The sequence below is a fragment of the Dermacentor silvarum genome, chromosome 11 (genome assembly GCF_013339745.2).
Source record: "Dermacentor silvarum isolate Dsil-2018 chromosome 11, BIME_Dsil_1.4, whole genome shotgun sequence".
NCBI classification, from domain to species: Eukaryota; Metazoa; Arthropoda; class Arachnida; order Ixodida; family Ixodidae; genus Dermacentor; species Dermacentor silvarum.
This window is the reverse complement of record NC_051164.1, coordinates 119906868-119978323: the sequence shown is the minus strand read 5'-3', so window position 1 is coordinate 119978323 and position 71456 is coordinate 119906868. Positions and strand designations below refer to the sequence as shown.

The window sequence follows — 71456 nt, the reverse complement described above, 5'->3', positions numbered from 1 at the left end:
AACCAACCCCTAACCCCCAACCCAACCTAACCTAACCAACCCACCCAACCCAACCCAACCCCAACCCAACCCAACCCCAACCTCACTAACCCAACCCAACTAACCTAACCCACCCCCAACCCAACCCAACCAACCCAACCAACCTAACCTAACCCCTAACCCTAACCTAACCTAACCAACCGACCCAACCAGCGTGGCTGGCTTTTGGAACGACTGCGCGTGCCGAGCTTGCGCTTCAACCGCGCTGCGCTTTTATTTTTCCTTCGACACCGCCACCATGTGAGAGCGCCGCACCCAACCCGACTGTGGCGTCGGTGGGCGCTAACCCAACAGAACGAAATGGCCAGTTGAATCATGGTTGAAAAGTGTCCGTGGCCACCCATCAACATGACATCCGCCACCACTACTCAGGTGGGCGGCACTGGGAGCTCCGCATCACAAGGGACCACAGAAAGGACGCTGCCAACCCACCAAACAACCCCAACCAACATACAAACCAACCACACAAACCCAACCCAACCCAACACAACTAAACAACGAAACCCGAACCTCACACCGACAGAACCGACCCTACCTCGACATAACCAACCAACGGAACCAACCCGACCCCCAACCCACCCGACCTACCCGACCCGACTACTAAACACCCGACCCGACCCGACCTAAACAGACCCCCCACCCACCCACTAAACAACCCAAACCCCAACCCAACCTAAAACCTACAAACCAGCACTAGAGTCACGCTAACCAACCCAACCCAACCTAACCTAACCTAACCTAACCCAACCCAACCCAACCCAACCCAACCCAACCTACAACTACAACAGCACTGAGAGTCATCGCTTACGCGAGTAGAACACTGTCACGTGCCTAATCGAACTACTCCAACACAGAGAAGGAATGCTTGGCTGTAGTATGGGCAGTTACCAAGTTCCACCCATACATATACGGCCGCCGATTTCAAGTCATAAGTGACCACCATTCTCTCTGTTGGTTGACCAACATGAAGATCCATCTGCATGTTTGGCACGCTGGGCCAAACATGTCGTACTCTTGAAGCCGTAGGGCTTCAAGAGTACGACATGACAGTGGCCTATAAATCAGGAAGGCAGCACTTAGATGCGGACTGGCTTTCCAGATCGCCGACCTCGTCAGGTCGAGATGATGACGAAATCCACAGGCTTTTTAGGAGTTGTTGATGCGGCCACCGTCTGTCAGCAACAAGAGGACCAGGAGCTCGCTCCTCTAATTGATTTCTTAGAAGGCCGCACCACAAACAAGCCTGGATTGTTTCTCAAGGAACCTGCCATCATTCTGCATACACAACAATGTTCTTTTTAGAAAGAACTCTTCAACAGGGAACAGATATCTACTAGTCGTCCCTAAAACTCTCCACAATGAAATATTGCAGGCCTGTCACGAAGCTACCTCAGGCCACCTAGGGTACACAAGAACATTAGCGTGGATCAAAGAGAAGTACTACTGGCCACGGCTTGCAGCACAGGTGAAGCACGTTCGAACGTGCCTCAACTGCCAGCGACGAAAAGTACCACCTGCGAAACCTGCCGGACTATTACATCCTGTTCCAGTGCCAGAAACGCCGTTTGCACAAATTGGGATGGACCTTTCGGGCACATTCCCAATATCTGGTGCCGGAAATAAGTGGATCATAGTTGCGACAGACTACCTCACGCAGAAACCAAGGCACTTCCAAGCGCAGCCGACGAGGCCGCACAGTTCATTGAAAACGTCGCCCTGAGGCACGGTGCTCCAGCGGTCATCGTAACCGACAGGGGAACCACGTTCACGGCTAAACTTTTGCGAACTGCACTAACGCTGAGTGGCACGGCACACAGGACAACAGCCTATCACCCGCAAAGCAATGGACTTACTGAGCGCCTCAACAAGACTCTCGCAGACATGCTGTGCATGTATGTCGATGTGGACCACAAGAACTGAGACCAAATATTACCCTACGTCACATTTGCTTATAACACGGCTCGGCAAGAAACAACAAAAATGATACCATTCAGTCTCCTCCAAGGTGGAGAAGTGACTACAATGCTGGATGCTATGCTGCCTCATGATTCCAGCGGTTCCGAGACTCACGCCGCAGATCTTACAGTGCGCGCCGAAGAAGCAAGACAGCTCGCGCGCGTTCGCATAACTAGACAGCAAGTCCGAGATGCCCGACGTTACAATCAACACCATCGATGCGTCGTCTCTAGTACGCCACCGGGGCCTCGCGGAGAAACTTCTACGCCTATACTTCGGACCATACAACATTCTATGATGCCTTAGCGACGTCAACTATGACGTTATTCCTGAATTGTCGATCATGTTAAAGCTTTAGGTGTCACATTTTCGAATAACATGTTATCACTTATGGGACACACATGTACAGCAGGTAGTAACAAAAACTTCGCGTATACTTGGTATCATTTATCGCAACCATTATCTACTTCCGTTGAAACAATACTTATGATTTAACATTCGTTGTTTCTATCCTATGCTCACTACTGTTTTCTCGTATGGGGTGACACAACGCAAACAAACATTGATAAGCTTGCAAGACTTCAATATAGATTTCTTAAAATTGTTGCTAAAAAAAAGTCTAATCATTCACTAAGTTATATACAAGAAAAATATAAGCTAATAGGTATGCAGGGTCTTTACAATTACAACATTTGTAAGGCGATAAAGAACTCGGACAAAGAACAATAATTTCTGATCTAGCCAACCTAAAACCCACCGAGAGTAAATATGATACACGCCAGCATGATCGTTGGTTAGTGCCTCGTTCATGTACGAACTATGGTGACCAGATGCTACGCAATGTTATTCCAAAGATGTTAAATTATCTTAGTGGTAATAATATGAACATATGACTTCAATGGACGCCATTTCATTGTTTTTATCATTTTATTGCTAATTCATATCAGCTATTCATTATATGTGTGATGTATCCAATTGTATCGCTGTAATCTAGTTATGTATTTTCATCATGCGTATATATTTCCCCTTTCTCTTCTATTTTGCGATGCTTTATCAATAACTATTGTATCATGTTAAAACTTTTTGTAATAATTCTGAATTATTGTTATTGTAAAAGTTTGCATATCTCCTCTCTGGTATAATATGTTTTGTTTACTATTTGATGTCACTGCTTTGCAGCCCTTTTGTAGGTAGTGGGAGCTAGTCAAGCTGCTATTATACAGCTTTTACTCTCGCCATCCTTCATGTATGATACATGAAAATAAAGATTCAATTCAAATTCAATTCAAATCGCTCCACCAACTAAGAACGGCCATGCAGCACCATCCACCGAATGAAGAAAGAGCTCTCACACTGTCAATCCTCCCAGTGTCCGGGCCGGGTAAGTTTTCGCGTGTTGAGTCAAATTAAGCAGCAGGCTCCACTCCTGGTGTTGCCCTTCCGTCAATTCCTTTAAGTTTCAGCTTTGCAACCACACTTCCCCCGGAACCCTAATACTTTGGTTTCCTGGAAGCTTCCCGTCGAGTCATTTGAGTAACTCAGGCGGATCGCTGGTTGGCATCGTTTATGGTCAGAACTACGGCGGTATCTGATCGCCTTCGAACCTCTGACTTTCATTCTTGATCAAAGAAAACATTCTTGGCAAATGCTTTCACAGTAGTTCGTCTTGCTGACGGTCCAAGAATTTCACCTCTAGCGCCGCAATACGAATGCCCCCGTCTGTCCCTCTTAATCATCACCTCGTATTCCAAAAACCAACAGAACAGTAACGAGGTCTTGTTCTATTATTCCATGCAAGTTTATTCAGGCGACTCGCCTGCGTTGAGCACTCTAATTTTTTCAAAGTAAAAGCACCGGCCTTCTCGAAGCACACAATGAAGTGCACCAAGAAAGGACCGGCATGATGTTCAGTCCGAGCCGGCGCATCGGGTAGATGCACTACTCGTCTGGAACCGAGATCCAACTACGAGCTTTTTAACCGCAGCAGCTTTAGTATACGCTATTGGAGCTAGAATTACCACGGCTGCTGGCACCAGATTTGCCCTCCAATTGATCCTCGTTAAAGGATTTAGAGAGGACGTCGAAGACTGGATGGTCGAATACGAGCGCGTGGCCTCCGTGAACGAATGGAACGACACGGAAAAACTCAGACACGTCTACTTCTACCTGGAGGATAGGGCGCGTACGTGGTTTCAGAACCGCGAGGAGCAACTGACGTCGTGGCGCGAATTTTGTCGTCAGCTTTTGGAGACTTACACCAGTGCTTATCGCCACGAACGAGCGGAACGAGCAATTCAGGTGCGCGTCCAGTAGCCAAACGAAACTGTGACCACGTACGTCGAAGACATGACACGCCTCTTCAGACGAGCGGATCCAAGAATGACGGAGAAGTTACGTCATCTCATGCGCGGGGTCAAGGAGCAAGTCCTCGCTGGCCTCGTGCGGAGCCCTCCGAAGACTGTCGCGGAGTTCTTCTCCGAGGCCGTGACCATAAAAAAGATGCTTCTGCATCGCTCGAGCCTGTATGAGTGGCAAGCGAACAGCATGTCTGCTGCTGACATTTTCACGGCCATAGGAAGCAACGGTGACTGTCTGCTAGAACTCATCCGCTCTGTAGTGCGTGAAGAGTTGCAAAAGGCCGCGGTAACACGGCGCCCTACGGTAAGCTCCATAGCGAGCATTATCAAGGACGAACTGCACCAAGCGCTCCGTGACACCTTACCTCCTGATAACGCTGCGGCAGTACCTCCTGAATACCCCCTTGCGACCTACGCGGAAAAGCGGAAGCTCCCTGCTTCCTCTCCACTGCTGTTCGTTCGTGCTCCTCCTACGGTGTCAGTTCAGTCGGCGCAGCCGATACCGTACTACGTCGCTGGGTGTACACCGCCACCCGTTGTTCATGCCGCTCCATTTGCCCATCGTTCGGAGCAAGCAGTTCACTACGTCGACGACAGACGCCCGCCCCCTCGGAAGTCGGATGTATGGCGCACACCCGATCATCGGCCTCTGTGCTTCCACTGCGGTGAAGCTGACCACTTGTACCGCCAGTGCCCATACCGGCGCCTTGGGATTCGCGGCTTTTCCGCATACTCGCCGCCGCCCCAATACGGCCAGCGACCCCGGGACATTGAGGTCTACCTCTCTCAGCAGCGCTTGCCACCGCCTGCCAGGCGGCAGTCGCGATCGCCGTCTCCACGACGATTTTCACCTCCGCCCCAGCGGTATTCTCCCGATGCGGTCGACCAGTCCCCGCCGGGAAAACTAACAGAGGCGATCTTTGGGGGCGAGGTCGCTGACGGAAGAAGCGCTGAAGACCTCATACGGACGCAGTTACGGAAACATACCGATCCGACATCACCTGCAGCTGAACGGGACGACCGGCTTTCGCTCGATATACAAGTCACTATTGACGGTTATGCCGTTAGCGCTTTAGTGGACACCGGCGCAGACTACACGATACTAAGCGGGAAAATAGCAACGCAGCTGAAGAAAGTGATCACGCCCTGGCATAACTCGCAGATTCGGACGGCTGGCGGCCACATCGTTACTCCGCTGGGCGCCTGCACGACTAGAGTTGAGATTCAAGGATCTACATTCGTAGCGAGCTGCCTTGTTTTATGCGAATGCTCCCGCGATGTTACCCTTGGGGTTGACTTCCTGCAGGAGTACGGCGCGATTATCGATCTGCAAGAGCATCATATCACTTTCTCTGCCGAACGAGCAATCGACGTGCAAGACGGCCAACGGCGCGACGACGTACTTCGTGTTTCTGCAGACAGTGTAACGCTTCCTCCACGAGCCAGTGTCCTCGTCGACGTCACATGCTGTGGACTTACGCGATGGCGAAGCAGTGGCCGAAAGTAACTTGGAACACCTACTGAAGCAAGGTGTTTCTGTGGCTCGCAGTGTAATACAGGATTCGTGCTGGTCATTCTCAATTGCTTGTTACCAACTTTAGCTACGAGCACCGACACCTGTTCCGCGGCAGCGTTTGCTACTTCGTTAGTGTTTGCTACTTCGGCACTTCGTTAGCAGTAGCAAACGTTAACTGTTTCACGTCAGAAGTAGTGGAGACGGCAGACACGTCTCTGGGCCATCTCGACATCAATTCTGAACTGTCCACCGATAGCCAGACAGCACTGCGCAAGCTCTTGCTTGAATGCAGGACCTGCTTCGCACATTCTTCCAAGGTACGCCAGACTTCCATCACTAAACACAAGATCATCACGTACGAAGACGCACGCCCGATACACCAGCAGCCTTACCGCGTGTCGGCAAGAGAACGCGAAGCCACACGTACGCAAGTCCGGGAGATGCTTGACGATGGCGTAATCGAACCTTCCAACAGCCCGTGGTCGTCTCCGGTCGTTCTTGTTAAAAAGAAATATGGAACGCTACGTGTCGACTACCGCAAGCTCAACAACATGACTAAAAAGGGCATGTACCCGCTGCCGCGTATCGACGACTCATTAGATAGACTACAGCGTGCTCACTATTTTTCTTCTCTCGATTTAAAAAGCAGGTACTGGCAAATCGCGGTAGACGAACTGCGACCGCGAGAAAACAGCCTTTGCTGACTCCAGATGGGCTCTATGATTTTCGAGTGCTTGCTTTTGGTTTGTGTTCAGCCCCAGCTACTTTCCAGCGAATAATGGACACTGTCCTTACTGGATTGAAGTGCCAGGACCTGTCTTGTATACCTGGATGATGTGGTCATCTTCTCTGAAACGTTCGAGCAGCATCTTCACCGCCTACGGAGTGTGCTAGAAGCCATCCGATCGGCAGACCTCACACTTAAGCCCGAAAAGTGCCACTTTGGTTACGAAGAGCTCAAGTTCCTTGGGCATGTGGTAAGCGCCAAAGGGGTCCGACCCGATCCCGACAAGCTTGCCGCTGTGGCCGCGTTTCCAGCTCCTGCCGATAAGAAGGCCATCCGGCGCTTCCTGGGTTTGTGCGCCTACTATCGCCGGTTTATTAAAGGTTTTTCGAAAATAGCGGAACCCCTGACACGCCTTACAAGAGACGATACACCATTTGTGTGGCATAATGAGCAACAGGCGGCTTTTGCTGAATTACGACAGCGCCTTCAGTCAGCACCCGTTCTTGCACATTTTTGATGATGATGCTGATACTGAGGTGCATCTTGGCATTCATTGCCATCAGTGTGGTTGCTCTCCTTTTCTTTATGATTGCGTGGTATTGGCAAGGCACAGGCCACAGTTAACCCAAGAAATCATACAAGCAGAGAATATTTACAAGTTAGGTGACTGCTGCTTAAGCATCCCGTCCATTGCTCTCTCACGGCTTGAGCATGATTACTTGGCAGGGCGTAGGGAAATCATGGGTACATGTTAACAAAAGCGATCTCACCTGTCAACGATGCACTGGCTCTGGGTATCCTTTTTTCTGTTTGCTGCTAGTAGAAATAGACAGTTTTAGTTTAGCGTTAGCGTAATAGCGGGGTTAGGGGAAATAGCGTTACCGTTCCGCAAACGAACTTTGCAGAAAGAGAGTTTTAGTATAGCGTGATAGCGTAGTTTACGTGCGGGACGCTATTCCATTACGCTTTGAATTTCGCATACATAGGGCACCAAGTCTATGTGTATGTGCATCCGGAAAGTGCGAGAGGCAGCGCAATGGAAGCCAGGAGTGCGTTGTATTTTTACTTCACATGTCCGTCGATCTGCAACGAACCAGACAAGCAGTACAAGCTGTCTACCATAGCCTCCGAAATCCTCCCATCTCAGAGGCTATATGCCGTCGTCGCACCTATCTCCTGACTATATCGACAGGTGGCGCTCACGTCTCGGAGAAAATTTCGTTCGTTAGGCTTAGGCGCGTTCAAAAGGAGAAGCTATCTCGAAAACTCCGCTAAATTATCCATAAAAACATATTGTCGATCCTACCTGAAGGTAAGCGAAAGCTATTTACGCAGTCATTTCCTACCAACCGAAGTGAATTATTCAACAGCAACTCCAAATTCAGTTCGAAGGGGGCGGACGGGACCGCCGCCATGTTTTACGTACACTCCGTAAACACGCTAACGTTAACTCTGAGAAATAGCGTGCGCACGGTAAACGGTATGGCCATTTAGCGTTCTGCGCATGCGCATTTCGATCCCGCTATTCCGGTACGCCCGCTATTCCGGTAACCACGCTAAACTAAAACTGTCTAATAATGATCATCTGCAAATAAACATCAGTTGGAAGTTAGCACTATTTACTCTTCTCTGTCCTTTTTCTTACATTTCGCACGCGATGCAACACCGCCATTCATCCATGATGTTTAACGTCCTAAGCTAGGGCTACGAGAGACCGCTTTAGGGAGGGCTTCAGAACCTGTGAGCTTGTGCTTATCAAATCTTTCATGGTAACCTTCATGGTTGCGTGTAGGAAAACCAAGGCCCAAATACTCAACCTGACTAGTATGTGCTACCTCTCCAGAGCTGCCTGTATACACGTAGTAAAGATAACTTCTCATGCTCAGACACTTTACTCATAGCCTCAGCGGCCAAAAGCCATTCTGAAAGCATTATTGTGACTATTTAAAACCAATAATGTGAAATGTGTCCAGCAACTGGTGACTGCATGAAATGACAAACCATATTTCAACAAAATATTTTTCTTCTGGCAGCAGTCTAGCTCTGAAAAATGCCGCATAAGAGCATAATATATTGACATCAATTTCATCATACAAGGTAGGTATGCAGAGTGACAAATATTCCAAGCTAATAGGCATAGTCTGACAATCATTAACAAAAGAAGAGTGATGTTTACCAAGCCACTTGTCCTACAACTCATGTTGTCGAGGAAGTGTGGATACTTTTGTACCAGCTCTCGTGATGGATACCCATAAGCAAACTGTTGATACTTTTATATGGTGCCAGTGCAGCGTGGCAATAGTACTTAGGAGAATAATTCAAAAGTTCAAAAGGAACTTTGCCTCACACTATCATTTCATGTCAGTCAGGTCAATATCAATGCCACAATGGGAACACAATGATTCGCCCGCATATGAAAGCACATGTCCACTCGACTTGGAAACTTCTCTACAACGCCACGTTCACTACGCTTGTAGCATTTCCATAAAAATTTGCCTGACAACAAAAAAATAATGCCCTGTATATCAGCTTTCCCCGTCTTTTCTTTAATGGAAATAGACTTACTTGAAAATAAGGATACCACTTATACGAGAAATTGCAGTGTGGTGTTAGCTAATCACCAGTTTAATTGATTAACTTCGTAATCAATCACGTGGGGCACATGTTCTGACTTCGTAAACAAGGCTAAGCAATAGTGAAGACAATTATGTGGATAACAGCAGTTTCGAGAGAAGGATCAATATCTCCGGCAGGTTACATTCATGTTTCACTCATCAACACGAAGCATGAAATGTGCTTATGTTCTTGCTTTCTCGAGCTGTATTGCGCTGTGTTTCTTGCCGATGTCTCCGACATGGGCGAGAAGCGCAGTCTCCAGACTGTCAAAAAATTTTGTCATCGGCAAGTGGCTTTTTATCTTTGTGCAGGTCCTCACAAGGCTGGGAAGAGTTGTAGAGGCTCAGTCACATCGGCGACTCGCAGTGGTCGCGCGACCAAGTTGGTCGCAAATGGTCACTTTTCTCCAAAAGAGACCATTTTGCGCCAGTCGCTCGCTGCTCGATTTAAAGCTCATTCACACCGGCAACTTGCGGAGGTCGCGCGACCATTTGCGACTCGTGACCAAAAAGCGACCAATGTTCACACCGGCAAGCCCGGCTGAGCGCGACTCGCAAGTCGCAATCCCGGAGAGTATCACTCTCAGCGAGAACACTATAGAGGAATCTACGCAGTTCATGCGCACTTCGATGACGCTGTGTAAATTTGTTTCGCGTTCCGGCAACAGCCATGGATTTTGATTCGAATGATGGCTGGATTTCAATTCGAGCGAACAGGAAGACGTCGTCCCTGTGCTGATGTGCTCTGCCGTGGTGTCAGCTGTAGCAGCGCAGAAGCCTCCGAAGAAAACGCTATGGGTTAGTGCGCCTGTGCCTCCGCTCGCGTGAAGTGGCTGGCCACGCAAGCCGCCTCCTTCCCGAACTTTGTGCGCATGACAACGAGTATTATAGAGAGAAAGTTGTAATTTCTAGTTAACATTGCGTGGGATTTGGTGCATAGTATTGCCACATGCTATATCGTCGCCGCGGGTATGCGCCCGGCCATGGAAACGACGCTGAAGTAGCGCGCGGGTAACGCGGAAGCTCTGTCGTCCACCTCCCGCCACACTCCGATGCTCCTGACACCGTCGACCACTCCGACGCAGCCACCGCTGCCATCCCCGACGCCCTATCTTCCGACAGTCACAGCAGCCGCCAGCAATGCCGTATCGCCAACAGCCGATCGCTGCGCCGCGGTCTTACGGAGAATTCCCCCCTGCCGGCTATCCGCTACGAAAAACCGATTTGTGGCGCACCACTGACCGCCGGCCGCTATGCTTTCATTGCGGTGAAGCAGGACATGTTTATCGAGCTTTCCACTACCGCGCAGCTAGGTTTCCCAGATTTCCCACCAACTATAGTTACCCTCAGTTTGATGCTCCGCGTACATGCGACGACAATCCTTCCAACTTTCGACCGGAAGGTTCAACGACGCATCGATCGCGTTCCCCATCACCGGCTCGTTACACCCAGCTAACCCGTCGCGATTTTCCTGACGCCTCTAGGGGCAGGTCTCCTAGCCCGCGCCGGGAAACTAGAGGCAGCGACCTCCGGGGGTGAGGTTGCAAACCATCCAGCTTCCCAAGAACCCCCATCACCGACGATCGACGACTCTACGACTCCGACGATTCCAACCACACCACATGTAACAGACGCCGTCAGCGCCGATCTTGTCGTTAGCATTGACGGCCACCAAGTGGCCGCTCTCGTTGACACTGGTTCGCATTTTTCGATAATGAGTCTAAAGCTAGCCGACAGACTAAGAAAAGTGACATCAGACCAGGCCCAACATCAGAACTGCCGGGGGCCAGTTGATGACGCGATTGGAAAATGCACAGCCAGAATCATAATCGCCGGTTCAGCCTTCGTTGCCACCCTCGTCATTCTCTTTGAATGCTGTAAAAAACTTATTTTGGGAATGGATTTCTTGAGGGAGTACGGTGCAGTTATTAATGTCCGCGACCGCATGGTGACATTTGCTACGAGCTCCGAAGACGTCGACCCCGCGGATGACCAGCGACCGCGTTTACGTATCGCCGACGACGACTATCACGCTTCCGCCGCGAAGTTGTTCCCTCGTGCCTGTCATCTGCAATAACTTGCACACCGGGCCTTGCGTCGCTGAACACATCAACGCACTAGTACTGAGTCAGGGCGTTTCCGTCGCCAGGGCCGTAATTAATGTACTCGACGGACATGCTGAACTCCTGCTGACAAATTTTAGCAGGGAACGTCGACAGATTGTTAAAGGCACTGCTGTTGCTTGCTTGGACGAAATTGCCCCAATACAAGACTGCCTCTCAGTGCAGCACGCGGCGTCCACCGCGCCTATGCCTGCACCTGTGGTTGATGTCAGTCGAACTTTATCGCCCATCGAACGCAACAGCATTCTTGAGCTCATCAATGAGTTTAACACCTGCTTCTCATCTACGTCAAGAGTTAGCCAGATGCCGCTCACCAAGCACCGTATTATCACCGAAGACGACGCAAGACCCATCCGGCAGAATCCTTATCGTGTAGCACCGAAAGAGCGAGAGGCAATCCAAAAACAAGTGAAGACGATGCTTGAGGACGGAGTTATTCGGCCAACTAAGAGTCCGTGGGCATCGCCTGTCGTATTGGTGAAAAAGGACGGTAGTCTGCGCTTCTGCGTCGACTATCGAAAACTCAACCAGATCACAAATAAAGACGTTTATCCACTACCGCGTATCGATGATTCACTGGACCGGCTAAGAAACGCACGTTACTTTTCGTCGATGGACTTGAAAAGCGGCTACTGGCAAATCGAAGTTGATGAGAGAAACCGTGAAAAAAACGCTTTTGTGACACCCGATGGACTTTATGAATTTCAGGTGCTTCTCTTCGGTTTGTGTTCTGCGCCAGCAACGTTTCAACGACTCATGGACACGGTACTCTCAGGCCTCAAATGGCAAACCTGGACCGTCTATACAATATATAGACGATATCTATATGGTCGCTGTTTCACCGTCGTCAGTGATCACCATGCACTTTGCTGGCTGACTAAATTAAAAGATCCAGCTGGTCGGCTAGCACGCTGGAGCCTTCGGCTACAGGAGTTCGACTTCACTGTTGTCTACAAATCGGGGAAGCGGCACGCCGACGCCGACTGCCTGTCTCGGTCGCCTGTTGAGACTGCATTGCACGACGATGACGACGCGGCTTTTCTAGGCATGGTAGACGCTGTCGCCGTTTCACGCCTGCAACGCGAAGACGCAGAACTGGTTCCTCTTATTGATTACTTAGAGGGAAAAACAAGCTGCGTGCCGAGGTTATTCGCCACAGGGCTGCCTTCATTTTGCTTGCGTCATGACGTTCTCTACAAAAAACTTTTCACCCAGTGGCAGCAGCTACCTACTTGTCGTTCCCGCATCTCTACGGAACGAAGTCCTACACGCCTGTCACAACGAGCCGACCGCTGGTCACTTGGGCTACTCCCGCACATTATCCAGAATTAGGCTAAAGTATTACTGGCCGAGACTTGCGCCGGTCGTGAAACGTTATGTCCAGACATGCCTGGATTGCCAGCGCCGCAAAACCCCACCCGTCAAGCCTGCTGGACTGCTGCATTCTGTTCAGATACTGCAAGCGCCGTTCGCACAAGTTGGCATGGACCTTTTAGGTCCATTTCCAGTGTCTTCTGCCGGCAATAGATGGATAATCGTCGTCACAGATTATCTTACCCAATACGCCGAAACAGGTGCTCTCCAGCGGGGAACAGCAGCCGAAGCAGCACGATTTTTCATCGAAGCCGTCGTCCTAAGGCATGGCGCTCCCGCAGTGGTCATTACCGACAGAGGTTCTGCTTTCACGGCCGCGCTTCCGGATACCGTGTTGCGATTAAGTGGTACAACTCACCGAAAGACAACTGCTTATCACCCCCAAACCAATGGGCTGACAGAACGTTTGAATAAGACTCCGGCAGACATGATGAGTATGTACATCGACGTCGACCACAAGAACTGGGACGAGATTTTACCATATGTTACATTTGCGTACAACACGGCTCACCAGGAGACAACACGCGTGACACCTTTCAGCCTCGTCTATGGCCGGGAAGTAACAACACTGTTGGACGCGATGCTGCCACACGAGTGTGGTGATCACGAGACTGGTGCCGAGGAGTTTACGCAACGCGCCGAGGAAGCAAGGCAGCTTGCACGCTTGCACATCCAAGAGCAACAGAACTACGATGCCAGACACTACAATCTTCGACACAGACCCGTCACATACAACGTCGGCGACCAGGTGTGGGTTTGGACTCCTATTCGTCGGCGGGGGCTATCTGAGAAGCTCCTGCGAAGATACTTCGGGCCGTACACAGTTCTACGCCGCATCAGTGCCGTGAATTATGAAGTTGTGCCGGACAAGCTCCTGCGAAGATACTTCGGGCCGTACACAGTTCTACGCCGCATCAGTGACGTGAATTATGAAGTTGTGCCCGACAGTCCTTACTGCTACAAACGCCGGCAGCATCTGCCCGAGGTTGTGCACGTGCTTCGTATGAAGCCATATTTGGCATCATGACCTCACTTTTGCACCATCACTGCACTTTCTTAGGCGCTTGGCGCATCGGGACGATGCTTCTTTCAAAGGAGGGGCAAATGCCACATGCTATATCGTCGCCGCGGGTATGTGCCCGACCATGGAAACGACGCTGAAGTAGCGCGCGGGTAGAAAAACAGAGACGACAACGACGTTGTGTTTGCTGCTCATATAAAGTGCTTGTATACGTGCTGTACGCCGGCTTCCACGTCTCCTGCGAGGTCGTGACAATATTAAAGCGAAGCTGTTCACCTTTGGGTGGCGTGCTCATCCAACGAACGGCAGCTGGAAAAAGGGTTTGTGTTGTGCTTTCTTTTCCTGTTTAGCTTCCAGCGAATGCGACCGAGTACATTCGACACGTTGCTGCACTGCTGCATCCCAGCATCACAAGACAAGACACCAATTACTGGCCTGTAGTCTGCATATGGTGGCGTGGACATTGCATTTGGCGTGGAGGACGCCGGATAAAAACACATGACATCATTTCCGGCGTGACACTGATTGGTTGAGCAGCTTTGCGACCACGGTCGTGCGACTGAAAAATCGAGCAGCGAGCGACTGGCCCAAAATGGTAGCTTTTCGAGAAAAGAGACCATTTGCAACCATTCGTGACTGGTCGCTTCACGACCAACTTGATCGCGCGACCACTGTGAGCCACCGGCGTGAATGAGCCTTCATCAGTCGCGCGACCGTGGTCGCAAAGCTGCTCAAGCAATCAGCGCCGCGCCGAAAGTGACGTTATGAGTTTTTATCCCGCGTCCTCACGCCAAATGCAATGTGCACGCCACCATATGCAGACTACAGGCCGGTAATTGGTGTCTTGTCTTGTGTTTCTCGGACGCAGCAGTTGTAGCAACGTGTCGAATGTACGCGGGCGCATTCGCTGGAAACTAAACAGCAGGAAAGGAAAGCACGACACAAACCCTTTTTCCCGTTGCCGTTAGTTAGATGAGCACGCCACCCAAAGGTCAACAGCTTCGCTTTAATATTATGCACCGAATCTCACGCAATGCGAACTAGAAATTACAAGTTGCTCTCGATATTACTCGTTGTCATACGCACAAAGTTCGGGTAGGAGGCGGCGTGCGTGGCCGGCCACTTTACGCGAGCGGAGGCACGGGTGCACCCACCAGCGTTGCGTTTTCTTCGGAGGCTTCCGCGCTGCCACAGCTGACACCACGGCAGAGCACATCAGCACAGGGACGACGTCTTCCTGTTCGCTCGAATCAAAATCCATGGCTATTGCTGGAACGCGAAACAAATTTACACAGTGCACGCGAACTGCGTAGATTAGTCCTAGAGTTCTCGCTGAGAACGGGATTGCGACTTGCCGGTCGCGCTCAGCCGGGCTTGCCGGTGTGAACATAAGTCGCCTTCGGTCGCTTTTTGATCGCGAATCGCAATGGTCGCGCGAGCTCCTCAAGTCGCCGTTGTGAATGAGCCTTAGGAATACTCGGGCAGCGTGTACCCTTTACTCGACGGTCCCTCAAAATTGCAACAAGTGGCACCCCGGTTTGGTTACACGAGGTACTTTTGACTGCGAGGGTCGGGTTCAAACTTCTCGAACCCGTACGGGGCTCTATCGCGATCGAAAGTGCTTGTACGACACCGCGGTATTAAATAGCAAACACCAAGGGACTTACCAATGTGTTGCCGTTGATAGTTGCCAGAGATGAGAGAGCCGTCAGCAACTCTTCTTGTCGCCCTGCCTGCAGCGTTAGTTTCTTCATCCGACCGGTCTCGAGAACGCCCAGGCAAACAACGCTGGATGTCATAGCTCGCGGTGGTTAAAAAAAAAAAGTAAATAAAACGCTCTAACTACTAAGAGTGGGCATCTTGTCCAGCGAGGCTTAGATGGGTCAGATAAACCACACAACACCTACTGTAAAGCGCGCGAAGTAACTTGCATTACGGTGTGGCATCACAGGGCGGCATGGCGTGGCGCTAGTGTCTGCTGGAATTGTCATGTCAAATTTGTCGACGGAAATAATTTTTTATTAACAGCATTGCGTCATTTCTTTTCAGAACATCTCAGAAAAACAAGAAATATGATTTGTTCAATTGTATAACAAGTCATAAGCATTCGTATGAAAAAAAAAAAAAAAAACATTATGCGAACTTGTCTAGGCTTAGCAAAACATGTATTCGAAAAAACGGTTCGTTAAGTGTACTCTGAAATATTGGCAACAGGAAAAATAATTGTGAGCATTAATCATTTAACTAGTCCATGGAGTTTTGTTTCTTTCCTCCATGAACTAATCCAAAGAAACGTTGCGATGTGACGCGGAATGCGACGTAACTGGCTACTGATGTACCACGGCTACTGATCTGTAGATATTTAGAGATTTTCAGGGCAAAGTCGTCGTCGTCGGAGTCAGTGAAAGGGCATGGTCACGAAGTTAACGAGCTAGGCCTTGGCAAAACGGTGTTCCTTTAATAATGGCTGACACTCGAAGAGCGTGCATTCCACTACGCACTTCGTCATTCTCGTTCTAGTGGCCGGAGGTGTGTTCTCCCCTCTCAAAAGCGACTGTCCCGGTCGCGAGGTCGGGTGGTTACAATAAAGCGCATAAAGTGGTAGGGTAGCTCTAATGGCAAATGTGGTCACAGAAAGCAAAGGATAACCACAACACTGCGTAGGACGGCGAAGGGATTGAATGGTGCACTTCGCTGGCGGGCGTTGTATGGCTCCAGGGGCGGATCCAGGTTTTTTCTGAGGGGGGGGGGGGGGGGGGGGGTCGGCTGATGTCAATGATGATGATGATGATAGTAGCCTTCCTTATTTACCGAAATTTACCGTTTTTCCTCACGATAAAACCGCATTTTATACGGCTAAAGCAACACATTTTCCGTGGTGGCTCAGTCAGCTGAGGCGTTGAGCACGAGATCGCGGGATCAAATACCGGCCGCGGTGGGCGCATTTCGATGGAGGCGAAATGCAAAAACACCCGTGTGTTTGCGTTGTAGTGCAGGTTAAAGTACCCCAGGTGGTCAAAATTAATCCGGAGCCTCCCACTACGGCGTGCCTCATAATCAAAACTGGTTTTGGCACGTAAAACCCCAGAAAGAGGAATAAGACCTGTAGCGAAGCCAGGTATCGGTTTCTCCGAGCTTATAGGAAAAGGACGTTACCCAATACAGCCATGTGCTTGGCGGCTGCGCCTGATAATACAGGGTGTTAAAACCTAAGTTTTATGATTTTCTTAAAGTTAGGCACTGGGAGGCATGCTAACGTGAGATGATAATTATCGCTGTGAGCAGCCCAATTAACTAAAATTGAACAATAATTTTTTGTTGACTGCAGTAAGTGGGTATGTTTGTATTGAAAACTTAGAGGCAGTCGAGTTTCTACACAGTATCAGTCGGAATAATTATTCTAGCGTGTCCGTGCTCCGAGATATCAGACTCCAAATTTCAATTGTCGTACTGCGCAGAATAATCGAGAATAAAGACGCGACAATTCTCATGAACTCCCGTGAATGATCATGAAGCTCAGTGACGAAGGCCCCGCCGCTCGCGTGCGCGTTTGAGATGCAGCCGCAAGGCGGCGCTGACGCTTGTATTCACGTCGCCCGACCAGGCCCGACGATCGACTAGCCGGATAAGCGCCCCGATTCGCGATGCGAATTTCCTTTTCTTTACCTCAAATGGCACATCTTGCTCAGTCACTCGTGTTCGCGAAGATCGCAGCAACATTTTAGCGAAATATGCGCCCTATAAATTCGCGTACAACACGTCATTTGCTTGCGAGATCTAGGCCGTCTTGGCATGTTTACCTCGGAGGCCGCGCGGACACGCCTCGAATTTTCCTTCACTGCGGTCTTATTTTACGCGCCAAATTATTGTCTATAAACGCACGCTTGAACGAAAAAAACTGTTCTTGCTTGCAAAGATGAATTGAGTCCGAGTTGTTCGTTAAAGAAAGATGCAATCGGATTTCACTTAAATATATGTAACTGCCCTTAATTGGCATGCACCGATGATTATGTTGCATAAAAGTTGCCTTGACTCGCTCAATATTTTCACGTTTGCAAGATTTCTTGAAAACTGGTATGTTATAAGCAAAATATGGTGCAATTATTGATCATTTTTGCAGCTTCAAAGCACTGCATGATTGCTGCCTTCCGTTTGGGTGGGAGCTTCTCGATCTTCTTCTTCAGTGCACTTTCTTCAATCGCGTGATTTGCCTGTTTTTGCTGCGCGAGAGCCTCGTCCAAGCTTTTCGCTTTGGCTCTTAGGCGGCGCACCGTAGCTTGGGTCCTTGCCTTTAGCTCTCTGGCGTAATTTTTCTTACGCTTTAGCTGCCTAGGTCGACACCTCTGGTTGAGCAATAGCCTTCTGAGGTACTTGGAGGCGATGCAGCACTTCTCAGGGCCACTTACAAGCCCCTTGCACGTCGTGGGGTAGAGGCTTTCATACCAGCTTGTCATGTTGGAGCTTCGCGCAAGACGGAACTCCACCGACCGCGCAGCGTCAGAACAGAGCTGCATGCTGTCAACAGCCTCTAGGAGGGATGGAGGATCGCAGTGCTCATCAAGTGAGAGCTCGACACCACGTACAAACACTTAGTGTTCGATCATGCTGTCCCCGCAACGAAACAGCACAAGCTTTTGGGCGTGAAGCAAGCTCATGATTGGCCCCAGTATGCAGACGCTATATGCGACAAAAAGGGAAGTTTCAGAAACAAACGTGCTTACCCCACTGATTGGAAGGCACGATCACATTTTGGTAATCCAGAGTTGGCGGCAAGCGTGTGTGCTTCATCCGATGTGTCGGGTGAGGCCACGTCGATTCGCTATTTCTTTTTTGTGGAGGTGCAAACTGTGGGTCCAACATTTCTTTCGGATTACTTTTCTTGGGCACTGGCTTGGAGGTGTACTTGGGGACGTTTGGAAAGATCGTCAGTATCGCATCCGGTTGTAGCAATGGCCTGCTCCTTTCCAGGCGCACCAGCTCACCACTGATGATGTGTTCAAAGTGACGCGACACAAACTGCGGATCGAAATGCAGTTCGCACAAAGCGGCATTTCGTTCGAGTGGCTTGTCCACCCGAGGTATGTTGCGCTGCCACTTTCGGTACGTCTCCTCGTCTTACAGTACCCCGAAGAGCGACAACTTCTTTTTGCACGATTTGTAACCAGTTGTGCAGACAGGCACAAAACAGCGACTTTGACGGCGGCTCATCCCTGAGCACTTGTCGGCACCGCACGAAATATTACTTCGCACGAGAATTTCCAACAGAAAGCGGGAGAAACTCGCGGACCAATTCGTATCGGGCGCGCAGCTTGACGTGATGATGATGATGATTTGTGGCTAATGAACCCTTTGTAACGGGTGGACTCAATATATTAGTGTCCTAGCCAAAAGAAAAAAAAAACAGAAAAAAAGAAAGAAAAAACAGTCTATACCACATAGGAGTTATGTCACACCCGGCACCGTTCGCGATTGTTTTACCGCTCTCCACCACCGCTCTAGGCGAGCTTTAGTTGTGGCTACGCCCTCGAAGCAGCGGCCACCTTCAGCGTCGAGAAATCCGAGGGATGGATGGATGGATGGATGGATGAGGCTGAACCCTTTAAATCGGGCGGTGACATACGCCACCTAGCCATGACTATTAAGATAATTTGTACTTTGTGGTGGGTGAAATTTCACCCCTGCCTTAATTTTATCCACCAATCAGATAACCTCTGTTTGGTTATTTCTACCCGCTTAAAGTCTATTTTGCCTTCACTGTCCCTAAACCCCAATGCTTTGAAAAAATCAGCCCCGTTGCCTTGCACTATAGGGTTAAGCCCTTTACAGAAAAGTATGAGGTGTTCAGCCGTTTCCTCTTCTTCTCCACACGCACAGCACAACGTGTCTATACCTTGGTACTTGACTCGGTACATCTTAGTCCGCAATACTCCCGTCCTGGCTTCAAACAACAAAGAGCTTCCCCTAGAATTATCGTAGATATTTTCTTTGGCAATTTCTTGCTTGAAAGTTCGGTATGTGCTCAGTGCTGATTTCGTCTGCATCCCTGTTTTCCACAGACCCCTCTCTGTTTCCTTAACCTTTTTCTTAACCGCTGTTTCCTGGTTTGCACCCCTCCTGCAGTCCAAATATTTGATTGACAGTTTTCTGGTCAGCTTCCTCCATTTTGTATCAACATTCCTCATGTACAAATAACTGAAAACTCTCCTTGCCCACCGCTTTTCTGCCATCTCTCTCAATCGCTCCTCAAATTCTATCTTGCTGCTGGCTTCCCTGCCCTCGAATGACGTCCATCCCATGTCACCCTGTACCCCCTGATTTGGTGTATTTCCGTGTGCTCCCAGAGCCAGTCTACCTACCCCTCGCTGCTTAACTTCCAACCTTGCTCGAACCTCTGATCTCATGCACAGGACCGCATTGCCGAAAGTCAAACTAGGGACCATCACCCCTTTCCAAATCCCTCTCACCACTTCGTACCTATTGTAATTCCACAGTGCCCTATTTTTCATCACAGCTGCATTTCTGCTACCTTTAGCCGTCACATATTTTTCATGTTCCGTTAGGTACTCAGCCCCATTGTTTATCCACACTCCAAGATATTTGTACTTATCCACCACCTCCAGCGTAACCTCCTGTATCCTATGCTCGCTGCCCTGATTATCATTAAAAGTCATGACTGCCGATTTTTCTTTACTAAACTTCAAACCTAAGCTATCTCCCTCTTTACCACAGATGTCCATTAATCTCTGCAAGTCTTCCTTGCTGTCAGCCATAAGTACAATGTCATAAGTACAATGTCAGGGCCTGCGGCATGGTGGTGCCCTCTTTTGGGGTGGGAGACAACTTCGCACAGTTAAGGACCAAATGCTCCGCCGTCTCCCGCTCGCTACCGCATACCCTGCACACAGCGGCCTGCACCTCGGGGGCGCAGTCAAACCGGCTGCGGTAGTCAAGAGTTCGGAGTGCGCCCGCACGCACCTCGAATAGGAGGGCGCTGCCACCACTGTTGTCGTAGATCGGCTCCGGTGTGATGGTCCCCTTGTTGTCGCAGTACAGGCGGAGCGTCGTCTTCGAGGCCATAGCCGATTTCCACAGCTCTCGCTCTGTCTCACGCACATGGTCCTGAACTCCTTTAGCCGTCTCACACCTGGCTCCTCCGGTTTCCGGATAGTTCAAGAGGCCATATTTTCGCCTCAGGAACTGGACACGCGCCCTCCATTGTGTCTGGATGCCTTTAAGGTAGACGTACCTAAACACCCTGCGCGCCCACCTACCGTCATCCATGTTGCGCAGACGGCACTCAAACGCAATTTTGCTCTTGGCCTCTCGAGCCTCGAAGGAGGACCAGCCGACATCACCCTGGATGGCCTCTACGGCAACTCGGCCATGGCAGCCCAGGGCCAGGCGGCCTACCTCTCGCTGCCCACGTTCTAGCCAATCACGGGTTGGTGCCGTCAGGCATATGGTTGAGTTCGCGAAGGTCAGTCCAGGCACATGCACTGCCTTCCACAGCTCGCGCACCATGAGATATCGGCTACAGCCCCACAGGCATTGTCGGCGCAGTATGCGACTGGCCCGCTGTGCCGATTGTCTCAGGTGCGCCTCGTGTTCCGCGTTGACACCATCTGAGGCACTAAGCACTACACCAAGATAGCGGTACTCTTCCGCTGTCGGGAGCCTCTCGCCATCTGGGAGCACCATAGTCGGATTTTCCCGGTCCCCAGAGAACTGTACTACCGCCGACTTCCTCGAATTGAAGGCTAGGCCCAAGGTGCCAAGGTGTTTGGCTGATGTTTCAACCAGCTGCTGCAGTTGGGCTTCATTTTCGGCCAGTAGCACAAGGTCGTCCGCAAAAACAAGGCCAGGAATCGTCCAAGTTGTTGGGGTGCTGTCAAACGAGAAGTTGAGTGTGAACCCCACGTCCAAATTTAGAAGGGCGTGCTCAAGACTCGCTGTATATAGCATATACAGTAATGGGGAGAGGGGACAGCCCTGTTTCAGGCCTCTCTTTACCTCCACTGGTCGGGCGCGCGTCTCCCCAAAGCGGGTTTCAATGGTGTTGCCAGTGTAGAGTCGGCGAAGTAGGTCGATCCACACGGGCGGCATGCCGAGGTCATCCATGCGAGATAGGAGGAGGTTATGCGGCACGCTGTCGTAGGCTTTGGCTACGTCCAGGAAACAGGCGAGTAAACCTCGCGATTCCTTGCGCGCAATCTCAATGCACTGCATGAGCACAAATAGATTGTCCTCGACCCGCCGTTTCTGCCGAAAGCCATTTTGCAGCTCCGTGAGTGTCCCGCTCTTCTCCGCCCACGCGTTCATCCAGCTTTTGATGACCTGCATGAAGATTCGGTAGAGCACACTGGTGACCGTGAGTGGCCTATAGTCTTGTAGTTGGGCACTGCGTCCTCCCTTCTTAGGTATCAGGCATACTCTACCGCGAAGCCAGTCTTCAGGAACAGGGTCGCCTGCAACTATGCCGGTGAAAATTGAGGCCATGGTTTCTCGTGCTCGCTGCCCAAGTTGTTTCACGAGACCAGGGGAAATCTCGTCAAGCCCTTTGGCGCTGTGGGACCCAATGTGAGTTATGGCCCGGTCTATCGTAATGCGTGTCACCCTCCACTCACAATCCGCTGGGGTGTCACCCTCCACTCACAATCCGCGCTCGCACACGTATAAACGAGTGCGAGCGCCCCCTGGCGGATGCATCACAAGCGGCGACGGTGGTTGCCATAGGAGCCGCCGGGCGGTAATCACACTTCCCTATTCTAGCCACTGTACTTCTGTGGAGGGATGACGGTGCCATCTTCTCTCGAGTCGTGGTGGTGTGTTGACTAGAGGGACGTTCTTGAATACGGGCGTAACGGTCCGCTCCAACGCAGCAACCACTACGCTGGTTGTTTACGATATGCGAATCACCGCGTATGAAGACTCGCGACGCCACCTACAAGAATAACGATGTGGCGTCGTAGGCGAGAACGCGAGCCAGCGTCTTCATGTTTTGTTTCCCACGCGACGTCATCCTTTTACACAAGGCACGCATCTGCTCCCGTTTCTCTAACCACGCGACCCCATCCTAGGCCCGCGCGCTGGCGTTGGCCGCTGACGTCACGCTCCCTCACTTCGCAGCCGCGGGTCGAGGCTTCGCCCCGCTCCGCGAGAATGCCCACTCAGACAAACGGATCCGGTGGGCTTGAGCCTCCTATGCTTAATGTACGACAATAAAACTGCGAAGTTACAATGAAAAACTTGTAGCTTACGAACGGTACTGTGCTCGTACTGGAGATTGTCAACGTGTAACTGTGAATACAATGAGTGCTACAGTAAAAAAAAAGTAGCCTATGCGTAGTTCTTAGTTTAGCTGTTAGTTGTTATTTATTATATATGAACACTTCAGCAAGAGATCTCTTTCATTAAGCATGTTGGTCGCGGAACCGATGACAGCCAATGAGGCAGCCGATGACACCCCAAGGGGGAACTAAGTTAATTAGGCACGAAGGCGCTCGAGCGGACCTCGGCGTGTTTGGCAAAATGGATGTCCCCTCGTTCATTCGACGCCACGGACGGGACGAGTAAGGCACGGCAGGCGCCAGGAGGTCCAAGGTGTTCATGAGAAAAAATAACCATGGCAACTTCGCGACACCACACTCCTACGGAATACAACTAAGCTTGTGAGCGAGCTAGCTTTACTTCTACATGGCTGATACCACTGGTACTCGCGAAAAACACTTTTGAAGAATGCTGGTGGCCATATTTTTTTTGCGACAGGGCCATCCCCCTGTCAGTGAGGGGGCCATGCAGAAATCTGAGGGGGGGGGGGGGGGGGGGGGGGGCCAGGACATCAGGACATCCCCCCTGGATCCGCGCCTGGTACGGCTTCATCCCTACTACGTGCGTAACTTCGGAACGGGGACGTCATCGGCTAAGGCGACGCACAATCTCGTATGGGCCGATGTATCGTCGCAGTAATTTCTCCGAGAGCCCACGGTGGCGGAGAGGTGTCCACACGTAGTATGCGTGTGGAAACATATCGAAACGTACTTCGAAACATATCTGAGGTTCGGTGTCTTCCAAGGGGGCGGGGGCTACTACTTTATTTCATTTGAAGGTTTTACTAATAGTCGATGTGTATATATATACACATCGTTGGTGTGTATATATATACACATATATTCGTTGGTAGTAATCTCGTATTTCGGCAGAAACATTTCAGTAAAACCGCATCCCTTACTGCATTTATGGAGTTCCTGCCGATCACGCATGTGCTTGCTGCACTAAATTTAGGGTGGCCCACCCTCATATCACCCCCAGATTTAGGTTGCGCCCCCCCCCCCCCCTATATCACCCCAAATTTAGGTTGGCCAAACCCCATATGACCCCCAATTTAGGTTGCCCCCCACATATCACCCCCATAAATTCATGTCAAATAGAAAGGGACCAAGCCCAAGAATGTCTTGCTTGCCTATGGTGATACCAAACCACGGTGGGACTGCCCAAAGGTGGGGTCCGAGAAGTGGAGAGGCTTGTGTGGATCAACAGAAAGGAACACCAAACAATGTTTATGTATGCAGCCGTCATTTCATAACAGGCATGTTATGTTTGCAGTGACCCATCTCTGTGCTCAGTGTGCCACCGCGGAGTTAATAATTGCACACTGCATCTTGCAGAGGCTGATTTATGTCCAAAGCTGAAGCACCAAGTTGATCGTAGCAAACGTGCCTTTCTTTTCATGGAAACCTACCAAGCTCTTTGATGAAACAAACCCCAAATGGGCACCAAGCATGTTCAGTCATGGATGCAGAGAATTTTAGGTGCAGTAAATTGGGGGCAGCAAAGAATGTAGTTGCTTCTCTACAGGTGCTTCATCAGGTGAATCTTCTGAGGTTGTCATGTTGTTGGCTGGCGCAAAGCTAGCAATAATTATTTTCTCCACAAGCTTTGTCAGCAGGTGTCGAGCTCCGGTTACAGCCACTTGCAAGTTATTTATGGATAAGAACAACAATAAATATGAACCTTACACTTCGTTAGTTGACGCAGAACTAGCAGACATGCTTTCTGTAAACACTGCATCCCCACTCAGCGACACCGCAACACAGTCCACTGTGACAATTGCAGATCCATTGATGTTTTCAAAGTTGAATTTATTTCAAGCCGTACTGGCGCTGCAATCCCCTCGTGATATATGTGTTCGGTAATGGTAGCCACATGACCTGACATCACGTACAACATATATATTGATACAACTGCAGTGATTGGTACTGTCACAAAAACTGTCTTTTTGTTTATTTGTGGAATCAATCTTTTTAGTATAATCTCAGTATGTTGTACTTTCTTAGGCTGTTTCCCTGACTTTGCAGTTTGTCAGTTTGTGGCTGTTTACATAGAAAATAGGTGCTACCAGGTGCCAAACGCAATTACCAGAGAATGGGCTTTTATTGCAGTTTTATACTGAACAAGCATGTCTTCCCCTATTCTGCATAACGAAACGTAACTTTCTACATCAAACCTGCAGATGTAATGTCGGATCAGAGGCATTTTTAAAGCACATCGATCTGTTAATGGATTGAAGAAATTCATTTAAGGAATTCTTTTATTTATCTGCTCCGCATGTGCCAGTGGGTCTGCTCGTTCTTGGCCAAGCTTCCAGAATGGGCATGTTCTACTACAATTCCTACATAAAACTCATCAAACCAAACCAGTCTTTGTATAGCATCAAATAGGCAGCGGTAGTAAACAAAGCTTCGCATCATACTGTTTTCAAGATGTGCATTGGATCTGCATGCATTCTCAGCAGCGCTGAATTGAATATCTATGGGAACAAAATTGGGCAAAAGAAAGAAAAGGCATGGACATATATTGAAAAATATTGTGAAAAACAATAAATATGTACACATGTAAATATGTAATAAGTGCATGCATGGGTGCAATAATACATAACATGCTAGGAACGCTTACAATATTTCTCAATTGCTGCTGCCCTTGCAGAAAATTTCCCTGCTGCCCTCACATTCCTCCCTCGTGACAGCTAGTGCTTTGAGACGTAGTGTTAGACTGCATCAGCTTTGGGATTGGCCCACACTACCCTGTCCTTTCCTCATATATGTTACATAAAAGCTCTGGAACCCTGTACCGCACCACTGATTCAATTCGATCATGTTTTAAGATTTATTTGTTGAAGTACAATTGCCATCGTTATTTCACCACAGTCTATTTCTATCACCACAGTTTCACCACAGTCTCATATGTCTGTCATTTCCATGACATAGACATAGGTTTGCATGATTGTAAAGCACTTAGTCGCAGATATCATCACAATCAGTATTTTTCTCGCTTATGCCTGTTCAGTACCTATGAAGAACCCAACAATCAGCATGTCGAGCTGCCATAGCAAAAACCATGCCATCATCAGTGTAATAGTCCATGATGACCATGATTGTCATCAGTGTAATAGTCATCTTGTTGCTGCCATCACACATGCGCTTTTGTCGTATGCACATAACTGCTCGCCTTACTCTAACGTGTTGGTCCGTTACCATCCGTAGCAATGCTTTGAAGAATCCCAAACGGTGCTGAACAGCTAGTAACTTGCAAAATTTTTTGCATAACATTAATCCCACAGTGCAGAAATCTGCAGAATTTTTTTTTTTTTTACGTTACCAGCATTTTGGCTGTGCCTACTTGATTGCAGCCATGTCTCTGCACTTCCACATATTTAATTGTCTTGGCCCAGATGGACATGTGCAGGTAAACTTTCTGTTATGTACAACCTAGTTGTGTTTTTGTAATCCCTTGTGTACCTTTTTTTCCTAGTATGTGGGGGCTACAGGTTTGCGCTTCAAATGCAGTCCTTACCATTACATGTAAGGACTATGTCTTGCACTAACTTTGGTTTTATTCTCTTTCGATGGATGTAATCAGCTTGGATTTTCTGAGTGAAGAAATAAATAGGTAATGTAGAAATGGTGGTTACTGTCCAATCTGCTATCATAGTTTCTCTTGCAATCTTTGCAAATACCACTTCCAGCATTTGCAGTATTCACTTAAAGTATCAGAAAACACACAAAAAACAACATGAAAGACAAACTTTTTTATGATATAAATAAAAAATACCAGGACCCACTGTCAACAAGTGTTCACATCTGGTTGGTTGCCACTGGCAAAGGCAGCTTATTTGGAACAAACTTATAAATACTTTGTAGCGAAGGATACGAACGCCATAGTGGATCATGCTTTCCAGCCCTTTCTAGTGGGTCGATCCCTCCTGCGCTCTCCTCGAGAAACACCGCTCGTGCTGAGAGCTCGGGCCTTGAACTAACGGTCGGTCCAAAAGTTTAGTGCCTAATAAACGCCTTTACAAGTGGTGGAGAGTGCTTCTGCCTACAGAATGAATCCTGAATCCTACAGCGTGAATCAATAAGTCACAGCAGGTTGTGCAAAAGCTTATCTTGATAGGTTACAACAAACAGACGAACATTGCTTGCAATATACTTCATATTCAAATTTTTTTCTAAAAAGCTGCAATAAGAATGGTCTACCTTGGTATTGCTTCTACTGCCGACATTCATATAGCAATTTCTGAAGAAAGATGTGCACCACGAGAGAAATATATATGCAAAATACATAGTTGATGTTGAATCAGTTTTCTGATAGCTGTAATAGCATTCTTACCTTGTACAATAAGTGAGATGTAAAGATATTGAATAAACAGACAGTAATGAACACAACTGCAAGCTTGCATCTCCTCATCTGATGGGACTTAGAAATGATTTCTGGTACCCTTGCTTGGCTCATGCAGCGACCTCAGCCATACTTCACAGAAAATGTTAGGTCTCCTAACTTCACAAGTGACTGATTCACACAGACTTGGGAATATGACTAGCACATTTAATGAAATCATTCTTATATATAATTATTCAGTGTTGTAGAGATGAATGAATAGTGATAACATGGCCAATGCCCCACACATGGTTGAGTTAGGTACAATATAGCAGCTTATATCTTGAAGGAGTTTTGGTAGGTTAGCATGTTCCATAAGCAAGGGTGGATCTTATTGGCCCACCTTTGACATGTCTAAAGGTGGTGCCATTAAAGCTTAGCCTTCGTTTTCTACGTTATGTTCAATTAGGTCAGTTTACCTTGGCGTTAGTTTATAGATAGTTCATTCAGCACAGCATATTACTTTGGTAACGTGAGATTCTAGGTTACACTATTCCTCAGCTCTGGCTTTAGTTATGTGATTAGGTGTGTTTCGTTCAGGGTAAATATGTTGGTTCAGGTTATTTATGTCATGCACAGTAAGCTTGTAATAACCAGACTGCTCTTAAGGACCACCTCGACCTTTAAGAGTAGCGAGCTCCAAAGGGCGCAGCGTTTCAAAATTTAATGAAATCATTCTTATTTATAATTGATCAGTATTGTAGAGATGAATGAATACGGATAACATGGCCAATGTGCCACACATGGTTGTGTTAGGTACAGTATAGCAGCTCATATTTTGAAGGAGTTTTGGGAGTTTAGCGTGTTCCATAAGCCAGGGTGGATCTTATTGGCCCACCTTTGACATGTGTAAAGGTGATGCCATTAAAGCTTAGCCTTCGTTTTCTACATTTTGTTCGATTAGGTCAGTTTACCTTGGCGTTAGTTTATAGATATTTCATTCAGCATAGCATATTGTAACGGTATTTCGAGGAGTGAAATACAATAACTGGTTTATTAAGGGCGAACTTGTGCCCTGAAACTAACTATGTACACCAAGAGTTTTCAAGAACGTTCCACACGAGCGTCTCTGCGCCGAACGCACTTCTTCCTCTTCTCCCTGTGATGGTCCGCGCCACTGTCTCGTGCGCGTGCACGAGCGGCATACATTGAGCCACCCCACGAAACCAAGCAGGCGCGCGAGACGTAGCAGACGCGCTTTTGACAGAGTGGCTCGCTGGCTACCGATGTAGAATACATGCTTAGGAGCAGACTTGCGGCATTACTGCCCCTCCCAATAAGCATCGTCCCGATGCAGGCAGGAGGGTAGCGAAGTTAGTGGGAGGCATTTCGTTATTGCTCGTAATAGGGCTTCATGCGGACTATGTGGACGACGTCCGCAATGTTGGGGCGTTTAGTTCGCTCGTTCCCACTCGGGATGACTTCGTAAGTCAGGTCGCTTAGTCGACGGATAACCTCATACGGGCCAAAGTACCGTCGAAGTAGTTTTTCTGAGAGCCCGCGACGTCGCACTGGTGTCCATACCCATACCTTGTCACCCGGCTGGTACTGAACTATTCGGCGGTGCCTGTTGTAAGAACAAGCGTCCTTGCATTGTTGATGGCGTAATCGGCATCGTGCCAACTGGCGGGCTTCTTCGGCTCTTTGTAGGAACTCGTCAACGTCGCACAGGTTGCCGTCGTCATTATCTGCTGGCAGCATGGCATCCAGCGTTGTTGTGACGGTGCGCCCATAGACAAGTTCAAACGGAGTGACACGAATGGACTCCTGTAGGGCCGTGTTGTAGGCGAATGTAGCGTAAGGCAGGATCTCGTCCCAAGTCTTATGTTCGATGTCAACATACATTGACAACATGTCAGCAATGGTGCGGTTCAGGCGTTCCGTCAACCCGTTTGTTTGGGGGTGGTATGCAGTGCTTTTTCTATGACTGGTGTTAGTCATCGTCATCAAGCACTGCATCAACTCAGCTGTAAATGCTGCACCTCGATCTGTTATGACAACCATTGGGGCGCCATGTCGAAGCACTATGTTGTGTACAAAAAACTTAGCAACTTCGACGGCCGTTCCCCGCTCAAGGCAGCCAGTTTCAGCATATCGTGTCAAATAGTCGGTCGCGATAACGATCCACCTCTTCCCTGATGACGATGTGGGAAATGGTCCAAGAAGATCCATTCCAACTTGTTGAAATAGAGTCTTAGGTGGGTCTATGGGTTGAAGAAGACCAGCTGGCTTTACGGGTGGTGTTTTGCGCCTTTGACATTCGCGACATGTCTTCACGTAGTGCTGTACGGACGCTAATAAATTCGGGTAATAATATTTTGCATGGATTCTGGCGAATGTTCGAGTGACACCCAAGTGGCCAGATGACGGGTCATTATGGCAGGCTTCTAATATTTCAGGCCACATATCTGACGGTACGAGTAAGAACTTTTCATTGTTGTTTTGGAAGTTTCTCTTGTAGAGTGCGTCATCTCGGAGGCAGAATGAAGATAATCCTCTATTAAACACTCGTGGAACTTGAACGTTATGCCCTTCGAGATACTTTACGAGTGGGAGCAAATCTGCGTCGACCCGTTGAAGCTCGGCAATTTCAGCGGCTCGCATAACACAAAGGAATGGGAAATCGTCTTTAGAAGGAGGAGAGCCGACCGGTGCGCGTGACAAGCAATCAGCGTCGTTATGCTTTCGCCCACACTTGTATACAACGGTAATATCGTATTCTTGGAGTCTCAGGCTCCACATCGCAAGTCGTCCGGATGGGTCTTTCAAGCTTGCCAGCCAGCACAGTGAATGGTGGTCGCTGACTGCACGAAACGGCCTGCCGTAGAGGTATGGTCTAAACTTGCTGATGGCCCATATGACTGCCAAGCACTCCTTCTCCGTCGCAGAATAGTTTCTTTCAGCTTTTGAAAGAGTGCGGCTAGCGTACGCTATGACCTTCTCTTCTCCATTTTGCCACTGAACTAAAGCTGCGCCAAGACCCAGATTGCTGGCATCTGTGTGGACTTCTGTGTCTGCGGTCTCGTCGAAGTGGGCGAGGATTGGCGGGGATTGCAGATGCTTCTTTAATTCTTTGAAAGCAGTGTCTTGTTCGGTATGCCACACGAAGGGTATGTCTTCTTTCTTGAGTCTTATTAGAGGTTCGGAAATTTTCTACAAATCGCCTGTAGTAAGCACATAAGCCCAAAAATCAACGCACCTCTTTCTTATCTCGTGGCTTGGGAAATCCTGCGACGGCTGCAATCTTCTCGGGGTCCGGCCGAATACCTTGAGCGCTGATGACGTGACCCAAGAAACGAAGTTCTTCAAATCCAAACTGGCACTTTTCCGGTTTAATTGTCAAGCCAGCCGACTGGATAGCCTGGAGCACTAAACGTAGCCTCTCCACATGCTGCTCGAACGTTGAAGAGAATACCACAGCGTCATCCGAGTAGACTAGGCATGACTGCCATTTGAGACCCGACAGGACATTGTCCATCATGCGCTGGAAGGTCGCTGGTGCGCAACAGAGTCCGAATGGGAGTGCTTTAAACTCATAAAGTCCGTCCGGAGTAACGAAAGCTGTTTTTTCACGATCTCTTTCGTCCACTTCAATTTGCCAATATCCGCTTTTTAAATCCAATGAAGAAAAATACTTTGCATCATGCAGCCGGTCCAAGGTGTCATCGATACGTGGCAAGGGGTAAACATCACGCTTGGTGACGCTGTTCAGTTTCCGGTAATCAACACAGAATCTCATTGTGTTGTCCTTTTTCCTGACAAGAACTACCGGCGACGCCCATGGGCTGTTGGACGGCTGAATGACATCGTCCTGAAGCAACTCTTGCACCTGATCCTTTATTATCTCCCGTTCTTTCGGCGATACTCGGTATGGGTGTTGGTATACAGGTCTGGTTGTCTCGTCTGTTATTATACGGTGTTCAACAATCTGCGTTCGCCGTACTCTCGAGGAAGTAGAGAAACACTCTGCAAAAGCACCTATGAGGTCTTGTATGGTTTTCGCCTCGGCTGGCGATAGGTGTGGGCTGATTGCAACTGCTGCTGCGGCCTTATTCGTAGTTTTCGCAGGAGGTGGCTCCGACTCCAGGGTACATAAGCTTGTCACTGCGGTAAAACTGTGCAGGAAGGTGATGGCAGTGTTCTTCGCGACATGCTGAAGTTCATTTCCAAAGTTTGTCAGCAACAGATCGGCAAGCCCATTGCGTAAGCGGATAATGCCCCTAGCAATGCAAATACATTTCTTCAGCAATAACTCGACATTGCCGTCCGCTATACTCTCGGAGTCAACGAATGCTTGATTACTGACGCGAACTAGTACACTGCTTCGTGGTGGCACAGTTACGTCTGCGTCGAGAACTCGCAAGGCAGTGTAGTCCGTTTCCTCAGGTTCATCCATGTCAATGGCCAGCTTCGTCGAGAAGGAAACGCTAGAATTCTGCAGGTCAATGATAGCACCGTTCACGTGCAGAAAATCCATACCGAGTATAACGTCCCTCGTACAGTCCAGAAGTACTATGAATTTGGTAACGTAAGTTACACCTCGAATCAGAACTCTTGCAGTGCATATTCCCAGAGGATTAATGAGGTGACCCCCAGCTGTACGTACGTGCGGTCCGTTCCACGGCGTCAAAACTTTCATTAGCTGATTTGCGAGTGCGTAGCTTATGACTGAATAATCAGCACCCGTGTCTACTAAAGCATTCGATTCACGTGCATCCACGGCAATAAGTTAGTCTGAAGAAATTTTTTGCGTACTTATCGTAGTCGTCGCTTTCTGCTTATCGCTACTGCACTGTGACATTGACGGAGGATCTTCGCTTTGTCGAACGTCAGCGGCCTTGCCTCCCCAGGTCGCTGGCTTTAGTTTTCCGAGCGCGGGCTTTCTGAACGACGCCTTGGGGAACTTGAAAAGGGTCGTGGGCTTGGTGATCGGTAGCGGGCGGGCGCTGGTGACCGTGGCTGGTGTTGGTAACCAGCAGCTGGAAGTTGACTTCGCGACAAGTAATCTTCAATGTCTAAGGGTCTTTCCCCATTGCGGGGGCAAGGTGCATTGACAGAAAATCCACGAAGGCCGACTCGCCGATATGGGCACCATCTGTACATGTGTCCAGCCTCTCCGCAATGGAAGCAGAGTGGCGTCCTGTCGGGTGTGCGCCACACGTCGCTTTTCCGTGGTCTGTACTCTCCCTGGAAAGATGCACTGCGCGGAGCCGGTGGGCGGGCATTGAGGGCTGCGAATGATGCAGTCTGCACGGCAGGCTGACGCACAGTGTCAGCGTATGTTGGTACGCGGCGTTCCTGCAGTGGTTGCCCGAGTGAAACAGGCTGCACCTCCGGTTGCGGTTCCAACATGGCATGCCTAACTTCATCCCGAATGACGGCGGCGAGCGAAGAAACACTAGACGCGGCTTGCGGTTGCTGCAGCTTCCGAAGCTCTTCTTTAACAATAGATCGCACCAGCTCTCTCAACGCTTCGGTGTTATTGCCCACGCCTGGCGAAAGAACGTCCACAGGGGCGCTGCTGACATCACGGTTGTAGTGGCGGGCGCGCTGCTGCAGGGCCTTCTCTATCGTCATCGCCTCGGTGCAAAACTCCGCAACAGTACGTGGCGGGTTGCGAACCAACACAGCAAATAGCTCCTCCTTCACGCCACGCATAAGATGGCGCACTTTCTTCTCCTCGGGCATGTTTGCGTCGGCACGTTTGAACAGACGGGACATGTCCTCGATGTACATGCCAACACTCTCATTGGTGCGTTGATTCCTGGCTTGCAGAGCATTCTCAGCCTTCTCTCGGCGATCGGCGCTTGCGAACGCAGCAAGCAGATGTCGCCGAAACTCTTCCCACGATGTTAACACCACTTCGTGATTCTCATACCATGTCTTTGCTGAATTCCCCAACGCGAAGTACACGTGGCGATGTTTCCGTGCCGGGTCCCAGCCGTTGACATCTGCGACCCTCTCGAAATGCTCCAACCAATCCTCGACGTCTTCGTACAGGTCACCGTGGAACAGCTCGGGCATGCGCGGCGGGTACACGACGACCTCGGGTGATGTCGGCTGGCTAGTCATCGTTGTGGCGTCAGCGGAAGACACCGTCCGTGTGGCCGTAGCAGTGGGAAGCGGTCCAAATTCAGGCGGGTCTCCCCGAAGTCGGCGACTGGCGCGCTGGTGCACTGGAGTCAGCTCTCCACATTCCAATCGCTGAGGATCAGGACTCCTGTCTCTGGCACCCAGGGGACTTCCAAACATACCCAGCACCTCCACCAGAATGTAATGGTATTTCGAGGAGTGAAATACAATAACTGGTTTATTAAGGGCGAACTTGTGCCCTGAAAATATCTATGTACACCAAAAGTTTTCAAGAATGTTCCACACGAGCGTCTCTGCGCCGAACGCACTTCTTCCTCTTCTCCCCGTGATGGTCCGCGCCACTGTCTCGTGCGCATGCACGAGCGGCATACATTGTGCCACCCCACGAAACCAAGCAGGTGCGCGAGACGTAGCAGACGCGCTTTTGACAGAGTGGCTCGCTGGCTACCGATGTAGAATACATGCTTAGGGGCAGACTTGCAGCAATATTACTTTGGTAACGTGAGATTCTAGGTTACACTATCCCTCAGCTCTGGCTTTAGTTACATGATTAGGTGTGTTTAGTTCTGGTTAAATATGTTGATTCAGGTTATTTATGTCATGCACAGTAAGCTTGTATTAACCAGACTGCTCTTAAGGACCACCTCGACCTTTAAAAGTAGCGAGCTCCGAAAGGGCGCAGCGTTTCAAAATTTAATGAAATCATTCTTATATATAATTAATCAGTATTGTAGAGATGAATGGATAGTGATAACATGGCCAATGCCCCACACATGGCTGTGTTAGGTACAGTATAGCAGCTTATATTTTGAAGGAGTTTTGGTAGGTTAGCATGTTCCATAAGCGAGGGTGGATCTTATTGGCCCACCTTTGACATGTGTAAAGGTGATGCCATTGAAGCTTAGCCTTCATTTTCTACGTTATGTTCGATTAGGTCAGTTTACCTTGGCGTTAGTTTATAGATATTTCATTCAGCATAGCATATTACTTTGGTAACGTGAGATTCTAGGTTACACTATCCCTCAGCTCTGGCTTTAGTTACGTGATTAGGTGTGTTTAGTTGTGGTTAAATATGTTGGTTCAGGTTATTTATGTCATTCACAGTAAGCTTGTATTAACCTCGACCTTTAAAAGTAGCGAAATCCAAAAGGGCACAGCGTTTCAAAATTGGCCCGCCTGTCGCTGAGGCACGACTTTGAATAATTAGGTCACAACTCTAGATCCGCGATACAAGTTGACTGCTCGTAGGCGGGCGGCACATGCAGCGATCGTGTGTCGCGGTGGTTCACCTGGCTTGCGTACGTGTTTGCTCTTCGCTGCCAACGATGTCAAGAAAACCAATTGCATTTCCATTTAGACGCGACAAAACTGTACAGACGTTAATTGTGTTGACGAATATAGGTGCTTCATTACGATCGAGCTGCGGCTGGATTGCAATGCGCCGTCGGTTGCAGGTCAACGTTCTAGGCCTAGTGGCTGATAAAGGTATATCAAGTGGTTGATATACCTTTAGTAACATCGTTTGTGTAAAACGAAGAAGCGCCGAGCACTGACGTTTGTTTGCAGCAGCTTGGTTGCGAATACTAAGTATTCCGATAGTGCATGCAGAGCAGAAATCTGACTCCGACGCATTGCACGGTAAATCGGGCGCAAAGCAGTTGTCTCCGAAACACGACGGAGATCGCTGTTGCTCAAATCTATTGCTTGTCTGTGAAACCACATACGAGCCACAGCTGCAGGCAACGCAACGAGGATGTCGTCTGCTTCGATTAGTAAACATCGTTGTTACGGCGAGCTTGCACTTTGAGTTTGTGAAGTGCTGCCGGCAGTTGTACCACGACTTGTTTTGCTTCCATTGCACAAACGTTGGGCGGAGGCCATCCCTATTGTGGACATTGTAGCGTCCACCGACGACGCAGCGTGGGGCGCTTCGTTCGGCGCTCTCAGCTGGTGCCTTGGCGCCGGCTGTCGAAGGAGAAAATAAAAGAAGCGCAGCGCGTGCTCGAGGCGCAAGCTTGGCACGCGCAGTGTCGTTCCAAAAGCCAGCCACGCTGGTCGTCGCAGCCCCGTCGCTCGGCTCGCCGCCTTCGCCCTTATGATCAGGGAACGACGGCACGGCTCGTACAGCCGCCGTCACGTCTCTCCTACATTGGTGACCCGGGAGAACACGCGTTCCACCGAGCGACACGCTGCCATGGCTCACTGGCCGGAGCCGCAGTTCGACCCACCACTGCCGCCGTTCTCGTCCAGCTACGTCGGCGCATGGTTCGCTCAGTTCGAGGTGGCTCTGGAGCTTAACCACATCTGGATCCAGGAGTTCAAGCACGCGGTACTCCTTGACGTCCTGCCGCTTGCTCTCCAGCTCCACCTCGGCGTTCCATCGCCTGGCCCGCGACCGTACGACGAACTGCAGCAGCGTGTGCTCGACTTCTTCGGCGCTGCCTACCACCCACTTCCAGTGGCTGACCGCATGGTGCGCGAATCGCTGCCTGGGTTCCCACCGCCAGCACTACCCGCATCTCAACCTGTGCCCGGAAGCCACCACCAGGCAAGCCTTCCTCCATCGACTTGCCCCGATACCGTCTCGGCGACCACCCGATGCGCTACCGCACAGTCCCCGGCCTCCGGCTCTCTCAAGGGGTCTCTTTCGTGCGAGTACGCGCACAATGTTGTCGCCGAGGGTATCGTCACGACCATGACACCGGCCACGTCATCGCCTTTCTCGCCCCCAACGATGGCAGGCGACAGTGGAGACATCACCGACCCAACGCCGGCTACCGTGCCGCATGCCCTTGGGTCTGTCTCCAACGCCATCGCTCCTGCAACAACGGCACCCGACCCTTCCACGCGGTCTGCTGAGCCGGTCTCCGAGGCGGCGCGCGAGCTCTGTACCACGCCGATCCCACTGCCTCCGACTCTGCCGGCTACCACCACCGCGGACACGGGTCACGACCTTCAGCGACCCTCACTGCATCCCACGTCAGGCGTCCTCAACGAACCACCGGACGCTCCTGCAGGCCTTGACCCCCCTTTGCCCGGTCAGCTCGTGGCTCACTCGCAACGTATTCCGTCGCTATGTACCCCGCCAGGCTGCGCCGCGTCCACCTGCACTGCTCGCATCGTGGTCCGCCCAGCACTTCAACTCCATCGGTCGTGCGCGCACCCTACGCACCATGTAACGGTGCGGCACGTCATACGCCACCGGCAACGCTCGCACTGGTACCGTCGATGCGCCATTCGCCTCAAAAGCCTACCAGTTCCTCCTTCCTCAAGACGCATGTGCCGATTCTATCGTCGGCTGGACGCGCCCCTCCCAACAGCGTCCGTTGCGGAGCTCCCAGTGCCGCCCGCCTGAGCTCTGCGCGGCAACCCGGTGCCTTCAAGTTCACAACTCGGACTGGCCACGGACACTTTTCAATCGCGATTTAACCGGCTTGTCTTTTCGACGTTCCGTCTGGGCGGGGGGCCCTGTAGCGCCCACCGACGCCGCAGCGTGGGGCGCTTCGTTCGGCGCTCTCAGCTGGTGCCTTGGCGCCAGCTGTTGAAGGAGAAAATAAAAGAAGCGCAGCGCGTGCTCGAGGCGCAAGCTCGGCACGCGCAGTGTCGTTCCAAAAGCCAGCCACGCTGGTCGTCGCTCGCTCGCCGCCTTCACCCTTCTGAGTAGGGACGACGGCACGGCTCGTACAGCCGCCGTCACGTCCCTCCTACAACATCACCGCTGAAACGGTTGCCAGTGCCTTCCTGTACCATTGGGTTGCCCGCTTCGGGGTGCCTTCCATGATCACAACGGACCGTGGCTGGCAGTTCGAATCCGCCCTCTTCACTAGCATCACTTAGCTCATCGGTGCCACTCGCATACGTACAACGGCGTACCATCCCATGAGTAATGGCATGGTGGAACGCTTTCACCGTCAGCTTAAGGCAGCGCTCACAGCAACCGAAGAACACAGGTGGGTAGAGGCGCTCCCGTTCGTCCTTTTGGGCATACGGTCCACTCTAAAAGCAGACATTGGCTGTAGCGCCGCTAAGCTGGTCTATGGCATGACACTCAGGCTGCCAGGGGAGTTCTTTGTGCACGGCTCAGACGAGACACCTACGGCTTCCAGTGGTTACGCACTTCGTCTACGCGACATGATGAGCAAACTTCGTGCTGTGCCTCCGCGGTATCCAGGGACGCGGGCTGTACATGTTGAGCCGCGGCTCACATCGTGCCCATACGCGTTTGTGCGACATGACGCTGTTCGGCGGCCCCTTCAATCAGCATATGATGGACCGTTTAAGGTCCTCCGCCGTGGGAACAAGCATGTCACCATCGATAAATGCGGCCGCCAAGAGGTTGTGTCGCTTGACCGTGTCAAGCCAGCACACATGGACAGTGACGCCGCCGCGGTGTCTCCGCCAAGAGAACCCCCCACCTTCACCAGGGCCCCCAGCTGCAGCGCAAGCTCCAGAGGTGCTCACGCGACGTACGCAAAGTGGGACGGTGCTCAAGAACCCCTACTCGCCTGGACCTTTGATCACTCTGTTCGGCAACTCGCTAGGGGAGAGTGCTGTAGTGGCCGCGAGAGGGCCACAATGTGCAGGCAAGGGCGAGCAGCGAGCGCAGCTACGAAACCTTTCTAACCACCATACCAGTTGAACCCCGCGCCCCCGTGTCCTCCACTCTCCACCAACGGTGACGAGTGGAAAAGGCGAGCAGCCCCAAGGGAGGCTGAAGCAAAATAAAAATAAAAGCAGTTAACAGTTGGGATTCACGCCGTCGAGATGTCTCTCTCTCTACTCCGCGCGTACTCGCGTCCCAAAAGACCCCTCTCCGTTCTTAACCACTGTTTCCTGGTTTGCACCCCTCCTGCAGTCCAAATATTTGATTGACAATTTTCTGGTCCGCTTCCTCCATTTTGTGTCAACATTCCTCATGTACAAATAACTGAAAACTTTCATTGCCCACTGCTTTTCTGCCATTACTTTCAATCGCTCCTCAAATTCTATCGTGCTGCTGGCTTCCCTGCCCTCAAATGACGTCCATCCCATGTCACCCTGTACCCCTTGATTTGGTGTATTTCCGTGTGCTCCCAGAGCAAGTCTACCTACCCCTCGCTGCTTAACTTCCAACCTTGCTCGAACCTCTGATCTCATGCACAGTACTGCATTGCCGAAAGTCAAACTAGAGACCATCACCCCTTTCCAAATCCCTCTCACCACTTCGTACCTATACTTTTCCAGTGCCATATTTTTCATCACAGCTGCATTTCTGCTACCTTTAGCCGTCACATATTTTTCATGATCCGTTAGGTACTCAGCCCCATTGTTTATCCACACTCCAAGATATTTGTACTTATCCACCACCTCCAGCGTAACCTCCTGTATCCTATGCTCGCTGCCCTGATTATCATTAAAGGTCATTACTGCCGATTTTTCTTTACTAAACTTCAAACCTAAGCTATCTCTCTCTTTACCACAGATGTCCATTAATCTCTGCAAGTCTTTCTTGCTGTCAGCCATAAGTACAATGTCATCCGCATACATCAGTCCTGGTAAAGACTGTTTAATCCATTCTCCTTGCTTGAAATAGGAAAGGTTGAAGCCAAGTCCGCTCCTCTCTAATTTTTTCTCTAATCCTTGTAAATACAGCATGAACAACAGAGGTGACAGACGGCACCCCTGCCTAAGCCCCTGCTGTATCTCTATAGGCCCAGATACCTTGTTTTCCCATTTTATAAGCACCTTGTTACTTTTATAGATATCTTTTAAAAGATTTCTTACTCCATCTTCCACCTCTAGAGTGCCCAGTATGTCCCACAAATCCTTTTGGATTACACTGTCATAGACTCCCTTGATATCCATAAATGCGAGCCATAGGGGTCTGTGTTCCTTTTCTGCTATTTCAATACACTGTGTCAATGAGAACAGATTATCTTCTAACCTTCTTTGTTTCCGGAACCCATTTTGTAGTTCCCCCAGCACCTCCTCGCTCTCCACCCATGCCTGCAGTCTGTCCTTTATAATCTGCATCACCACCGTGTAAACCACTGACGTCACTGTTATGGGACGGTAGTTGTTTATGTCGGCTTTGTCCCCCTTTCCCTTATATATCATGCTCATCCTGCTCAGTCTCCACCCGTCGGGGGCTTTACCGTCCATTATCATTTTGCTCATTGGCTCTCTTAATGCTTTCTTAGATTTTGGGCCCAATGTATTTATCAACATAATTGGGATGCCATCAGGACCTGTCGAAGTGCTACTAGGAACCCTCTTCTCTGCCCTTTCCCACTCGCTTTATGCCAGTGGAGCCACTGCACTGACTAGTCCATCCTCACCTGATTGAGCACATGCTATGTTTCGTTCTTTAAATTTATCTGTCATCATTGTTCTTATATGTTCCATTGCCTCATCTCCCTCTAGCCGAACACCTTGAGCTGTAACTATAAACCTCTGCTCTATGCTGGTCTTATTACTCAAGGAGTTGAGATGTTTCCAAAATTTCTTCGCTGCTTTTCTATCCTTTTTGTTTACTTCTGACAAACATTGGCTCCCCTTTCGTCTGATCTTCTCATTGATCAAATGGGATGCTTCCCTTCTACGGTTTAAAAAGTTATTCCATTTTCTGCCTACATCAGCTTCTGGTTCATCCCTCCGCTTTGAATATATCTGTGTTCCCTGGATGCTTCTTGACATTTCTCTATGGCCTTCTTAACCTTGTAGGAAGAATGTGACGGCGGCGAACGAGCCGTGCCGTCGTTCCTACTAAGAAGGCGGCGAGCCGAGCGGAGGCTGCCACGTCCAGCGTCTCAAGTTCCTGGAACAACACTGCGCGTGCCGAGCTTGCGCTTCGAGCACGCGCTGCATTTCTTTTTATTGTTTACTGCCTTGACAGTCGGCGCGAAGGCACCGGTTGGGAGTGCCGACCAAAGCGCCCCGCGTTGCAGCGTCGGTGGGCGCTACAAGGCTCCCCGCCCAGACGGAACGTCGATGAAGGAAGTGAGAGAAAGAAGCTAAGTTGGATCTTTGTACTCCAGTCTGCATCTTAGGTTCACCTGTGGCTGGAGCACGCACAGACGTCCTTGAGGCAAGCGGCTCCGGCAGTGTGGCATTCGATGTTGGCCTTGCAGGGCTGTCCAATACGTTTCCGGCGATGGTCTGTAGCTTGTTGCAGGTTTTGCCATCCAGCGAGTGGACAAACTCGAGAGCACAGTCGCCGATCAGATGGTCCGTGCAGACGCCGTTCAGCTGGGCGAAGACGCACGGCTCGGAGTAGTCGCAGGGCTAGCCGAGGCCGGTGGCGGTGCGGCAGGTCAGGTGCTTGGACGTAGGCTCACGGGCTCGGACGGCTTGTAGAGGTAGCGGCCATCGTTGCACGAGGCCCCGCGAGGCTCGGACTGGGCGTTGCTCGTGCAGGTGTCCTCGAAGATGGAACCAAGCGCGATGGTTGCCTTGGTGACCTGCGCGTCGATAGGGCCGTGCATTCAAAGACGAACTTGCCGTTGTCGGAGCGAAGCCTCTCCAGCTGTTTGATGGCGATCTTAGAGACCTTAACGGGGCCGTCGTTCTTCACGGTGCTTAGGGTGGAGCGGTCGATGAGGTTCTTCAGGAGACGGCCGTTGACGGTCCAGGTGATTGTGGCGCACAGGCGCGAGAGCTGTGGGCCCCTGAGAGGAGGTTACCAGTGTGCGGGATTGCGCGCGCAGTGCGCTGCGCATCGATGCATCACTCGAGTTTGAGCCGCGCAGGCCGGGTTGTACGTAACCACCTTTGCAGGCTGCAGGGTTGTTCGAAACTAATCCCCGAGGGGGACGGCGGGGTTAGCGGAGCTTCTCCCAAAGCGAGCACCCCTGAAGAAAGCCGGGCGTCTAGCCGGGGGTCGCTTGTGCTCGATTTTTATTCCGGTGGGTAACTGGCGGCCGCCTGGCTTCGAACCCGCGATATCCCGCAGCCGAGGAAGACACTCGAGGACGAGGCCACGGCTGCGGTGACTTACGGCACTGCAGCTTGCCAATATCGAACACGGCGTCGGATCGTTGGTATAGGGCTAGTGAGGCTTAGCTGCTGCACGGGCGCCCGATGGAACGGTCCCTCGAGCAGAGCCCGCTGACGGTCCGCATCGTAAGGGTCCGCGGGCCGTAGGCTGTTGGCGTTCCCGAGCCGAAACTGGTCCTCGTAAAAGTCGCTTGAACCATCAGGGCCAGGGTCAAGCCAGTCAGCACTAGGCGCAGGGCCATGATCCGAGGAGTGAGAGTAGCTGACGTGTCACCGCTCCGCGTGGCCGGCGTGTTCGTACCGTGACCGCGCGCTCGCACCGTGGCCGGCGTGCTCGTACCGTGGCCGGCGTTCTCGTAGCGTGGCCGGCGTGCTCGTACCGTGGCCTGGTGAGCGCCTCGGCCGGTGAGCGCCGTGGCCGGTGTGCGCCGTGGCCGATCACGTCCGGGTCACCATTGTAGGAAGAACGTGACGGCGGCGAACGAGCCGTGCCGTCGTTCCTACTAAGAAGGCGGCGAGCCGAGCGGAGGCTGCCACGTCCAGCGTCTCAAGTTCCTGGAACAACACTGCGCGTGCCGAGCTTGCGCTTCGAGCACGCGCTGCATTTCTTTTTATTGTTTACTGCCTTGACAGTCAGCGCGAAGGCACCGGTTGGGAGTGCCGACCAAAGCGCCCCGCGTTGCAGCGTCGGTGGGCGCTACAACCTCCTCATCCCACCAGCTCTTGGGTTTACGTCCTCTACATGTTCCCTTTTGTCCTGACTCGCACCTTAGCAAGCTCTAGCTCAAATAGCCCTGTTAAATTTGCATATGTCCATTCTGTTTTTGTATCCTCTGAAATTACTACCTCAATTTGCTGGGTTGCTATTTCAAGCTGCTTTTCCTAATAAAATATCCCACCTGGTTGTTCATCTTGCCTCCTACCTACTTTCATTTCCCTTCTAAAACTCACCTTAATACGTTTGTGATCACTACCTAGACTTCTGGAGCCATATTCATCTATGGCCATTACATTTAGCCTATCGTGCATCCTATGTGACATTAGTGCATAATCTATCGTCGACTGCAGGCTCCCTACATCCCATGTTACGTGCCCTTCACACTTCTCAGTATTGTTGCATACAACTAAGTCATGCATTTTACACATATCCAGCATCATGTTGCCTGTTGAGTCTGTGTACCCATCCATGTCTTCTATGTGTGCGTTCATATCTCCTAGTAAAATAATCTCGCACCCTTCTCCTAGCTCATTAATGTCACTTGATAAGCATTCCAGCATTTTTTTGTTTTCCTCTTTGGCATTTGCTCCTGTCCACAGGTATACAAAGCCAAGGAGTGTCTGCTCTCCTGCAACTTTCCCTTTTAGCCATAAATGCTCCTTGCATTCCTGTTTGACCTTTTGCCAATTCATACTTTTATGAATGAATGCACCAATTCCACCCCCTTTTCTGCTGCCCTCTGTTCTATTGCAATATTCCCATGCATAGTCAGGATTACAGGGAGGTTGCTCCATGTCCCTAAGATGTGTCTCCACAAACCCGTATACCATCAGCTTTTCCTGCCTTAGTTGCTCATATATCTCCTCCCACTTCAGCCTATTCCTGCCACCTTGCATGTTAATGTACCCTATGTCAGAATGACCTTGCCCCTGGTGCTTTTCGTCTATTTCTTCTCCTACTGATTCTACGTTTCTTGAATCTTGGGGCCTCTCTGGGTCCGTCTTCATCTACACTGGTGGTCTTAGGGCTCTGGGTCCCCCCCAAAAAAGCCGTAGCTTGGCGCCCTATCCTACTACCTACCCTCCAGCCCGTGGCACCACTGTAGTGAATGCCATCCTGTGCAAAAGGGTGGGAGCCAGACTCGTACACTTCCCGGTTTACCTCCGTTATGCCGTAACCAAGTGGTCTGCTCAGACCCCTAATGACCTGGTTAGCCTCAAGCACACTCCGTTCCATCCCGCTAGCCTGGCCCCGGACCTGTGGGATTGTGCATATGGTCACATGCACATTCGCAGAGGTTTCTTTGAGTTCACGCAACCCAACCTCGAACTGTCCGTTTAGGTTCTGGCTCCTTCCCTTCAGCACATCGTTGCGACCAGCATGGATAACGACCAGATTTTTGTGCTCCATGTTGTCCCATACCACCTTCTGAGCTTTTGCCATTGCGTCAACCATGCACTTCCCCGACTAGGCCTCCACCCTCACCCGCCCGTCTGCCTTCACTGTTGTAAGGACACCTCCTCAACCCTAGCTACGTTGGAGTCCCCCACGACTAGGACCCTTCGCTCTACACGTTTGCCTCCCGCCTGCGATTGTCGTCCTCCAGTTCGCGCTAGCTGGTTCTCCACCCGCCGTGCGCCACTGACACGTGACGATGTGCTCCCTGCTGTTCGTCCCTTCCCACCCGGAGCCTGCCGCACTACCTCGCTGTAGAGTTGTGGAACCGCCGTGTTGCCGCCGGCTCTCGCCTGCTGTTCAACGGCCCCTAGGCGTCCCTCCCTGCTCTCACGGCATGCCTCTGCCTGAGTCTCCGCGCTGTCCCCGCCGTCCGCCTGAGCTGACCCGCGATTACGCGCCGCCTGTACCATTAGCGCCTCCACACGCTCTTCCAGCACGGCCCGCTTTTCCCGTTCTTCTTGTAGCTCGCCAGCTATTCGCTTTACCAGGACGGCCTCGGCCCCCTCCCTGTGAAGCAACTCGCCGATCCGAATTTTGAGCTCAATTCGCCGCTCTCGCTCCTCCTTCAGCTCCCTTTTGAGCTCTTCCACACTGGCTGCCCATTCCCCTTCCATCCGCCGCACAGCCCCCTTAAATCCTTCACACGACCTGCACGCCAAGCTAGCCTCCTCAGCGTCGGCTAAACTGGCAAAGTGCGTCTCGTCCAAATAACACCAACGTTTGCACTCCTCGCACTGCACCAGCTCGTCATCACCCCTGTCCTTCCTAGCCTGCCGCACCATTGTCCACCCGACCACCTAACGAGAAAGCCCACCAAGATACCTGAACAAAGCCCCACGGTAAGCCGTACGGCAAACTCGCTATCCGGCTACCTCCGCTAGCTTCCCTAACGCGTTTTAAAACTGCCGCTTTACACTGCTTTCACCATGCAACACGTGCGCCACAACCCGCTTCCAAAAAATAGAACTATTCGCTACCTACTAAGGTCCTACCAAACTGACCAAGAAACTAAAAAAGCATGAAAAACAATATATATAGATAGCTCGGGTACCCTAACACTTCTATCAACCAAATAAAAATAAACAAAAATTGAGCTTATTGATCGGTATGCTGCTCCTGCTGCGCTGAGCTCCACTCGGCCACGACCGTCCTGTTCGGCTTTACTCGAGAGAGTGAACTGTGCCGAACAGAACATGGATGGATGGATGGATGGATGAGGCTGAACCCTTTAAATCGGGCGGTGACATACGCCACCTAGCCATGACTATTAAGATAATTTGTACTTTGTGGTGGGTGAAATTTCACCCCTGCCTTAATTTTATCCACCAATCAGATAACCTCTGTTTGGTTATTTCTACCCGCTTAAAGTCTATTTTGCCTTCACTGTCCCTAAACCCCAATGCTTTGAAAAAATCAGCCCCGTTGCCTTGCACTGTAGGGTTAAGCCCCTTACAGAAAAGTATGAGGTGTTCAGCCGTTTCCTCTTCTTCTCCACACGCACAGCACAACGTGTCTATACCTTGGTACTTGACTCGGTACATCTTAGTCCGCAATACTCCCGTCCTGGCTTCAAACAACAAAGAGCTTCCCCTAGAATTATCGTAGATATTTTCTTTGGCAATTTCTTGCTTGAAAGTTCGGTATGTGCCCAGTGCTGATTTCGTCTGCATCCCTGTTTTCCACAGACCCCTCTCTGTTTCCTTAACCTTTTTCTTAACTGCTGTTTCCTGGTTTGCACCCCTCCTGCAGTCCAAATATTTGATTGACAGTTTTCTGGTTGGCTGTGCCGAACAGCTAGCGCCGTTCGGCACAGCCAAGCGGCCGACAATGCAACTACGGCTGTCACATTCGCTCCCATAGCAGAGCTACAGTAGCAGAGCGCAAGACGCGGCAAGCCGCACCTTTTTTCATAGATTTTCTCACTATAAGTGTGAAACTCTATGCCTTTTTTTATCCAGCAGCCGTATCACTCGGCCACACTCGGCCACAACCGTCCCGTTCGGCTTCACTCGAGAGAGTGTCAGAGCAACCTCCTCTCTTTCTAGAGGAGGCGTTGGTCAGAGTGAACGATGGATGGATGATTTTAGCCACCAATCAGATAACCTCCGTTTGGTTATTTGTCACCATCCCATGTCACCCTGTACATAGCCTCCTCGATAACTCGAGGAGGCTATGCCCTGTACCCCCTGATTTGGTGTATTTCTGTGCGCTCCCAGAGCTAGTCTACCTACCCCTCGCTCAGGGGCGTAGCCAGAAATTTTTTTCGGGGGGAAGGGGGTTCACCGGCCGGACTGGAGGGGGGGGGGGGGGGGGGGGCAAGCTTCCGCTTTCCTCTACGTCACGTGATCGATAATAAATATCGGTAGTTTAAGCAGACTCTATACATGTATTTCTTTGAAATTGTCAAAGAAAGCGCTTTTTGCGAGTGTGCAGACGATTGCGCGTCTTACATCTTAGTTGCAGTACCCGAATGCGCAAGGAAAGAACAGGGGTTAAACAAAAGGGGAGGTTAGGGGCGCGATCTTGTACGCGTTCCAAAATGGAACGGAGGCGTTCCGTTCCATCGAGCCGCACACGATTGGTCAATTTGAACGTCGCGGTTGAAATTGGCCAATCGTGTGTGGCTCGATGGAACGGAACGCCTCCATTCCATTTTGGAACGCGTACAAGATCGTGCCCTAGGTCGTCGGCCTCAGGGGGGGGTTACAACCCCCCCCCCCCCCCCCCCCCCCCCCCCGTCGGTGCGCCACTGTACGAGAGGGTTGCATTTCCTGCGGCAAGTGCATGGGCCGCTGTGTCTTCTGTTGTGTGCGAGCGTGCAGCCATCATTTGCGTTTACGTCAACAGCTAGGTACAGAATATTTCACCGCACAGCATAGATATGGCATGTGTACGCATTTTAAGTAGTGCGTGCAACTCATTTCTGCTTCACTTATGCCGGTGCAAACAGGAAGCGGCCTTGCACCTCACAGAATCTCGACTGATTGGTGTACTAGTGATGCAGGAATGAACTCCAGTCTTGTTCAGTACATAGTACACATAATCAATAACTCAGGACGCGTGAACTCCGACGAGAACTGTCAGCGCCTGCAACAAGAGTTTACTTACGCTCTACTGCGCACAGCAGTAATTCATGCTTGTCGGCTGTCTGTTTCGTGCATTCTGTGGCGAGTCGGTGGAATTTCACTGCTGTCATCAACCCCTTCGTGTGTACATTGATGGTTTGGGATTCCACAACAAAACAGCAACTACCAGCCTTCCGTAATTGCTGGTTTGGGATTCAACAACACAAGAGTACGTAATTACCAGCCTTCGGTAGGGGGGAATCGCAAACAAGAGACGTTTCTCGCGCAGCGAGACCGATTTGGCTCGCAGCCTGTTTTTATGCCTGTTTTGCCGCCTAAGCGGGCGGATTTTTGCAAGATTTTGCCGCTTCCGACAGCTTCGAGACCAAGTGTGAACATCCTGCGCGAGCGCGGCCTAACCGGCACCTGAAGGGAAGCGGCGGAAATGTATACCGGAGATTTCGACCACCTGGGGTCTTTAACGTGCACCTAAATCTAAGTAAACGGGCCTCGAGAGTTTTCGCCATCATCTAAAATGCGGCTGCCGCATTGTTGCTTCATTTGTTGCGCATTTGTTGCTTCAGAATGCGGCCGCCACATTCTCGCCCAAAACTTCACAGAGTGTCAAAGCCTTGACAAACACCGTGGCAGTTTTTTCCATATGCAGACATGATTCGCTGTAAATTACCAACCCAAACGGAAGCGCCCAGGAATGAAATTGTGATAGTAGCACCGGTTTCATGAATTATGTCAGCGCGAAGCGACGAGAACAAAAGGTGGGTAAGTGTGTGTGTGTGTGGGGGGGGGGGGGGGACGCCTCCCCCCCCCCCCCCTGGCTACGCCCTTGCCCTCGCTGCTTAACTTCCAACCTTGCTCGAACCTCTATCTTATGCACAGGACCGCATTGCCGAAAGTCAAAGTAGGGACCATCAGCCCTTTCCAAATCCCTCTCACCACTTCGTACCTATTGTAATTCCACAGTGCCCTATTTTTCATCACAGCTGCATTTCTGCTACCTTTTTAGCCGTTACATATTTTTCATGTTCCGTTAGGTACTCAGCCCCACTGTTTATCCACACTCCAAGATATTTGTACTTATCCACCACCTCCAGCGTAACCTCCTGTATGAAAGGGTCCGGAGCAGCAGCGGCGTGGTGCGGCAGTTCTCAGAAAAAGGTCCTCGCCGGAGCCGGCGCTTTTCACTCTACTTCCGTTGCGCTGTGGTAGTCTGTTGTATGTATGTACAGCTTCCTTACATGAGGTGGCGTCTACGCGGTGATTATTTTGTGCGTAGGTGCTGGTGCAAGTTAGTAGCAAGTTAGCAGTTGGTATTCTGAAAATTACCAGTAGGCAGTAAGGAAACCGGTTCAGTGCACATTGATCGCTGTGGCGGTATGCTGTCAGACATAATTCTCTTTGGGTAAGCGCTGATTGCCGTAATGAAATTGCCAAGCTTTTTCTGTTGTTTCTTTAAGATAGCAAGATTGCTTCCTTTTACATCTTCTTTTTTTCTTTATTATTTTACAGAACCTTGCTGCTGAACGCCGGTGCCGTAATAAACTTTAAGCTGTAAGTGCTTCTCAGTGTTCCCAAGGCAAACGTTATCTCTGCTTTCCCAGACAGCTCAGCTAACACTACACGATTTATTGGAGAAGTGTAATTAACAGAGGAATTATTGGCCTGAAGAAGAAAAATCCCCATGTCGAAATGTTAGCTCCAGTTCGGTTCTTCCTTTTCGCTCACTGTTTATTAGCGGTACTGTTATCAAGTAATGACGAATGCCGAACACTGGTAGGTTGGTAGTGGTATGCAGTATTCTATTCTGCGCATGTAACTGCCCCTACGTTGCTTTATGTTCGGCACACTGAACGACGTTTGTACAAGACAGCCTTAAGAACTTTCTTACGCAGTATGAAATGTTTTATAAAACTCGGAAACGACGTAGTCGTAAACGTTTGTATTTCGTGCTACGAAATGCAAAGTTACTTTTTATAAAACTGTAAAGCCCATTGGCACGTCTTTCGCTCTCGTTCCCTATAACATCTGTGGCAAATCCAAAATTCCGAAAAGTTTGCTAGTGTGTTAGCTATATATAGCTGCACTTTACACATAACGAAAGCATTAGGGGCGTCTTCCGTTCCCTCGGTCGCACTATTTCTGGAGGCGTAGTTTCGGTGAAAATTTACTGTGGAGGCAGGTGTGGTTTATGAAAATTTTGATTGCACACAGAAATGCACCTATGGACTATAGGCTTGACCAGTAGATTCCTCGTTGGGGTTACCCAATTCTCGCATGGGCGTGGTACGTCGGACAGACTTTCTAGCGCTTGCGCTCGTGCTGGCTTCAAAATAACATCACTGGTAGCGCCAACGAGGAATCAACCCGCTTAACCAAAGTATGTGCGAGCATTAGGGTTGTGCCAATACTAGAATACAAATCGAATAGTCCCTGCTATTAAATTCAAGAATTTACTATTCCAAGTTGTCGAATATCCGTACCTTTCTAATATGTAAGAGATAAAAACAATTGTTGGGAGTCTCGAGGGAGCCAGAACAAAGGATGCGACGACTGTTACAATGATTCTGCTGCGAGATAGCTGCTCTATATCTCAAAATTCCGCAAAATCTATTTTAACATAGTCTTATGATTTCCACCATCTTTGCTTCTAATGGAATAATAATTGGTGTACATCAAGGCAATTGGAAGTTTCCATTACAAAGTTGAGATGCCGTATACTGACTCTAAATTTTTACTTACACAGGTCTGGTCTCGCTGTGTCCCCTTTATGTTCTTTCTGCAATGAATCCGAATCCATTGAGCATTTTTTCCTTTCGTGCCGCCGATTTTTAAGAGAAAGACAAATCTTAGAAATTGCATTTCGAAAACTTGGCCTATTATTAACCTCACCAACCATTCTCTCCTTTGGGGCGACTTCACTGGGACACAGTCACAGGGATGATTTTCTTGCAGTTTACAATTTCCTCAGAGATACAAAAAGATTACCTCGCTGAATTTCTAGTATTATGAATTATTCCTATTATTTCACTTCTTTATGACAAAATTGCTTTATCTCAAAATTAAGATTACACCTCGAATTAATATCAAGTTTTTGTTAAATTTCTCATAAACATAATTGAAACCGTCTGTTTCTTGGCCAATCCCCCATAGTGGGTATGCACCAAAGTTTAGGAAACAAGACGAGCTGCAGTTTCACAGCTAGGTGTATCATCTCCTGAGCAAACACGGAGCAGACAACTTCTCAATAATTTTCTGTCATTCACTTAAAGGGGGCCACTTTTAGCCAGCGCAATATGAATTTGTTACGATTTATCTGGCCAGTTTCACCATGTTATGATCTACTAAGTGGTTCATTTGGGAAAGGAAAGGTTGGCGCTATCTTCTGCAGCCCTAGAGGGAGCACTCTTTAAAGCAATGCGTGGTGCTGTAGTTTATCCTCTCTCACCTTCAGTGAACAGAACACTGAATGTACATTTAGTAACATGATTTTCCCTTGTTTCATATTAAAGGGAATCGAACAGTACGAAAGGCTGGACTAAGGCGAGACAACAAAAAGTGTGAGGGAATATGTGTACAAGTATCTTGCAAGGTGCAGTGCTCTTTTGCACTGATTCCCTTCAACATGCACCAACCAGCTAAGCTGAGACACTGTTTCACATTACTGTCATTGCAATGGTTCCCCAGATAATTGAAACCAGATGTTTAGCATTGAAATTTGATCCATTGTCTGGACAGCTAATTGTGAACTGTATGACAAGCATGCATGCATAAGTGCATATTAGCCGGCATTTTTTTTTTTTTTTTTTTAACCAGACAGGCTCCGTGCAAACTTGATACTTCATGCTGATTTTTAAGTAAGAAAATATTCTATATTCAATCAGGAAATTTCACTATTTGAACACCACTGGCAAGCGTTCAATTCGTTTTTTTATTATTATTATTTCTTTCTTTTTTCTGCCTGGAACACTGTTTTGTTATAGGCATAAGATGAAGCCCTACATCAAGGTTTAAGACATCAGGCTTAGCTTACCAGAGCAGTAAGCACAATTTCACCTGTATTGTAACTCGAGTAGCTGTAGTAACTTGCACCTATGAGTAAAGGTGCCAGTGTTTCATCGATTTGCCACTTATCAGTACACGACATGTTGACCGCTGATCAAGAGCAAAGACAGAGAAAGAGAAACATGAAACAACGACACGGATGGTAACTTGCAACTGATTTATTCACGGAAACACGTAGGAATATCTATGGTCGCCGGAAAAATAGGCACACGCGTTTTGTTCAGCGCAAGGGACAAGTTGTCGGCGCTATGCCGCAAGGTAAACAAGGAAGGCCCCAAAAAAGCAACCTGTGAGAAGCAACACAGAAAAGCTCATGTTGAGTGCGCATGTGCTGTTGTGTATAAAATCCCACTCAAGTGCAAACGCTGCTACATTGGCCAAACAGGCCGATGTTTGAATGACCGGCTGAGGGAACATGCGTACGCAATGAAAGGGTCTGTACCGAGCCATTTAGCCCAGCACTGCAAAGAATGCGGCTGCAAACTTCTCTTTGAAGATTGCACAATAATAGGTAGGTATAAAGATCAAAGAGCACGCGAGATTTGGGAAGCGTTTTACATTCAATCGCATGGAAACTCCTGCGTCAGCGTACCCTCTGTCTCTCTACATAGCTGCGAGATAAACTACTTGTTAAAAACATGATAACCTGCCATGATGACGCGCATGATTAACTACTTGTTAAAACATGATAACCTGCCTTGACGACACGCGTGATGTGATGATTTTATTCCCTTCCCGGCGCAGAAACCGTGTTTTTCTTGCCTTCTGCGCTGAACAGCTGTGCTTTGTATATATTGCTTTGACAGCAATAAACCAGTGGTTGTTAGTTCAGCGCCTTGTCTGTCTACTCACTTCGTCCCGTCCTAGTGCTGTTTGTTCCCTTACCAATGATGTACCAACCAGCCCAGACCAGCACACTCCTTCAGGAATATTTAGACAAATTTGATAATTTGACAAATTAGACAAGTCCACTCATCAGCCTAGCGGGGCAACCACTTATAAAAAAAAAAAAAAAAAACTACCTCTGATTCAAACAGCCTAATGGAGGTATCGCTAAGGGTCTTGGCCTTTCTTATATGATATGCCTCCATCAGTTTGCATGTCATCTGGTCCTGACTTCTCTCCAGAATCTGCCTTCTTGAAACGTGGTTCACAGGGGCAGTGAACCACATTTGACAGTAATGACAGTAATGTGAAACAGTGTCTCAGCTTAGCTGGTTGGTGCATTTTGAAGGGAATCGGTGCAAAAGAGCACTGCACCTTGCAAGACACCTGTACACATATTCCCTCAAACACTTTTTGTTGTCTCACCTTAGTCCAGCCATTCGTACTGTTCGATTCCCTTTAATATGAAACCTTATGAACATAAGCTACCACTTCAGGTCTTACGGTCATAGTGGTCGTCCTTACCCTTGCTTTACTCCTGAAACCTGTTACCTTCTGCAAGAGCGATTCCACCACTGATGTCATCGAGTCGGGGAACATGATTGTCGGGAAATATGATTGTCAAAATAAGCTGCATCCTGTGCACGCATGATTTCCGGAGTGCTGATTCTAAACAGAGCATAGCAACTCCCCGTTTTACAACCTTTAACTGGGAGGAGTCATATGGCACCAAGCTCTTCTGTGACCGAGGAAAATACTGCCAGCACACACTGCCTTTAGCAAAGGAAATGCTTAGGTCTAAAAAACACAGGGAATTCTCAAGTGGAATTTTGTGAGTAAGAGAAAGACCTTTACCAAGTTGTGTAAAAATGGTTAAAATGCTGTCACAAGTAGTTAGTACCTTGCTCATTAAAAACAATTTAAAAAATCATCCACGTATGTAAAAACTTTCAATATGTTTAAAAATGCACGAGCCCCAAACGCCTCATCAACCACCGTGTCAATTTTAGCTCAAAAAATGTTGCACAGTAACGGTGCAATGCACAACCAGATGCAGATTCCACGATTCTGCAGAAAGAGCCTATCGTCAAACTTATGAAAGTGCTTAATACCCCTGTCAGCGGGCAAGATAAGCGCACTTACGGAGAGTGTCACTCGGTTTAAGTGCACTTTGCCAAATCTAAACGTCGCAAGTGGAGTGTCACTCCCTGCAGAGTGTACTCCGGTCGAAGTGCGTTCACGAAACACACTTTGGTGGCCGAGTGCAAAGCCTCATCGCCAGCGGTTTCAATGGTACAAAATGTAATGCATAAAAAAAGGACACAGAAGTTTATTTTAGTGGTTGAACAGCTCTTGCGCACAAATAATAGCCTAAAACACGTTCATATTGTGTTCGAGCAGGATCAAATGCCGCCTCGTCGCACGCCGCTATGTCGTTCTGGATTGGCTAGGCATTTTTCTTGGCTGGCATTGACTTGCCACGCTCTTATAATAGAAAATATTTTCGTTTTTTGTTGAAAAAACATGGATTAAGTTTGTTTTAATTAATAGTACAACGTAAGACAATCACTCTTTAGAAGTACTTTTCTTTTTAATCTACATCTTCACAAAACGCGCTTGTAGTCTGTTGGCATTTTTTTTTACGAGTGCGCTCCGTTTTTCCGTTTGGAACCGCGTAGCCTAAAGTGTCACTCAAGGTCCCGAAGTGCACTCCCCTTAAGTGCACTTAACTTGCCTGCTTGACAGGGGTATAAGTTTCTAATAACGTAACAAAATCTTCCACCGAGATGCCAACTGCGTTCTGGAAGGGAATTATGCCATTTGCTTCAATGCACAACCTGACCGGAACAAATAGATCGTTATGCGAAATTGGGTAATAAAGGTCTTCTACATCTACAGAAAAAAACTGGGCCTAAGGCCTGGTTGTCCCTTAGGAAGTCAACATCGTCGGAATGTTTAGTAAAAAAAAGGGATCGGTTACAACAAGTGTCCTCAAACTCTTTCAAATGAAGTGGCTAATTTGAGCCTGCCACGTACCACGCTCACTAAGAATTGTCCTGAACGAGATGCCGGGCTTATGTGTCTTCGCAGTAAAGAAAACACTTAGCGCTGTGCCTGAAGTGCTACTGATGTCCCTAGCAAGTCTATCCAGATTAAAGGACTTGCACATTCTTACAACCCCTTTCTTTACTCTGGCTTCGGAATTTCTAATAGGTTTAAAATTCTTGTTGAAGGCCTCACAGGCTTTAAGGTATGTCACCACCTTTTTCAAAAAAAGTTTTAGTTTTGGCCATTAAATTTTTATTTCACATTGACCTTATAAAGGACCATTTTAAATGACATTCAAAAGCAAGAAAGAGTGAAAAAAATTATACTGGCATTTGTTATTGACAAAACATTGCCCAAACTTGGCTGTTACGCGAACATTCATAACTAGCGAATGGAGTGCAGGAATCGTAAACTTTTTGGCACAGAGGTAGCCAACTAACCAGACTGTGCAACGAACTAGGATCTTTGCCATCCGATGATTGGGAATCAAGATATAGTAAAAATACCAAAGAAAAGAAAAAAATGTGTCATTTTTGTCTGCATTGCTTGGAATAAAACTTCAGAACATCAAAACTTATCATTCGTTTTCATTAATCCTAGTTCATTGCACAGTCTAGTAATAAAGGAACGAGCGTGCAAAGTTTCGTTGAAAACTATTCATTGATTTTGAAGTTACAACTGTTTGCGCAACAGGAAAGTGCAAGAAATCAAGTTTTGAGAAAAACAAGATTAAAGTTTTCCAATCCTTGCACAAACAAGATCATCATGCCATAATAAGTTAAAATCCACTAGGTTCATAGCTAGGGCCCTTATTAGCTGCCACGAGCTCTGTTTTGGCTTTTGTTGTAGCCCACATTTTCTTGCGGAGATATTTTGCCTCACCCGTTGATTGACGCTGGGCCTTCTTTACACGGTACTAGTCACTGGTGCAACATGCTACGGAGCGTGTGATGGCCAGGTTAAATGCCTGCTTGCCTCAAAATACCTGTTGTACTTCTGTTGCTATCTTTGAAGTGGCACACAGCATCATATAAACCAAAAAGGAGGATGGGCAGGCCACATAATAAAGGGCAGGCTCACGCGGACGTTTTTGGCACCCGTTGCCATAATATACCGTTGAAACTCTCGTTACATTTTGGGATTTTCCGTGCAGGCACTTCTTTAAATCCGTACAAAGGTTAGCATAAACCGGCTTCACTTTCGTTTGAATCTTTGTTCGAATGTTTTCTATTTTTTCGAAAGTTTTGATTGAAGCCTTTGTTTCAATCTCCTTTTTGCCTTGAACTTGGCCATGCCCTCCTATAAAATTGTTCAGCCTATGTTATTACTGTTGCTACTAAAAATAATCGCTATAAAAACGACGATCCCGGTAGCATTCACAGCGGCAGCATAAAGCGCGCGCAACGTGAACAGAGACGCACTTTTAACGCTTGTAGCGTCAGGCATCCCCCTTACGGAAATTTGGGCAATGTTTAAAAAAAGGAAGCCTTACAAATTGTCTTTGAATAATATTTTACGTATCAATCTAAAACATAACAGAAAAATCTCAATATACGCCGTTGATTTTCGCTGAGTTATCAGTTTCTGTTACCACACCACATTCGCTTCGGTTTCAGAACTGTTCGCCAGCTGTTAGTAAGTTGGCTATAACTTTTGAACTAAATAAGATAAGAACATAATTCTTTCTGCAGAACATTTTTGAATGTTTTGGAATTCTGGAAATCTAATAAAGAGAAAATGTATATTTTTCTTAGAAAGTGCCTTTTCAAAGGTGGTGACATACCTTAATGCCAAAGATACTGTTCGGGAGCACTACAAATCCCCTCTCCTTGTCTGCTTTTAAAATCACCAGCTATCTTTACAAAATTTCAAAGTCCTCTGAATTGCAGATACAATTCGATTGGGAGGCGGCCTAGAGATACTCATGCTAAGACAGTCAACACCTATCAACAGGCACCTGTCATGATTGCTTGCGGAGCCTTCTTAGCCACTCGTCTGTTCAAAACAGCCAGTTCATGGGCAGGAACCTGATGCTCGACGCTGTATTTCGGCCCTTTCGCAAGCAAGGCGGTCACGTCTTCTGGGATGCTTGCGTTGCCCAACACAAGCAGCTTACTTGCTTGTCTCTGGCTGGTCTTCGTACCGTTTAGTGCTCAAAGAAAATGACCAACGATGTGGTTCCAGTAGTACTCCGTCAGCTATTGAGTAACAATTCTAGCAGACTTCAGATGCTTTTCGGCATGCCATTCTGTATAATGCGAAGCCAATCATCGAGCAGTCTAACTTGCCGCCACAACTCGGCACGAAGAATTTTGCATAGACGCTTACTGTGACCCCACGACGGAACAACACACCCAAGCAGTGCACTCACTTCCAAAGGGATCAGGCCTCGCTTGATACAGAAGCTGATGAATGTTGCCTGGCAGGTAGTTGCGAATTGGCACATTTGCCTGCGCATTGCAAAGACTGCCCCTGTGAACCACATTTCAAGAAGAGAAAGATTCTGGGGACAAGCCAGGACCAGGCGGCACACAAACTGATGGCGGCATATATAAGAAAGGCAGGCCAAGACTGTGTTAGGGATACCTCCATTAGGCTGTTTGAATCGGAGATAGGTTTTTTTTTATAAGTGGTTGCCCCGCTAGGCTAATGAGCGGACTTGGTGCTGCGTTCTGTGCATGTCATATTTGTCAATATATTCCTACGTGTTTCCATGAATAAATCGGTAGTAAGTTACCACCCATGTCGTGGCTTCTCTTTTGCTGTCTCTGTCCCTCAACATGTCATGCAGTAAACATCAACTAGGCCAAACTCGCATTCTTCTCACTTATCAAGCTTTGCGCAAGCTGCATGTGTATTGACATATAGCTATATCACATGGTGCTCTGGGTCAGCCAAATGCCTACCTAAAAGCTGCACTTTAGATTCATTAAAATTGTGACTATGACAACTAACTAGGAAATTTGCATGACTGTGCATTGGAAAACTATTGAACTGTTTATAAATTTCTGGTATAAGCAACATTGCAAGATCCTTATTCGAGCCAGTGCAGAGCTGTTATATGGACTAATGTAAGCAGCACCTCTGCAAAAAAAAAGAGCAATGCATACAGAAAGATGAGACCATGGAAGAAGGTATTGTAAGCTATGTCCGAAACTGAATTCAGATGTGCAAGCAGATATCAGAGCATGGCATGCTGCAGATTAACTTACTATGATTTATGATCATTTTTACACTTGCTACACATTCTGTAGGGTTTTACCATTGTCAAAGTTTTCGCGTTTGAGGTATAAGCACTTGCTTTCTTTGCAATTTGCAGGCCAACTGCTCGGGATGAAGGATTCATAGAGAAAATGGAGACGACAGCTGGTATGACTCATTTGCACAAGGTATTGGCAGCATGTTGCATCACCATCTCCTTCCAGGTAGCAAGATCTGCGATCTCCTTGGCACCATTCGCTACTTCAGGGCTTTGATTGGTCTCTGGAACATTCTAGTGATGTTCCTTATGCTGATGTGAGTGAGCCGTCGAAGAGGGCAGCAGCCTTGCCAACTTATGACAGGTGCACTTGCTTTTTTCAGGTTCTTCAGTTCTTGATGAAACCAAGCCCTACAACAGCAAAGTGGGATGTCTTGATGAATAAAGGTCCTTGGAGAGTAGATTTTACATGTGACACACAAAGCACAATATTTATTTTGGTGAGCACAACCGACATGCATGGCAGCACATCGCAATAGCTCAGCTGTAGTTTCTCAGGCTGAGTCGTCCAGTCAGCTTGTAGCCATCCGGAAGGAGTGAATCAATCTTGGACTGCACACCTGCTCGCTCAATGTAACGGTGCCCACAATTAAGTGTCCCCAAGGCAGCCATGTCGTCTGGGCTCAGCTCAAAGTCAAAGACCTGCATGATGTGTTGCATTCACGAGCTGCTCTAGTCTCAAAGCAAGAACAGCACTACAGACGTAAAAGACTAGACAAACACAAAGGAGTGCGACCAGATGCATGGAAAAATAAGGCTAGGAACAGGCAGAAACGTTTTTTCTCGGCAGTGCACAAAATTTAGTTCAAACAATCCAATTTTATTGACAAGTAAATTCGTGCAGAAGCAGTTGTATACAGGAAGGGGTCCCAAAGTAAAAACTGCAGGCGGCACCCCTTACGATGAATGGTAAGTAATAGAGCGAACCTAACAATACATAGGTGAAAAAATTGAGCAGAAGAAAGACAAGTTACAGAAAATACAGAAGAAAACCGACACAAAATAAGATGAATACCATGGTATAGCATGTCACTACGATGACAAATTTCAAGTAGCTGCAGACATTCATAGACAAAATGCAGTTAATTAGCCACTTTTAACACGAAAGTGTTTTATGCCGGGGTCCACCAAGACTTCACTGACGTATTTCCGTCACGGATGTGACGTTCTTACAATGTACACGAACATAATACAAAGAAAGAAACCAGAAAAGTTTCACAAACATGCAAAATTTGGGAATCGAACCCACGACCTCGCGGTCCGCGACGATAGATCGCCGAGCGTTTAACCCATTGCGCCACAAACGCATTTGCAGAGAGCTACACAGACGCGCCTTATATATCTAACACTCCTCCGTGTACCCGCGCTCTTGCTCGGGGCGGTGCCGCCACCTACGAGCAGAAAAGAGAAGTACTGCATTATGACACTAACGCGCACCGACAGTGAACGCTTCGGTGGTCTCAGCACTACAACGCCTCGATGCCAGCATTCGAAGGGACGCTGGCATCAAGAAGCACTACCAACGCCACCTAGGTGGCGTTCACCGTACTCAGCACAGCGGAGCATGGCCTCCGCAATTAGCTCTGAAAATGTTTCTGAAGTTGATCGCGGAGGCTGCAATTACGACGCGCTGTACGCGCTGATTTGACTCGGTGACGATTCAGTTACGTGCTTTGTCTTGCGCGTTGTATTAGTGTGTCAGTTACTTGCTTCGTCTTTCGCGTTGTGCTAGCGTGTGCAGCGTAGTGCAGCTTCCATATGCACGACGGTTGCTCATGGTCATCGACGTTGGTAGTCGTGATGGAGGAGACGTGCCACCAGGCGTCAGCGTGGGTGCATCAACGCCTAAGGGCGCTTTAGCCACAAAACACCAATAGACATTATATATCAATGTGCAATAAACATTACACTACTTCTGTGAAGACACGTTACACTTTCGTGTTCTATACCGATTCCTATATAAAAGGGATCAACCACATTTTTTTTTTATTCCTTATTGACCCTTTTCGGGGAGCACTTTGTTTTGGAGAAACGAGATGGTGCTCACGGCGGTGCGCCATAGCTCCCCTCAGCGACCGCGCATGAATACGGAACCATTACCGCTTCTACCTTGCTTCTGTGCGATCAGCTGTCGGAAATGCAACTGAGTTTTCGCTAACACACTGTGCTCCAATCATGCTAGATTGAATCATGTGGATTGAAGAAGGGTGCAGTAGTTGGCTGCAAAAATAGTGACTGGCATGTTAAGGAATAGAATGAATCTGTCTGACCAAGTTCGCGGACTGCTACTGCAACTGTCCGAACGTGTTACCGGCACTTCGCGATTTCCTCGAGGATACAGAAACTTGCTCATCCGCCAGCCTTGTATCTCTAACCTTCAAAGAAAGGGCTTCATCCCCAGAACATCGGCAAGAGTGAGTACCACTTGTTGAACAATAACAAAGGGAGTAGCGCCGCTTCCTGTCATAGTAAGTTTCCCGCACGCTATCTATACACATCTGTCCCAAATGGCAGGAAAACTTACGCCCACTCTATCGCCGACGTATCAAGAATAAGTGAATTGGCGCACACTTGAATATATGCGTACTGTATACGCGCAATAAATGACGGACTACACCAATGACGCACAAATGGTCGAAGCTGAATGCTTCGTGACGGTCCACAAGAGAGAGCGAGTTACTAGCTGTAATATATATTTTCTACGAGGTACCCAATGTACAAAACAGCTACGTTTCAAGCCTTGTGCGCAGCAAGAACAAATCTATCGGAACTGAGCACACCCGCGAGGGATTAGGCAGAAAATAATTAGATAGTGGCCGCACCGAGGAACTTCACTTAGTCAGAAACTGACAAGCCACTGCTTCAAAATATTTGCCGAATAAAGAACAAAGAGCAAAACACACTAATCCTGGCTGAATTCATAATCGGAAAGCTTGGAATACATATTTAGCCCCGCTTTTAGAACAAGCACCATATACGCTGCTTGCGACGTTTGGACATAGCTTAATCAGCTCCGAAAGCGCTTTTGCATGTTCTCTGAAGCTGTGATCAAAGCTTCGTGTCGTCCACCTAGTCACCGTCTACGATATCTCCGAAAATAGAGGTTTTCTAAGCCGTGCCGGCGTCATACACTTCCATTATAAATAAGGAGGCAACGGAGGCAAGCCATGGACGCGTCACCACGTAATCAAACATGGCAGCGCCCACGGGATCGCCGCGAAAAGGGTCAATAAGTGGCCCTTTAATTGAGATTCAAAGATGGAAATGGAGTTGCATTGTTCTAAGTCGGTAGGCATAGTGATATAGCAGAAAAAAAAATAGTTTGGTTTCCACAGTTAGTGTGTACCTTAGGCAAAAGTAGATTGCCCTTAACAGAAAGACTAGTGCAGTTTGCATTAACCAATATGCGAGATGGAGTTATATCGAGGTTGAGATAGCAATGAAAACTTTGAAAAATAATAGACCATAATTATAGTAATAAGATTGGGATAAAGCTAGTACGCCATTGTTAATAAAGAATGGGGGAGAGTGTAATTGAAGAGGTACAAAAGAAATGTGAATAGCTTGTATTTGTGTTCCTAACATGGTCACGTAATTTAGCTTGGAGTTAATAACACTACCTAAAAAGTCAGTGCTACTGTTAGTTTTGATTTCTTGAGATTGAATATATAGGGAACGAGGATATTTTTTTTTAGGATACGCAAGAAGCATAAACTATGTTTTCTTTTAAGTTAATTTTTAGTTTCCTATAAAGAGAGTTGTTTGAAGGTCAGACATAAGATGGTCAAGGTTGGTGTGGGAAAAAAATAGCGGTATCATCCCCATATAATATGCGCTGTGAAGACATTGTGGGAGGTTATTAATGAAAGTTCAGAAGAGAACCAGGCCCAGAATAGAGCCTTGAGGAACACCACATTTTACAGTAATTGGATTCGAGTTTACACCATTTATATAAATGCGCTGTCTCCTATTGTTCAGAAAACTCTAAGACGTTTGAGGCTGGTCCAGTGACACCATAACTTTCAAGTTTTGTAAGAAGTAGGTTGTGGTCAATAGAGTCAAAAGCGCTTGCAAAGTCAATGAAAATCGTTCCAGCATAAGTTCCATTATGTCATTCAGTCATTTCCACAATCGTGAAGCTGCTGACTAATAGTGCCGCTTAGCTGCTTTGAGAAGAGAGGATCATACAGCCGAATATTTTCATAGCGTGATTTTAGTTTGCCGTTAATGGGCTGTCTTAATTTTTTTGCATAAGTTATCTTTCTTCCGTAAAGAAGAAAGACGAGATTGAGTAATCCAAGGGGCTTGGGGAGCACCAAATCACTTATTGTAAGATATACTTCTTGTACAGCTGTGTATCGCATCAGTAATGACAGAATAAAATTCAGACAGAGCAGCCTCAGGATCTGCGAAATTAAGAAAATGTGACCAGTCAGTGTTCGAAATAATACGGACAAATTCATTACTATGAAAGGATGTACGAAGGTGAGGCAGAGGGACATGAGCTACAGATTTAGTCAGGTTAAAAAACACTGCTAGGCGATCGCTGATATCGCAATCGAGTGCACCACAATAGATAGGTTTGTAGGCTTATGCCTCAGGAGCAAAGGAAAGACACGGCTGACCCGAATCGACGCTAGAATAGAACCACGAGCCGTGGCTTCAAGTGCCACAACCAGGCACCGTCTTTATTTTCTTCTCATGCAGGCGCGCGCTATCCGGGTTCTACGCGCCGCCCAAAGGTGGGCGCTCAGGGCCTCCCGCCTAGACTGGAAGTCGAAACCGGACGGAGGGCCGACTGTGGCACTCTAGCGCGAGGTCGGGCGGTGATGCGAGGCTTTCCGTCGCGGTCTCCACGTAAGCCGGCTTGAGGCGGTCCAAGCTGACCGTCTCTTCCCGGCAGTTCTGTAGGAGGGTGACAGTTTTCGGGGTGCGGCGGAGGACGCGGAATGGTCCTTCATAGGCCGGGGTGAGCGATGGTCGGACAGCGTCTCAGCACACAAAAATGTGCTTTGAAGTGGCCAGGTCGGGGTGTACGAAGATTGTATTGCGGTGGGATGGACGGGGTGGAGTGGGTCGGAGATCTTTAACACAGTCCAGGAGGCGTTGTAGGAATTGCTGTGGCTGGGCTGGTAGCTGCATTGATGTAAAGAAGTCTCCGGGGAAATGCAGAGAACTGCCATACACTAGCTCTGCTGCTGAGCACTGAAGGTCTGCCTGGAGGACGACCCGTAAACCTAGGAGCACAAGGGGCAATATGTCAACCCAGGTGGCAACAATTGAGGCGGGTAGTCAGGGCGGTCTTCAGTTGTCGGTGAAGGCGTTCCACCATGCCATTCGCATTCGCACAGGGGTGATATACAGTTGTACGGCAATGCCTGGCGCCGAGAATGAGATTAAGGCAAGCAAACAGAGAGGACTCAAATTGGCGTTCACGGTCTGTTTTTACGGTGCCAGGACAACGAAAGCGCGATACCCATGCATAAATGAAAGCGCGGGAAACCGTCTCAGCGGTGATGTCATGAATGGGAACAGCCTCCGGCCAGTGTGGGAAATGGTCAACCATGGTGAGTATATAACGGTAACTGTGAGACACTGGTAGAGGGCCCTCAATGTCGAGGTGAACATGGTTCGAAACGACGACCGGGTGAAAGGAAGGCTTGCGGAGGCGTCTTGGTATGACAGGAGACATTTGTCGTCTGGCAGGGCAGACACGTGCGCGTCCAAGCAGGCACATCACCATCGATTTGGGTCAGCCATGTCTTTCCTTCGCTCCTCCTGAGGCATAAGCCTACAAGTGGTGACCCGGACGTGATTTGAACACGTAACCTTCTGACTCCAGGGGTGCGATCTTGTACGCGTTCCAAAATGGAACGAAGGCGTTCCGTTCCATCGAGCCGCACACGATTGGCCAATTTCAACCGCGACGTTCAAATTGACCAATCGTGTGCGGCTCGATGGAACGGAACGCCTCCGTTCCATTTTGGAACGCGTACAAGATCGCGCCCCATATCAGAAGGTTGCGTGTTCAAATCATGTCTCATGTCTGGGTCACCACTTGTAGGCTTATGCCTCGGAAGCGAAGGAAAGATACGGCTGACCCGAATCAACGCCAAAATAGAACCGCTAGCCGTGGCTTCACGTGCCACGGCCAGGCGCTGTCTTTATTTTCTTCTCGTGTGGGTGCGCGCTATCCGGGTTCAACGCGGCATCCAAAGGAGGGCGCTACAGGTTCATTGAAATTTGAGATTATGTAGTGCTTATATGAGTGAAATTTGAGATTATGTAGGGCTGAGCGATCATCATCACGAGGAGAAGGCACGAGATCGGCGTTCGAACACCACCATCTTGTTCTCCCTGCATACTGTTCCTAGCTACCGCTTGTTTGTTGGACTCGCCCAATAAACTTCTTTACATTTGGTGGATCGTGCTCGGTACGCACATTGCCGGAACACTGGAACTCCGATCCCGCACGTTGCATTCGACCATGCCAGCTGACGCTGCCCAACCGGCGCCACCTCTCCCGGCCGCCGTTTACAAAATCGAGCAGCCAGGTACATAGTCGGTGACTATCGCCGCACAAGTAGTGTCACCGCTATGAAGACCAGATTGCAACTGCAGACTTTGAGCGATCATAGACAGTATCTTAGGCTGAAGTTCTTTCATAATATTTTCCATGGGCGCTCTGGCATAGATAAAACGAACTACATGCTGGCACCACATTACATTTCGAATCGCCGCGACCATGTTTTTTAAAGTTCGGGAGACAACTTCCAGAGGCAATTTGCTGAAGTATTCATTTTGTCGACGAAGGGCATCTGAGTGGAACAGGCTTCCTGAAAACGTTGTAAGCATCGCATCTAATTCTGAGTTTTATAAGTGTGTTCAAGCTCTATAGCGCTGCTTTTACCTGATCTTGTACTTGTTTTGTTTTCTGTACTGTACTTCTGTACTTGTTCTGTTTTATACGGGTATCATACCTAGATTCTAGCGATCTATTGCCTTTGTTTACCTGCTTGTAAAGCCTTGTTTTGCTTGTGTGACACTGTGTTTTGTGTTTGCATTCACAAATGTATAAATATGTCTTATCCCCGCCCCCGCTGTATTGCTCTTGGAGCGAATGTGGGTTTTTGTAATAAATGAATAAATAATTGCCCATTATAAAGATATTCTTGTTATTGAAGGTTAATCTATCAAGTACATCAGCACAAGCGTTACAAAAATCAGCGGCGTCATAAGACTGGGAACAATGGAGGCAAATTCCAATTTCTTGTTATAAATAATGCTGACAGGCTCAAGATCAATCCAAACGGATTCATATTTCGCAACACTGATTTCAAAAGTCTTAGCTTGTCAGTGTTTTCCTAGCCTTTATGACACAGTTGTCTGTCCAGATGAACATCCATTCTTTCCGATTCTTTAGAGAGTGCGCCTTGGAAAGCAGCTTTTTGTTCTGAGGTGTTAGGGGTTCATTAATAAAAATGGTATTTTCACCAGAACCAGATAACCTGTGAGAAAAGGTTGTAAGGCGAGCCTTACGAGCCTTAGAAACAAAAGCAGCTCGCTTTTGCTTTAAACAAAGTCTAACAATAATGTTCTTTTGATTTGCTACCGGAGTAGGGCCTCTATGAACAGTGTCAAACTCAGTTACAGACACAGGACAACCAACTTTCTCACTCAGGAGTTCGATAATTTTTGTGCACTTCTCAACCTGACACACAGCGATACCCCCGATCTCAACATTATTCAAGCGTGAGTATTGCTCAAGTTGAGACACAAAGTGACAGTCGATCAGTGCACTAAGCAAGGTTTTTGTTCTTAGTGGCCAGGCATATGTTTTCTGCTTTCACAGTGTCTAGCTCACTATTCATGAAATTCATGTACTCGCTAATATTATCGAGTTCTTGCTGAAGTTCTGAGAGCGGCGACCAAGTAGGGCTTAGGAACCCAAAGAAAAATGACATTGAAAAGTCTATGGCAAAGCACACAAAGTACAAGAATCCTTCACCCTCTTGCGACTTCATCTGTCAGTGGGTTACCGTTTTCTATTACCACAGCACATATGCCAAATCCAAGGCAGCTCACACTTTTTGCCAAAATGTCAATATCGTGATCTGAACTTGAATTCACCCAGCTCTTCCGTGGTTTCAATTGCTCAGGCGTTCAGTTAAAGCGACTGACAAACCGATTTTTTAAGTACCCAGTGTTTTATGGCGCAATGAAAAGCTGACCCTCGTTAGTGCAGCGGTTACTTCCAATAGCTTGTGGGTATTTTGCAAGCAGAATGTTTCGATCTGAGCAAGCTCTAAAAAGGTAAGAGTCCTTCCTCCAGCAGCGCAAGAAGTGAAAGCGATGCCGATACGCCGCCTCGCAAATTGTGAAATCCGCCCATCTTCCTACTTTTACAAAAGTGAGTGCAACTATGGATAACCACCTACCTATATTTTGACCTTTTCAACCACTCTTGCATGTAAAAAAAAAGCTAGTACAATAAGTTTGCATTGTACAGACCTTTCTATATTTCTATCACGCTTTTTCCTAAGTGCATGGCTGCCTGGCCCCCAGCGTCTTTATTCTGTCGACAGACGAGCCAAGCCAACTCATCGAGAATGACAGCGAAGGCAGCGCCACTTTTCAACTCGTGACAAACGAAGGCTTATCTGCAGATTGCAAAAAAGTGTACTGCATTTCAATGCTAATAACAAGACCAGGAACCACATTACACTAGTAGAAGGTTACGTGATAGGCCTCTTATGCGTCTTCATGTTTTTGCCACATGGGGCGCCAAATGTCATTTTTCGCGACTTTTAGTGAGAAATTCAAAATATAAATACACGTTTAATGATAAAACCAGGCCTCGTTTTAGGCAATACGATAGGCGAAATTTCTATCAGCAAAATTATCTCGATTCATGTTCTGAGCAGTTGTGTGTCCCTTTAAAGCAAAAAAGTTATGTAAAAATTTCGTGCTGGTACCTAAGGTCAACAAACTCATTAGTGAATCGTCTCACTTATACTCGGATCGACCTCTCGGTCGAAGTGAACACTTCCAAGTAGAAATTTGGTGTTGAGTCCAGGTGAGCTGCAAGCAAAACAGTTCCATTTTGTAACAAGTTATATATGATGATATTCATCACATGAATGAAAAAACGTGACATGCATCAAATTATTGACATGCATGTCATGACGAGATTGTCATAAATGACGCGAGGTGATGGTGTACGTGGTCATTTTTCTGCATATGTATGGAGTTATGTGTGGCAAGACGTGCGTGCATGACATGACATGTTCATGCATGTTGTGTCATTGATATCATGACCTGCATGTAATTCATGTGATGATATTTATGTCATGTCATTCCTGTTGGGTCATGCTCACATCATATCTATATATCACGTTAAGGGATTGACCACAAGAGGTGTCATTTATGCCATGACAAAGTACATACACAATAAAGCAATACATGCAGAATTGAAGTACAACACAAAAATATTGCAACACAATACAATGAGATCATTTTATGTTAACACAGCTTGAGTAGTGCAAAACTAGATGTCATTAATGGACTAGAAAAACAACAGCAACAATAAGAGGTTGATTAAGCAGCTGATTCAACAGGTTAATTAAACATGAAAAACTCAGCCAATTCAATTAGATATATGTTCGATCGAGTCAATGCTGGTCTATTGTTCAATGGGCAGACTATTCCACTCTTGTTATTGTGCGAGGAAAGAAAGAATAGGTTAGTTCTGGCACTGTAAGATTAGTAACAGTGACAATGCCTTGTTCCGCGGGCCGTAAGTGGATGTATGTATGGCTGGGGAGAAAGAGACAATTTGCCTTTATTAAGCAAAAAAAGAAACTTATGTCTGTGAATTTTCTTTCTTAATGGTAACGTCTGAATATTATGTTCAATCATTAGTTTGCTTGGGGAGTCAGTTAAGCGATATTCTGAGAAGATAAACCTTACTGCTTTACACTGAATCATTTATGGGGCATCAATGTTAGTTTTATATAAAGATCCCATATCATAGCTGCATATTCCAGTTTAGGACGGATGAGGGACGTATAAGCAATTAGATGCGTTTCAGCAGGAGCATGTTTTCATTTGTTTCTGAGAAGGCAAATTTTCTGGAAAGCAAAATCGCATCCAGCTGAGGTTATTGGTTAATGTAATGCCTAGATATTAGTATTCGCTAACATCGGTAAGTAGCTGAGATGCAAAGATGTAGGCAAACAACGGCTTATTAAATTTTTCGTAATTTTCAGGAAGGCTGTTTTTCTTAAGTTCCATATTCCATGGAGGGCACTAAGACAGAATGCTTTGAAGGGTGTAATTTAATGTAATTATTGGTGCCTAAAGCTGATTCCATTCAGCACTTGCCCAGACAAGAGGTGTCTCCTCTGCATTTACAAGAGAAGCGAACAAATGGAAGGGCAAGCCTGACAGCTTTCAGTGACACGGTCATTGTATGCCCTTCAACCACCACACTCTGCCACCTTCGCTTTCCGTGATGAGAGTTTTTCAGGTCGAAAGCCGTGTTTCACTTGACGCGTTTTGGACGGGTCATACAAAAGGTGCTGCGATTATTCATTTTGGGCACACTTGGAGAACTTGCCTACTGAGAAAGACGAATAGCAAATTTTCATGTCGATGCTGCAACTGCAACGAAATTCCAGACCACGTAAAAACCCCGTTTCATAGCATTTAGACATACACTAACACCTGTGGAAAATTTTACGCTTGAAATCCAAGTGGGTGCTTCACAAAGCGCTAGCAAAAATTGATGTTTTTCATACTGAAACTGAACAAAAGCAGTGCAACCCATCTCACAATGACTGTCGATGGTAGTGCACTAGCACTGAATCAATATAGCAACACAATGTATTGCCACCATCGAAACGAATTATGTATTAGGCGTGTACTTCAGCAAAACTCCTCTTTCGCACTTCCCTAGGAAAATTCGGTGCCATCTAGAGCCACCGCTGCGAAGCCTGCATGAGGCCTCCGAAATGCATGGCACACCGATGCGTGCGAACGCTGAGAAACTCGTCAAGTGGCGTTTAGATGATAATTTCTTAGTTTCACCTTTGAAATGGGGGCGGTGACAAAATAGTCACCTAGCCTGCTTGAGTTAATCAGATATGCTATATACATGCTTTTCATTTTTGTATATATATCCTTAATCTTTTTTTCTCTTCCTCAAAACCTCTCAACCTACCTTTTATCGCTACCTATGCCGGTAACAAATCCGGTCGTATCAATTTCTTCACTGCTTTTTTTCAACAATACTCTAAACGTCTCTTGCTTATCTCAACTGCTGACAGGTTGATGCTTCCATCCACTTTAAACCCAAGCGCTTCTGGAAGGTGTACGTTACTTACGGTTCTCACTGGGTGAATCCCTTCACATTCCATTAAGGATGTGCTGAGTGGCCTCCAGATCTTCGCTGCAGCATAGACATGCCTCATCTAGTTCCAAATATTTGCTCTGGTATGTTTTGGTCCTTAGGCACACCCCAACGTCAGCACTTAAGTGTGACGTCACGACTTCCAAAGTAATTTTTCGTATTTGGGCCACGTTGGCTCAGTAAAAGCTTGCGAAACTTGCCACATTTAGTCTTGAGCTCCTTTAGAACACAATGTAGTCAATCTTTTCTGCTAAAGGATTAACTAGGACCTAGAAGACACTGTCAATATCCTTGACGTGACGTCACGGTGAGCTAGTGCGGGAACATCAAGGTGGCGTCGCCAACTCGCCTCTGTGTGTTTCATTTCTTTCTGGCTTACCAAGCGGCTTCTCGCGGTAAGAGTGGTGTTTTCGGTATCGTGGAAGAGTTATCTATTGAAACAGAAGAAATCACTTTTTCCCTTTAGTGTCCCTTTAAATCCGGTGATGCCAGTTCCCCACTAGGCCGATATCACCTACTCTGTTTCAAGCTTCACCAACTTAACCTGGACCCACACAATGGTGCTTTCATCGAAAATTTTCTTACTAACCAATTGCAGTTTGTCAATGTAAATGAGTCCGATTGTCCATTAAGTACCATGATTTCCGGAGTTCGGCTACGTTCACACTCGGGAAGCGGCAAGCGGGCGGAAAGGCCAAAGCGGCCGGAAAATCTTTTCCGCGCATGTCCAAGTTGTTCACATTTGTTTTGCTATCGCCGCTGCCACCACTGCCGCTTTCGCCCACATCCATCTAGTCTGCGTACGTTTGTCGGCGTGGTGGCGCTCATTATCGCACCATTTCGAGCGGTATGTTCATTCATTGTCTCACCCGTCATCAAAAGTGTTCATTTCGCGCAACTTTGCGTGTCATCTGCGACCTTCGGTAAATTCCTCGTAGCCGTTCCGTAATTCTCCTCGTACGGGCACGGTAGCGCTGAGTCAAAGGTTGGTGCCTAGGCGTGATTATATTTCTTTAATAGCTTTTGCTTACAGGTTGTAATAACATTTCATCATTTCGTATTACTGGCGGCGCCTCCAGTACACCAAAGCTAAAACCCGGGCTGGCCCTTGTGTTGGGGCTCGCCGAAGCCTGCGCGTCCTACGTGAGACCTATGCTCCCGATCTATTGTCGCGACGAGAAAACCACCGCGCAACGAAAAAAGCGCCCTGCGACTTTTACAACATACCGCGCCCGTGCGAGGAGAATTGCGGAGCGCCAACGAGGAATCTGCCCAACTTTCTTCTGCCGCAGAAGTGGGCGAAGAAATTGTTTTTTATACTTCTACCTACTTGTTTCCTAGAAATGGACAATGAATAAACGGAAGGAGCGGACACCTCCGAAGCGGCTGTGGTGGGTTCGCCCAGCTTTGCAAAAGCGCGAGAAGTTGGGTCACCCCAAGGCTTCGTTGCTGCACCTCCGGTCGCGCGACGTTGAATACTATCGCGAGTATTGCTGACAGTACGTTTTAGTAGTTCCACGAGGTTCTGTTTTCTGACCTTTGTTGATGCAATGTACCATTAGCACACAAAAGTTAAAACTTTTAATAACCTAGTGTTTTACTGACTGGGAAAAGCACAGTGGTTAGACAAAAGCGTACCTGAGCATTTTCGCGCACCCGGTCCCGCTGCGTTGACTTGGGGATGGCCACGACGCCTTTCTGCAGGGACCATCGCACCAGCACCTGGGCGGATGAGCGTCGGTGGCGCTGCGCCACACGGCACACTATGGGGTCGGCCAGCAGGCGGCCCTTGGCCAGCGGTGAGTAGCCCTGCAGTAGCAGTAGTGCCTCAGCGTAAACCGCTGACGGCCGAACGCCCGCTGCCTGCCTGGAAGAGGATGCCCTGGCTCGCGCAGAAGCGCAGCAGCTCCTCAGGCGCATGGTGTGGATGGAACTCGAGCTGGTTCACGTGCGGCACCAGGCTGCACACGTCTAGAAGGCGCTCGAGGTCGTCTCGCTCGTAGTTGCTGACGCCCACGGCACGGCACAGACCCTCATCATAAAGCAGCTCCAGCTGGCGCCACGTCTCGTCCAGCGTGCGTTGTCGGTCCGCGCACTCAGTTGGGCACTCGGGCCAATGCATCAAGTACAGGTCCAGGTAGTCGACCGCGAGCCGCTCCAACGATCCCCGGAAGGCATTCCGTGGCCCGTCGCCCCCAGCATCCTGGTAGTCGCGTGGCCACAGTTTCGTGGCGAGAAAAAGCTCCTCGCGGGGCACGCCGCTTTCCGCGATGGCCTCACCCAGATACTGTTCGCAGCCGTAGCGCTTGGCCGTGTCCACAAGCCGGTATCCACAGTCGCGCAAAGCATATACCACCGTTGAGTGGCAGTACCCGCCACTGTGCGAGGTACCTGCGGAGATGCATGGGCAAGGTTCTGACGGGTGTAGCAGGTACTAAACTTCCGACGACATACTACGTTTGAAGTCTGTACTCACCCAAGCCAAGGATGGGCATGCGGATGCCATTGCGAAGAAAAACTCGCTCGTGCATAGAAATGCACTCCAGAGGCGAACTCATTGGTAACTGAAACCATAGAATAATAAACCATAGAATAAAGAACCGAATAACTATAGTGCCTGGAACATACTTACTCCGAACCACCACTGAAATGCTTACTAGGCACCGGCATGCAGGGTTGCCAGATGGCCCGAACAAAAAATATCCAAATGATCTAAAAATGTAGCACAAAAATAACCAGATACAAATTTTTCCGTGAGCAAAAATCAAGCAAAAAATAGCCAAAAACATAGCCAAAACGTTTGATATCGGCACCTGTTTTGTTCCATATTGTATGAGTGGACACCGCTCAAACAACGAGCGGCTCTCATTATCCAGCGCGGAACGTTTAGCCGCGTGGAACACTTGGTGTCTTGGTGTGTCGCCCAAGAAAATTTGTTCTGTTTAATTACCGTCAGTCGGGATAAGTGCCGTTAGGTTATTAAACTGATCGTTAGTAAATTTATTGTAATTAGTTACAAATTGG

General features: G+C 48.5%; 3 protein-coding genes across 7 annotated transcripts in view; 1 reads left to right on the top strand and 2 right to left on the bottom strand.

Annotated features, from left to right (window-relative positions):
• The window catches only part of LOC125941361 (uncharacterized), an 18630-nt gene extending 2837 nt beyond the window's left edge, over positions 1-15793 (bottom strand). The window contains exon 1 of the mRNA XM_049658426.1: positions 15396-15793. The gene's annotated coding sequence lies outside the window, so the exon portion shown is untranslated. The remainder of the gene's footprint in view (positions 1-15395) is intronic.
• Positions 15794-47959: 32166 nt separating this feature from the next.
• Positions 47960-57425, top strand: LOC119433766 (protein SMIM7 homolog). The gene is made up of 5 exons (XM_037701014.2): positions 47960-48169; positions 48277-48318; positions 57083-57132; positions 57189-57279; positions 57346-57425. Exons 1-5 carry the CDS (start codon positions 48144-48146, stop codon positions 57359-57361), a joined length of 225 nt encoding a protein of 74 aa, XP_037556942.1. The 5' UTR covers positions 47960-48143; the 3' UTR covers positions 57362-57425.
• LOC119433764 (uncharacterized oxidoreductase ZK1290.5) lies at positions 57238-71113 on the bottom strand. Of its 5 annotated transcripts, none has more exons than XM_037701012.2 (5): positions 71065-71113; positions 70909-70996; positions 70300-70823; positions 70071-70241; positions 57426-57664 (listed from the first exon to the last, which is right to left on the bottom strand). In XM_037701012.2, the coding sequence occupies exons 2-5, from the start codon at positions 70988-70990 to the stop codon at positions 57503-57505; spliced, it is 939 nt and encodes a 312-aa protein (XP_037556940.1). In that variant the 5' UTR covers positions 70991-70996; positions 71065-71113; the 3' UTR covers positions 57426-57502. The 5 variants fall into 5 exon arrangements, with proteins under 5 accessions (XP_049515208.1, XP_037556940.1, XP_049515210.1 ...); XM_049659253.1 differs by lacking the exon at positions 71065-71113 and adding an exon at positions 65998-66103 and having other exon boundaries at positions 70909-71058; XM_049659252.1 differs by lacking the exon at positions 71065-71113 and adding an exon at positions 66033-66103 and having other exon boundaries at positions 70909-71058.
• Between the last annotated feature and the right edge of the window lie 343 nt (positions 71114-71456).

Excerpts from the sequence above, each read along its gene's own strand:
- LOC119433766 (XM_037701014.2), top strand. The coding sequence starts at position 48,144 with ATGCTGTCAGACATAATTCTCTTTGG. Across the intron at positions 48,319-57,082 it reads GCCGTAATAAACTTTAAGCT|GCCAACTGCTCGGGATGAAG; the intron begins GTAAGTGCTTCT and ends TGCAATTTGCAG. Across the intron at positions 57,133-57,188 it reads GAAAATGGAGACGACAGCTG|GTAGCAAGATCTGCGATCTC; the intron begins GTATGACTCATT and ends ATCTCCTTCCAG.
- LOC119433764 (XM_037701012.2), bottom strand. The coding sequence starts at position 70,990 with ATGAGTTCGCCTCTGGAGTGCATTTCTATGCACGAGCGAGTTTTTCTT. Across the intron at positions 70,242-70,299 it reads GCCAGGGCATCCTCTTCCAG|GGCTACTCACCGCTGGCCAA; the intron begins GCAGGCAGCGGG and ends CTGCTACTGCAG. Across the intron at positions 57,665-70,070 it reads GGGTGCGCGAAAATGCTCAG|GTCTTTGACTTTGAGCTGAG; the intron begins GTACGCTTTTGT and ends CACATCATGCAG.